This window comes from Brassica napus, chromosome C8 (assembly GCF_020379485.1).
Source record: "Brassica napus cultivar Da-Ae chromosome C8, Da-Ae, whole genome shotgun sequence".
NCBI classification, from domain to species: Eukaryota; Viridiplantae; Streptophyta; class Magnoliopsida; order Brassicales; family Brassicaceae; genus Brassica; species Brassica napus.
The window spans coordinates 47,807,669-47,863,624 of record NC_063451.1 but is presented as its reverse complement, the minus strand read 5'-3'; the positions used below and the strand labels follow the sequence as shown (position 1 = coordinate 47,863,624).

General features: G+C 36.1%; 8 protein-coding genes, 1 non-coding gene and 1 pseudogene across 11 annotated transcripts; 5 read left to right on the top strand and 5 right to left on the bottom strand.

The window, feature by feature from the left end:
- The first annotated feature begins 10,475 nt into the window (after positions 1–10,475).
- On the top strand, positions 10,476–21,816 carry LOC106416370 (calcium-transporting ATPase 3, endoplasmic reticulum-type-like). Its single transcript, XM_048765399.1, has 34 exons — positions 10,476–10,718; positions 10,893–10,943; positions 11,039–11,072; positions 11,592–11,609; positions 12,003–12,139; positions 12,541–12,615; positions 12,766–12,811; positions 13,197–13,256; positions 13,358–13,438; positions 13,678–13,763; positions 13,986–14,087; positions 14,296–14,349; positions 14,607–14,708; positions 15,224–15,282; positions 15,567–15,711; positions 16,065–16,172; positions 16,575–16,727; positions 16,954–17,058; positions 17,318–17,514; positions 17,670–17,778; positions 17,879–17,977; positions 18,058–18,203; positions 18,564–18,621; positions 18,805–18,897; positions 19,257–19,307; positions 19,509–19,640; positions 19,768–19,869; positions 20,093–20,147; positions 20,307–20,392; positions 20,572–20,720; positions 20,919–21,024; positions 21,112–21,165; positions 21,337–21,382; positions 21,489–21,816. The coding sequence occupies exons 1-34, from the start codon at positions 10,686–10,688 to the stop codon at positions 21,551–21,553; spliced, it is 2,997 nt and encodes a 998-aa protein (XP_048621356.1). The 5' UTR covers positions 10,476–10,685; the 3' UTR covers positions 21,554–21,816.
- Positions 21,817–22,703: 887 nt separating this feature from the next.
- On the bottom strand, positions 22,704–23,620 carry LOC106417812. The gene has a single exon (XM_013858555.3). It carries the CDS (start codon positions 23,514–23,516, stop codon positions 23,016–23,018), a length of 501 nt encoding a protein of 166 aa, XP_013714009.1. The 5' UTR covers positions 23,517–23,620; the 3' UTR covers positions 22,704–23,015.
- Positions 23,621–25,578: 1,958 nt separating this feature from the next.
- Positions 25,579–27,119, top strand: LOC106416355 (protein PHLOEM PROTEIN 2-LIKE A10). The gene has a single exon (XM_013857217.3). The coding sequence runs from the start codon at positions 26,095–26,097 to the stop codon at positions 26,938–26,940; it is 846 nt and encodes a 281-aa protein (XP_013712671.1). The 5' UTR covers positions 25,579–26,094; the 3' UTR covers positions 26,941–27,119.
- LOC106416353 lies at positions 27,075–30,980 on the bottom strand (annotated as a pseudogene).
- A 175-nt stretch (positions 30,981–31,155) lies between these two features.
- On the bottom strand, positions 31,156–31,237 carry TRNAS-AGA. Its single transcript has one exon. It is a non-coding gene; the product is annotated as a tRNA-Ser (tRNA).
- Positions 31,238–33,324: 2,087 nt separating this feature from the next.
- On the top strand, positions 33,325–36,081 carry BNAANNG36160D. The gene has a single exon (XM_013858241.3). It carries the CDS (start codon positions 34,979–34,981, stop codon positions 35,555–35,557), a length of 579 nt encoding a protein of 192 aa, XP_013713695.1. The 5' UTR covers positions 33,325–34,978; the 3' UTR covers positions 35,558–36,081.
- Positions 36,082–37,801: 1,720 nt separating this feature from the next.
- LOC106418201 (biotin carboxylase, chloroplastic) lies at positions 37,802–42,003 on the top strand. Its single transcript, XM_013858859.3, has 17 exons — positions 37,802–37,931; positions 38,015–38,085; positions 38,319–38,659; positions 38,738–38,879; positions 38,951–39,049; positions 39,143–39,199; positions 39,405–39,476; positions 39,565–39,654; positions 39,754–39,813; positions 40,048–40,233; positions 40,328–40,420; positions 40,493–40,574; positions 40,665–40,771; positions 40,902–40,977; positions 41,064–41,110; positions 41,203–41,265; positions 41,641–42,003. Exons 2-17 carry the CDS (start codon positions 38,038–38,040, stop codon positions 41,686–41,688), a joined length of 1,611 nt encoding a protein of 536 aa, XP_013714313.1. The 5' UTR covers positions 37,802–37,931; positions 38,015–38,037; the 3' UTR covers positions 41,689–42,003.
- Positions 42,004–42,145: 142 nt separating this feature from the next.
- Positions 42,146–44,902, top strand: LOC106418198 (pentatricopeptide repeat-containing protein At1g10270). The gene has a single exon (XM_013858856.3). The coding sequence runs from the start codon at positions 42,234–42,236 to the stop codon at positions 44,766–44,768; it is 2,535 nt and encodes an 844-aa protein (XP_013714310.1). The 5' UTR covers positions 42,146–42,233; the 3' UTR covers positions 44,769–44,902.
- A 10-nt stretch (positions 44,903–44,912) lies between these two features.
- On the bottom strand, positions 44,913–52,183 carry LOC106418199 (putative protease Do-like 14). 3 transcript variants are annotated; one of them, XR_007327295.1, is made up of 8 exons: positions 51,589–51,912; positions 51,303–51,522; positions 51,030–51,151; positions 46,633–46,844; positions 46,468–46,549; positions 46,240–46,400; positions 46,075–46,156; positions 44,913–45,880 (listed from the first exon to the last, which is right to left on the bottom strand). XR_007327295.1 is itself a non-coding variant. In XM_013858858.3 (7 exons), the coding sequence occupies exons 1-6, from the start codon at positions 51,862–51,864 to the stop codon at positions 46,248–46,250; spliced, it is 1,065 nt and encodes a 354-aa protein (XP_013714312.1). In that variant the 5' UTR covers positions 51,865–51,911; the 3' UTR covers positions 45,913–46,156; positions 46,240–46,247. The 3 variants fall into 3 exon arrangements, 2 of the variants coding, with proteins under 2 accessions (XP_013714312.1, XP_013714311.1); XM_013858858.3 differs by lacking the exon at positions 44,913–45,880 and having other exon boundaries at positions 45,913–46,156; positions 51,589–51,911; XM_013858857.3 differs by lacking the exons at positions 44,913–45,880; positions 46,075–46,156; positions 46,240–46,400; positions 46,468–46,549; positions 46,633–46,844 and adding an exon at positions 47,125–49,799 and having other exon boundaries at positions 51,589–52,183.
- Positions 52,184–53,148: 965 nt separating this feature from the next.
- LOC106418696 (pentatricopeptide repeat-containing protein At1g02370, mitochondrial) lies at positions 53,149–54,099 on the bottom strand. The gene is made up of 2 exons (XM_013859447.3): positions 53,723–54,099; positions 53,149–53,610 (listed from the first exon to the last, which is right to left on the bottom strand). The coding sequence occupies exons 1-2, from the start codon at positions 54,056–54,058 to the stop codon at positions 53,329–53,331; spliced, it is 618 nt and encodes a 205-aa protein (XP_013714901.1). The 5' UTR covers positions 54,059–54,099; the 3' UTR covers positions 53,149–53,328.
- Positions 54,100–55,956: the final 1,857 nt, after the last annotated feature.

The window sequence follows — 55,956 nt, the reverse complement described above, 5'->3', positions numbered from 1 at the left end:
GTTCTTCTCTTCATGCACAAGCTTTGCTTTCTAGCTTCTACTCCCAGACATGTGCTTTAGAATATTATAGCTTGTAAGTACACATACATGCAAATATATATTTATATGATTGTGTAAGATAATATTATTTTTACTGACAGAAATTGCCAACTGTATATTCAAACAGAAGACTCTTTGCTGTGACACACTCATATTTTTGTTCTGAGTGCCAACTAACCCCTCTTTTGGAATAATTTTACTATCAGCTTTTTCTAGCAGCCGTGTGATTGAACCACTACGTTTGGATCTCATCTCTAAGCCGTTGGATCCAAGCAACATATTTTTATTATTTTTTACTATTTTCCTTTCCAATCTTTTATTGTGTCTAGTTTATAATAAGGGTTATATTTCTTTAAAAGACTCACTTGAAAGTCTTGAATAAGGTTGTGATCACACAAGCCTTTCTTCGTCTCTCAGAATTGAACGGTAGTTTGAAGTTTTCTAAAATAAGTGGAATAATGGCACGAGGGACATAATTTGTTTTCTTCTCAAGTTGCAATAAAGGACAATTTGTAAGTAATGAATTTACAGTGCCTAAAGTTTATGAGGATCCTAAAATCTAGGTGATACTATTTGGCTGTGTTATTTTCTGAAAACAAACAAAGGTGAACTTGGCAAGACTTTAGACAATTTCTAAAAAAAATTGTTTCAGAAGTATGAACAGGTTCGATCCCACTTCTTACAAATTGTTAGTCATGTATTTGTTGGTATAAATTGATCGTTTTACATAAATTTAACTCAAAGAAATACTGATTATTAACGGAGAATTAACGATGGGGGTAGAAACAAACTAACAATCGCAACTAGTAACGGATGCTAATTGTGTTTGTAAACACACAAAAAAATAATAGTAACATTTTTCTGGTCAAAATAATCTAGACTATAAAAGTATAGTATTATATATCAATGTCATAGGAGGAAACATAACGAATAAAAGGGAATCTAATCTATAATTCATTAGAAATAAAATAAACTAAAATATAATGTGTATAAAGTTCGAGCTACAGCTGTTTATAAGACTTGGACACACTAGTGTTTAGTGCTAGTTCTTATAGGACATGGGACAACTAACCCCCAACAACCATAAACATGGTCAAACTTTAAATTATTTGGTCAAACCCACAATCATAGTTGTTAATTAGCTGTAATCATATACTATATAAGTGATATGACGTGGTTGTCCATAATATACATGCATTTTGTGCTAAACGTAAAAACTATAGAGATTTATACAGTTTTTTCGAGAAAGGGCATACATTTATACAGATTTTTTCTGCAATTAACTTGATAACTGAATAGATGATTAATTAACCGGTTTATCTACCTAGATAATTATAATTTATACAAGAAATAGTGATATCTAGGCAAATTTGTTATTAAATTTTAGTTTAAAATTTGTGATTTTTTATTTGTAGTTTTTAAACTTATCTAAGAATGTGGAGTATTACAAAAATAATATTTGTTTCCCCAACTATATTTTACAACCACAGACCAATAAATCAAATATGTGCCCTTGTTACAGGTATATGATGTATTTACAAATGTAGTTAGGTGGGGAAAATTAAATTAACTATTCAACTTGGAAATGCTTCTCATCATTACAAACAAGGTAGGAGAATTAAGATCCAACTTGTTTGGTTATATTATAACCTATAACTAGTGGTTTGCCGGCGCTACGCGCCGGATTTTTTTATAATAATTCAAATAGATAGTTTAGACATTAAAATGTATTTTAGTGAATTTATTAAATTTTATTATCATTTTAAAAACTATTTGTCAAAATTATAAAAATACTATTATTTTAGATTTAATTCCGACATCATTGATTATATGAGGTTTAGAGAAATGAAATAGTTAGTAAAATTTAAATACATGCATGAAAGTCGTATTAATCTTCACCTAAAATATTTTATAACTTTAGGTATTAGTTTTATTTGTTTTGCTAAGACTTTGTAATAACCGATCTTATGTTTTGGAAGTGGTCAATCAAAAAAAAAATATTTCCAAATCACCAATACTCTAAAATTCTGTATTATAAAATATTTTAGATTTTAAAAGGATGTATTAACCCTTTTTATTATAAAGCATCTAAAATTTTAAAATCAGTGTGAGACATGTTTAATAGATGAATTATCCTATTTTGACTACTATATAATTATATATTACAAATTTTTGACTTTAATTATATAAATATAAAAACCAAATTAATTCCATATTTGAGTATTTTTTATTTCACTAAGATAATTAATTTAAATCAATGGAAAACTTGATTACCATAAATTACATAATATTTTCTTAGCGGATGATTTCATAAACATAATTTTTAACTTAAAATATTATATTAAACTATAGAAAAAAACTAATAAACTCATGAATGAACATTAATAGTGTGTACTGGATTATTTTATGGATCCAAATATAAATATATTTGATATCCTAAGTAGAATTTGAACTTCTATTCAAAAATGTATCAGTAAAAATCTAAATATCTACAAAGAAATATATAGATACTGAAATGACCTTTTAACATATACTTTATCTTCAAAGTTTTATAAACAGGCTGAATATATAATTGGTTATTATATTAACAACTGCATCGATCTATTGAGGTAGTGGATTGTCATTATAATATTTTCATTTTTATATGACGTAGAGCTCTTGTTTATATATCTGATTTATGGTGTTTCTAGCATGCTTTATTTTTCTGGCTGAAATGGTTTATCGCATCTGTTAAAATCTTAATAACATACTATTTGATGAACCCATATACATGTCATGGTTATAAATCATTCTCAAACTCTTAACGTATCTAATACATTGATAGCTTGCTACACTATAACAAACAGTCGTATTGAAAACAAAAGAAAAAAACAAAAATATAATATGGGCTGAGATATGTTTGCATGGATTGATGTATTCTGTTTTATTATATCAGATCAAAAAAGAGTCTACACTTGCGGTAGTCAAGTATATCCCGTTTAACCATGGTTGTTCATCAAACTCTGTTTATGATTATTGTTAGGGATTAACATTTAAGTTCTGAACGCTTGTGTTGCAAGATAGCTCCACTTAGGTACCTTGTTGCGTTTTCGTGGATAGGGACGCTGTTTGATGGTTGTTCGACGGTCCTCTCGAAGCTCGAGACTTGAGTCTCTCAGACGGCCCCATCTTTGGTCCAGCAGTATGTGGGGGTTTCTTGTTAACCATTTGGTAAGGTATACATGAAAAGTCGAGAATAAAGCACTTGTGCGAATCATTCCGCTGAAAATCTGTAGCCTGCTTGAATAGTTTCTTTTGAAGTCTCTCTGCCGCATGTGTTTACCTTTTTTTTCTTTTATTATTTGAAACATCAGTTGCAATTATTAGTGGGTAGAGATATTAGGAATATTTACTTTGCATTTCGAACTGAAGATTTAGTTTTTATTTACTTGACTGGTAAAAGACCTACGAACTTGTTTTGTAATTATGAAACATTATATTAGAATGGTCGGAATAGTATAACAGAGGATTACAAAAATAAAATTTGACTGCATAGCTACTAAGTAATTGAAAGTTTGTAAAGGAGTGTTATGTGATTGTTTCTCGTAATGTGGCTCCTTCTAACTGCTCCAGCACCTGACATATCATCTCCTGATTGTAATTCCCACTCTGTCAAAGTGCATCCCTAATCAGTAATTATCATAGTGTAAGTTGTAAACAAATATGTATCAGATACGTCTTCACCTACTCAGGTTTATTCTTTGGTACGACATGTAGGCAAGACACTACACTAAGCTCCCTGAAATATTCATCAGACTCTAATAAACTTTTCTAATAGTTTAACCAGGAACAAAAAAATATTTTACTCAAACAGAGAGCATCATCTTATAAAGTTAATTTTGTCACATGTGCAACCATATCGTCACTTACAACCAAAACAGCTAAAGTAAAACAATAGCACAACATTTGATTTTTCAACAAACAACAGCAAGTTTGGATAAGGCATAAAGAGAACTTAAATATGGAGACTCCAAACATCAGAATCTAATATTGATTAAGAGAGACTGAGATTGACGTAGCAAGATATATAAAATACATGACAATAAGTCTGACATATAATACAAACCTTCGTTTGTTTGGGAGCTGGAGACGACAATGTCAATGTCTTCACCACTGTCCTAATACTTAGCTCGGAATTTTGTTCGCTGGTTGATTATCATATCCATAAACGCTCGTAAATATTTTTAATCTCATAAAAGGAAAAATAGGATTACCATCCCAGAAGATGAAATACGTCATCGTTGGTACCAAATCTATAACAATCTATTAAGATCTCAATCGCCAGTGTCAATAGGCCCAAGATCTCTCGGCCTATTATGTGACACTAACAACCTAATGTAAGAATATAATATGTTAAGTAGGCTCAAAAATAATCACCTTCAGAAGTGCAGACATGGACCGGAGCTGCCTCCTAAACTAACTCACTTGCTCATGGAGTTAAGAACCAACTTTCACTTCTTCAAAAACACGGGTTATCAATTTGGGAGTAATCAAAATCTGAAGCCGTGTCTGAAGCATAATTAAACTTATGAAAGCAATTTACCTTGGCATCAATAAGGAGCATATCGACGGCCATCAACTGACCTCCGGAGTCTGGTCTAAACGCGGGCTGGCCTTCAAGTCGGAGAAGTGAATCTGTGAATTTGACACTATTGGAAAGCTTCTGTGAGAGTTTCAGAGATTTTCGAACGGCTAAAAGTAGAGGAACAGGAGAGGACAATCTGAAGGTTCATATATACTCACTGTGAATAAAGATAGATCGTGGGGTTAGTGGGTTTTCGTCAATTAATGACATCTCCGGTGCGTTACTTGGCCGTGGAAATGGAATCAGGATCGTTAGGTTTTTGTTTTCTTAATCTCGACGGCTGAAGAAGTAAGCACACTACAACTTTATGGAAAAATAAAGAAAATACTAATGGCACGTGGGCTGACACACAAACACACAAAAGCCCATCGAAAACCCAGTTTTTAAAACTCCACGACAAGCGATTTCAGAAAGTTATGCATATAACGCCACGTGTCGCGAAATGCCCTTCTCTCCAGGGTGATGTGGAGGAAGGAGGAGAGAGGCGATGCAACTTTATTGTATAAGATTAGCATCGCATAGTATATACACAAATAAGAAAGTAAATTACAAAAACATTTAATAAGTTATTTTGTGTAGAAATTTTCAAATCTATTATAAAACCGACGAAAAAATCATAGATTATAAGCGCTAACTTTAAAACAAATGTTTCGGTTTAATAAAAATCAAACTTTGGAACTTTCTTCCAAATTAGATTTCAAGGAATATAAGTATCACTGTTATATAATAAAATACTAGATTTTGACCCGCGCTTTCAAAGCGCGGGTTTATTTTTGTTTTTTTTTTCAATTGACAAATATTTAGTAAATGTCACATTTTCATATATTTGTGTTTTATTTTATAAAAGACTTAAAAATTTTATCTTTATTTATCGTATTTCATTTTAAATGACTATTCATGTTAAAAAAATTAAACTTTATTTTTTTAATGAATTAAATTGGTATAACTCTGATAAATTAATTTTATTATGGGATTAATACCTTCACTAACAAATTATATACTTTTAATAAAGATTTATACTTTTCAATAAAAAAATCAATTATTTTTATGAATGCTTAAATTATATTAAGAAAAGAAAAAAATAATAATTAAGAATAGTTGAAAAAAAATTATTTGAACTTGGACTCAATGGTCCAAAGGAAAAAAAAAGGTGAGAATTGAATCTAATTTTTTAATAGGCCCAAATGGCCCAAGAGAGATTTGATTTGGGCTGGATCCAAAAATAATGACCCAATATAGATTTGTTATTAATATTACTTAATTGCCCTTAATGAAACATGCAATGTTAGTGAAGGAAACATGCCCCTAAGGTAATTATGACAATAGGATCCTGCTTTAATAGTATAGACTAGGATAAGATCCGCGCCTTGCGCGGGATTAATTTATTATTTTTATTATATTTTGGAGAATGAAACAATAGTTTGGCTTCATTTGGATTACGGGTGTTCAACCCGGATATCGGGTTAGTTTCGGTTCGGTTCGGTTTTTTTCGGTATTTGGTTAGTAAAATATAACTACTATTTTAAATCAATATTTACTTTGACTTTAGTCTTTCACATACTTTTGAAAGATTTCAACTGGACGACTAAATTGATCAGCCAATCTTGTTGCTTTAAATCATTAGTGTTTATATATATATTATTTAGTTTGAATATTTATTAAATAAAAATTCATATGCGTTATATTTTATGATCATTTGTAACTTATTATAACAAAAAAATAATCTATTGATCACAAAATTTTCAGAGTGGGAATATTCAAATTTCTAATAATATATAGACATTTTGAAAAATTCAAATATAACATATAAGAAAAAATATAAATGTTTTTATTATATATTTAATGTGATTTTTTAATATCTTTCAATAATATAAAATTAAAAAAAAGAACTAAGACACAAAAATGTTATCAAATATTTATTATTCATAATAATTAATTTTCATATATACGTTAATCATATTAGGTAATTTCGTAGCTTCTAATTAAGGAAAGTGCAAAAACAATTTTGGTAGATTATTTATCAATTAGATAGTTAGTTTAATAAAAAATATAATGTAAGTCAAGATGGACCAACCTATTTTTCTAAGAATAGTATATTTTATATAGTCATTTATTAAATGAGAATTTATAATCATACAGTTCTATGATCATTCATATCATTTTATAACTGAAAATTTAAATAATCGATAACAAAAATTTCAATGTGAAATCTTTAATAAGTTTATAATTTATAAATGTTTTTGAAAATTCATTGAAAGTTTTAATATTAAAATATTTATGTAATCTTATGGTATATAGTATAATCTATATATATATATATATATATATATATATAAATATATATGTTTTATTATTAAATGATATTTTTTACTCATATGGTTTTAAAATAATGTGTATCTTCTTATAATATTAAATAAAAGTTCATATTAATACAATTTTATGATCATTTGTAACTTATTATGACAAAAAAAATAATCTATTGATCACAAAATTTTCAGAGTGGGGATATTCAAATTTCTAATAATTTATAGACGTTTTGAAAAATTCATAATATAACATATAAGAAAAATTATAAATGTTTTTATTATATATTTAATGTGATTTTTAAATATATTTTAATAATATAAAATTAAAAAAGAACTAAGATACAAAAATTGTTATCAAATATTTATTATTCATTATAATTAATTTTCACATATACGTTAATCATATTAGGTAATTTCGTAGCTTTTATTTAAGGAAAGTGCAAAATATTTTTTGGTACGTTATTTATCAATTCGATAGTTAGTCTAATAAAAAGTGTAATATAAGTTAAGATGAACCAACCTATTTTTCTAGGAATAGTATATTTTGTATAGTTATTTATTAAATAAGAATTTATAATCATACAGTTCTATGATCGTTCATATCGTTTTATAACAAAATATTTAAATCATCGATAACAAAATTTTCAATCTGAAATCTTCTTGAAAATTCATTGAAAGTTTTAATATTAAAATATTTATGTAATCTTATGGTATATAGTGTTTAATATATATATATATTTATTTATTTTATTATTAAATGATATTTTTTACTCATATGGTTTTAAAATCATGTGTATCTTCTTATAATAAAAATGTTAAACCAATTGATCATTAATTTTTAACATAATAATTTTAATAGTTTTAGTCATTTATTGTGTTTTTAAAAATTCAAAATATAACATATACGAAAAAATCTAAATTTTATTTTTATAGCTAATTTGATTGTTTAATTTATTTTAATAATATAAAATTAAACAAAAAATGATGGAGGAGATATACATTGTTATCAAATCTTTATTATTAAACTCATTAATTGTCATATATATATTAGTCATTTATGGTAATTCCGTAGGTTTTATTTAAGGAAAGAAAATATCATATCATATCATTATATCATATAGTTTGACCAACTTATGTATCTAACAACATATAAAAATCAAATGTGGACCTACTTATTTTTCAATTGAATGTAATTGACTACCTAATTGAGTGCCACCTATGCATTGTGGCCTATTTTAATTAATACAAAATTGAGGTTACATTTTTTCAAATGTTCCTCAATTAATATATAAGGGATAAGTGAGACTTGCACACAACTCGTTCTACACTACTCCAATAATTATACGGGACCACTCTAGATTACTATATACATACCTATAATTTTAATATAAATTATAATATATAGAAAACAAATCAATTAGCGAATATTAGGTTTTAGACCATTTTCATTGACGATATCATATGACATACATGTATGACAATTAAAATCGAATCAGTATTCAGTAGAATCTCGAATAAAATAACTATCCTTACATCAAGTTTTATCACTAAACTTTCAAGTGACAAGCATCACATCATAGATGTGCATAGTTGTCTAATTACCAGTTAACCAATGTACGAATATAATAGTACAACCTAATCTCTGTTTCATGTGCTGTAAAAGAACAATGACATACGTAGAAAGCGAGCAAAGGAATGATTAAGAAACCTTTAATGAAGTTGGTTAAATTAAAGGTATGAGTTCCTTATCAAACTCCGTTTTAATCAGACTATGGTAAACTTTGATTAGCGTGAAGCAAATTAAAGCAAGAAGATCCTCCGATCACGCGCGAAGACTACTTATGTGGATTTTAAGTTTTTAACTAAAACTACAATGGCCCATAATAAGTGGTCCTCCAAACTCTTTATTTGCAATAATGCTCGAGATTCCTAGGATCTTTATTATGATCGCAGATCATAAACATCATGGAAACAATAGGAACGGGTAGGAAAGAAATGAGTACGAATAAAATTTTAGGAATGATGAGGAATGATGGTTCTTTATCAAAACTAATGAGGAATTGATTTGTTCTATAATTCTCTACAAATAAAGGAACGAAGAGGAATGAAAAGGAAAACATATTCCTCATGAATGGTAAAAAGTTTAAGGAATGTTAAGGAACATAGTGTTCCTCCTCGTTCCCTTGGTTGCCAGTCACACCATTCGTTTCTTAATTTAAACATAGGAATCAGCGGTTCCTAGACAGTATAAGAAATTGCATAGTCTAGAAATAAAGCCAAAAATAAGAGCGTAGACTTGTCAATGAAACACATTATGTTGGATAGAATGATATGTACTGGTAGTGGACACAACGTTCAACAAAACTAATCAGGATGTCGCATCTATGAACTGATTTGACGACCACATGCTTGTAGTAGTAATTCATATGTCCATTAAAAATCTGTGTTGTGAGCCTTTCTTGATCAACTGGACTTCCGAGAAGAACAAGTGGGTGTTTGCCTTCAGTGGCAGATCTACTTCAAGTCTTTAGGGGGGTCAGGTGACCCCATGACTTTATCTTTTGTTGTTGTTTATATTGAAACTATGTTAGGGTAAAATGAAAAATTGGTTAATTTATGTATAGTTGACTGACGCCCCTTGTTTAAATTTAAAATCTTAATTATTGCACCTCTTTTAATATTATTAGATAGCTATATTAGCATTGATCCTAGTGGAAAAAAAATTAATAGCTCTGCCATTGGTTGATTTCATTTTTTTTTTTTGGTAAAAATGATAACAAAAAACAGATTTGCAAAATTTAAACTAAACAAAAGAACCTATTGAGAAAATGAGCAAATGAAAGAACAAGAGCTATTAGGGCTTAGAACTAGACACCACCAGAGCAATGATGGACCAGAGGCAGAGGAATGAGCGAAGTGAAGAATCAGTTGCCGCGAACTACCAGAGAGAAAGACACCCTGAGAACCTTGAAACACATGAATTCATCTTGAAACCTGATAAGTTACATATTCGATTGGAACATTGCTTCAAATGTCTGATGTGTCGTCTAGCCGGTTTGTCGTGGCTAGATAAATGCTAGAGCCAATCCATGCTTCAAGTGTCGTGACTAACCTGACAATAAGAAGTTTGAGTTGCATTGTAGATGAGATTATCATGTCTCTGACTCATAAGATGAAGTTCATGTTGGATTCATTACGTTTCTTGAATCTGACTGGACAATAATAATACAACAAATGAAAACTAAAATAAACGATATTAATACTACTACCATTTTACTAAAAAGAAAAAAAATTATATTAGTTTTTTTTTTTCATATTTTTTGATAATTTTGATATCACTTACACTATGAAAATGAAAAACTAAATAATCAATATTGATATTAAGATTAGTATTGGTAGCCAAAAAAGATTAGTATTATTAATTTTAGAAAGTCGATATTAATATTTTTAGTTTCTATTTCCTTCATAATTTTTTTGGGTGATATACTAAATGGGCCTCACGTGAGAGGAAGCCTACCCGCTAATTCATGAAAAGTGTTCGTCTCTCTCTCGGCACTTGAAGAAGCACAAGGGAAGCTCTATGGAAGCAGATGACGTTACAAGTTCCCATCTTCTTCGTCTAGTCTTTTAGATTTGAGCTCACTTTCGTCGCCACGCATCGACGCTTAGGGATCTCTCTCCCCCCCCAAATCGAAATTCCCTAAGCTCTCCCAGTCATGGAAGACGCTTACGCCAGATCTGTCTCCGAGGTGCTTTTTGCATTTTCAATTCTCAATCTTTTTTTCGTTTGACTTCTACTTGTTTTCGGATTTGATTTGGTTGCAATCGCATACTGTGGCAATGAACCGGCGACGGTAGCTGTTTCACTGTGTTTGGGCGTAGGTTGATTGCTTCTGATGTGATTCTGTTTGTTTTTGGCGCAGGTTCTTGATTTCTTCGGGGTAGATCCAGCAAAGGGTCTTTCTGATTCTCAGGTATGAGTTTGTAATCGGATCGAACTTGTTACAGTCACAGTGAAGCTAACATTTAATTAACCCCTGATTTTTTTTTGAAATTTTTGTATATGTAGGTTGATCATCATTCTAGAATGTTTGGCAGGAATGGTATGTTTTTACTTTTCACTTCTCTTGCACTTCCATGTTTGGTGTTCGTTCGTATAAAGGCACTTAGATAGAGCACAGGGAGATTTACTGCAGATGGTGACGATAGGGTGTCTTGGTGTTAACTGTTCTTTGTAGTGAAGCATATTGGAATTAAAGGATGCTGTAGATTATAGTTTTGGCATGTAGTTTGAAGTTCTAGTATTGTATATGGCCTGCCAAGTACACAAACTAGTATGAAACTATAAATTTTTTTGTTACCTTTTCTTGTATAGTCCCTAGGAATTCTAATATAGATGCACATTGTGAGTCTTCTCCAGTAAAATTATGCTGCGTATGATTGTCTCAGCTCTTAAAAATTTATGAAGTTAGTGACTGCTTGAATTTGAAAGGGCATATCTTTTTTCATTTTAAGATAGCAAATAAACACACTGTTAATTTGTTTTTATCCTTTTACCTTGTTTAGTACTAATCTTCTTCTTTTAATGTTTTTTTGCATGTTTTTCTTCACATGATCTGCAGTACTGCCCGAAGAGAAAAGTAAGTTTGTCAATAACTGTCTTCCAATTTCATCCTTACTTCAGTAATTATATCTTCTTAGAGGTTCAGTGAAAAAGATTTGAGTTTTCTTTTTATTTCAAGATGACCATCATGGTTTGATAGCTCCTAGATTGTTTTAGCGCTGTGATGATTTGCCAGTTTTCACATGTTCACTCTGGCTCATTTTGTGTAAGATAGAGCTATTCTATTGCAAAGCATTTTTATATATCTTTAGCTCCTTTTGAGATTGTCATAGCTGATCGTGTTAGATTGTCTTATGGTTCTTCTTAACACAAGTACCTAGCCTATTCTGATGATGTTACCTAGGATGAGAATTTAGAACTCCCCTGACCTGTGCCAATTTTTCCTTATCTTATTCTTAATTAAATGCAGGAACTCCATTCTGGAAACTGGTTCTCAAACAGTTTGATGATTTACTTGTTAAGATATTGATCGTGGCTGCAATTGTCTCTTTCGTTTTGGCTTTGGCCAATGGAGAGACTGGCTTAACAGCATTTCTAGAACCTTTTGTAAGTGGCAACATCTTTTTTCAACGCTCACCCTGGCTTTCACAGAATGGTTGATTAGTTAACATCTCTTATTTAGTCTACTGGATTGGCTAGGGGTTCTTTGTGGTGGATTTTAACTTGAAACCTTTTTGTCATTTTCGTTCTGTGGTCTTTGTAAAAAGTAATTATTTATGTTTTTCTTTAGACTGGCTACTCTTTTGTAATGGTCTAAAAAATATCCAAAAGTAGACTTAAAGTCTTCACTGGCCGTGGTTTTTAGCATTAATAGGACTCAGTCTTGTTATACGATTCCATTTAATATAATATAAGATTACATCTTTACCAGGACTTCCATAAACTAGACTTTGTGTGTGGAGCTTTCTTTGAGTTACAATTTATTTGAATTTACTATTCAACCACAGGTAATTCTACTGATACTGGCTGCAAATGCGGCAGTGGGGGTGATTACGGAGACTAATGCTGAGAAGGCTCTTGAGGTATTTTGTGTGCTACCGCTTAACCGATGACTTATTTGCACATACAAGTCGAATGTCCTTTGAAATTAGGTTAAGCTTAAATTTTATTTTGATTGTAAGTTGTAACATTCTCTTATTTATTTCGTTTGTTCTCTCTTTGTCCTGTTGTAGGAGCTACGTGCCTACCAAGCAAATATAGCTACAGTGTTGCGAAATGGTACACAGATATATCTTGAGTAATTAGTATTACTGCGAAATTTACGCTGACTGCTTGTTCTTTCAGTTTTTCTTTTCTTAGAACAAGCTACTATGATTGAAATTGCTTACTAGACGGTCGTGTTATGCTGTTGATATATCCTCTAGAGACACTTTGTAGTTTGTGTAGCAAACTCTTCTTCTGCCAAGCCAAAAGTTTATTGTGTTATGCTCACAGTTCCCTAGGTTATCTAAAATGATAATTAATGACATTAAGATTTAGTTATTTAGAAATGTTTCTGCGCACTTCCTTTTTTGTTTTTCGCTTGGGACGTTGTTCCAGGTTTTGAATATCTGCAAGTTTTTGTCTTTGATGGTATTCCACATTAACATGTATACAATGGCAGGGTGCTTCTCTATACTACCAGCATCAGAGCTGGTGCCAGGTGACATTGTTGAAGTGACTGGTATGTGTGTTGTATCTCATGTAGATGCACTTTTTTGCAATTACTCAGAATCTCGCTAAACTCTTAAAGGCTACTTTTCTTGACGCTTGCGTGCTAAACAGTGGGCTGTAAGCTTCCAGCTGACCTTAGAGTAATTGAGATGTCGAGCAATGAGTTTCGAGTCGATCAAGCAATTCTGACTGGTATATCATCGTGTTCATAACTTCTTAATTGCGTAGTAGCAAGAACTAATTGCGTAGTAGCAAGAACTATATATGCCAGTAGGTGATTAGTACAACTTATTGTCAACCCTTTTCTCCACAATTACTGAATAAGCATTTTCTATGTGATCCTCTTTTTCCATGTAGATTATAGTCCAAGTGATCACTTACAGTGCACTATTTTCATACTCTCACTACCAAACGTTTCCCCAAAATTGCAGGTGAAAGCTGTTCTGTGGAGAAAGATGTTGAATGCACTTCAACAACAAATGCTGTCTACCAAGACAAGAAAAATATTTTATTTTCGGTAGGATTTATAACTCATACCTGCACTAGCTTCTGGCTTTTGATTTAATGATATAGAGATCTAGTGCAATTTTCTTGCGTACACCTTAACTAGCTGTAAATTCTCATTTTTCTCTACTATTAGAATTTAGGCTCTACAGCATGTTTTAGTTACCTTTTTCGTGACCTCTTTATGTCTCCTTTTTATGTTTTTTAATTTATTATAATGTATAATGATTGCCAGGGAACTGATGTGGTCGCGGGTAGGGGGAGGGCTGTTGTCATTGGAGTTGGTTCAAACACCGCGATGGGTAGCATACACGATTCGATGTTGCATACAGATGATGTAAGCTGTGAATATTTTTTATTTCTTTATGGAAATGCTTCATGTGCACTTTGATACGCTTTCTTACTGACCAGAACTCTCTTGTAAAAGAAGATTATATTTAACCTTTGATTGCTCAAAAAAAATTCCAATGAATTGTTTTCAATCTGTTTAAGTGTGTTATAACTACCAGGCTTTTCTCTCTTACTTGTAAATGCTTTTGTCACAGGAGGCAACTCCATTGAAAAAAAAGCTGGACGAGTTTGGCAGTTTTTTGGCTAAGGTGAAAACTCTTTTCCTTTTCGAAAGTTTAGATTTTTTTTACGTGTTAGAGAGGCATTTTAATTACAAGTCTGGATGGGGTTATCTTTCCCTTGGATGTCAAATTCTCTCAGTTGTCTGCGAGTGTGAATGAGTTCACACAAAAAAGAAATGATTTGTCGAATGACTGATGTGACAGAGATAGTTAGTTAATAATACTAGTAGATCTATGTTCATAAATTGACGTTCTCTGAGATGGTAGCCTTTCCGTTTGTATAGGTTATTGCGGGGATTTGTGTTCTTGTGTGGGTTGTCAATATTGGTCACTTCAGTGACCCTTCTCATGGTGGCTTTTTCAAAGGCGCAATTCACTATTTTAAGGTAAATAAATTCGTTGTTCTCTTATTACAGTTTTGAATTCTTACTACAGAGTACATGTTCTGTGTGTTCCACTTTTGCTGTGATACCAAAACATGGATGTTGCTTCTCCTTTCTTTTGCTGACATCCCTGTAGCAGACAGGTTCAAAGAAATGAGCTCATAATCGTTAACCCACTAAATAGATTTTTTAACATTTAAATAGCGAAGTTACAAGATTAAGAAGTAATCGTTTTTCAGTTAGTGGGTTTTGTTTCTTGCGTTGACAGTTCCCAAAGTGGATGTACCATTCTAGTAATCATTGTTAAATATCAAGTTAAAGGCTAAGTCAAAAATCATGATGCTTTTCGCATCTTCAAATCAGTAACATATTTATGACATACCCAAGTTCTTGTCCATGTATTTCCATCATTGTTATATAAACCCTGACGCTTGTAACCAGATTATTTTTACCAACTTAAAGTATGCTATATAATGTATATTTTGGTGACAATTGTTTCTTTGCTTTTATTTTCCCAGATTGCAGTTGCCCTTGCTGTTGCAGCTATTCCTGAAGGACTTCCTGCAGTTGTTACGACGTAAGTGTTCACTATTTTTTTTGCTAGCAAATAGAAATATTAGGAAAAAGGCTGGTAGTTGAAACTTAGATGATTTGGAACCTTAGTGATATCCTGGAGACGGGGAGTTTCCCAGAGAAGTAGGTCGCTCTTATGATCATCAAATGACAGTCTTGTTTCAAGTTTCAGGCACTTAAATGTTTGTTGAGTCCAAAATGCTTTAAAACTAGTCATTTCCCACGTTGGGAGGCTACTTTGGTCACAATATTGTGCCTTAAACTGGATTTGATGCTTTCGGTATCTAGGTGTTTAGCTCTTGGAACAAAGAAAATGGCTCGTTTGAATGCGATTGTACGGTCATTGCCATCTGTCGAGACGCTTGGTTGCACTACAGTGATTTGCAGTGACAAGACTGGAACATTGACAACCAATATGATGTCGGTGTCTAAGGTTAGCATTTTAACCTCAGTGCTCGAGCCTGTTTATTCTTATTATTGGTATCTCTGCCACTTGCAGTTTTCTATTTGAATTGTTTTTTTGGAATATCTAAAGTGGGTAAATCTTGGCAGTGTAGTTCATCTGTAAAACACACATGCCCGTATATTTCTGCGATTTTGCATGTCTTGGAAGTAGTCAAATAGAGCTTTCAGGACTAATTATAAAAAATTAACAATTTTGCTTGTACATCTTATGATTTTATCAATAACTAATTGCAACTAATTACATTCTTGCATAGAAATTTTCCCCTTGTGGTGTCTCATATAGAATATTTGAATATGCTTACTATTTTGCTTGTATGCCAGATATGTGTAGTCCAATCTGCAGACCATGGTCCTATGATAAGTGAGTTTAATGTTAGTGGAACAACTTATGCACCAGAAGGTACTGTCTTTGACAGCAACGATCAGCAGGTAATTATTACTTCACCTCTGGATTATGTAAGTAATCAACTATTTCGTGCATAATACTTGCGAGGATGACTGATAGTTGCCGTACCTACACGCTCCCAAACTAATTTCAACCTCACAAGGCTAGCTTGAACTGCAAATTCTATCTCAAGATTGATTGATAAAGTGATTTGGATACTTGAATCATGGTTTCTTCTTTTATTTTTTATACAGTTTCCTGTAATTTTTATTCCTCATTTTTCATTTGATTTTTAAAATTTCATGGGGTTTCTTTCTTTGCTTATCATCTTTAGCATTTCACTAATCTCAATAAATTTATTATTGTAAATGGCAAAAATGAAAAACTGAAGCAAGCCTTGTAACATCACACACATTTCTAAGACAAGGTGCTTTCTTCTTTTGCAGCTTGACTGCCCTGCCCAGTCACCATGCCTTCACTATTTAGCAATGTGTTCATCACTCTGCAATGACTCTGTTTTGCAATACAATCCAGATAAGGATTCTTATGAAAAAATTGGAGAGTCAACTGAAGTTGCTCTTCGAGTACTTGCAGAAAAGGTTTGTGTTTTTGGGTAAATTCTTGCTTTCGTAGTATTCATTTCCACAACAAGAATCATGGAATATAACAGACTGTTTCTCTATCCAATTTCATGTTGAATCTTAGACTTGGTCGTTGTATACATTTAATCCTGGTCATCTTACAATATACCCTGCGCAGTGGTTTAGCTTACTGAGTCTGTAATCTGAAGGGCCGTCCAACTTACTTCTGTTGTTTAATTTTCAGGTTGGCCTCCCTGGTTTTGATTCAATGCCTTCTGCTCTAAACATGTTGAGCAAGCATGAACGTGCATCATACTGCAACCATTATTGGGAAAACCAATTTAAAAAGGTGTGGCTCTAGTAAATCTAACATGTTGGCTCTTTTTTTGCGTTCATTTAACTGAGGGAAATAAGAGCCAAGAGTTGTGGACTGCGTAAATTTTTTGTCCCAGTTTTACTGACCTCCCTTCTTTTTTACACATAAAGTTCATTACTCCTGTAGTTTTACACATATAAGTTGATATTGACCTCGAAACATTATACTTCAAACAAGTCGTGGTAATTTAGTATGAGTAATTGATTGTCAACTTTTTCAAAAATCCTTGCAGGTTTATGTTTTGGAGTTTACACGTGACCGCAAAATGATGAGCGTCCTATGTAGCCATAAGCAAATGGATGTAATGTTTTCAAAGGGTGCTCCAGAAAGCATAATTGCTCGGTGTACTAAACTTCTCTGCAACAGTGATGGTTCTGTTGTTCCTCTCACTGCTGCTTCCCGTGCAGAGCTTGAGTCTAGGTTCGCCAGGTTAGGCATCAAGTTTAATGAGAATTCATTTAATTTTATTTTTACTTCATTATGGTCGTCTTTTGATGCTTGTATTGTCACTTCCAATGGTAATTTTGCTCTTAAAGATATGAAAGATGTTTGTTCCATTTTCTGACCCTGCATCTTTGCAACAGTTTTGGAGATGAAACATTGAGATGCTTAGCGTTAGCCTTCAGAACCGTGCCCCATGGTCAGCAAACTATTTCCTATGATAATGAGAACGACCTGACGTTTATTGGGTTGGTACGCCGTTCTTTCAAAATTGATGGATTCAAATGGGTTTCCTAAACATTCATCATTTTTATACTGTTGAAGTCTTGCTTATCTTGTGCTTCCTTTGAAGGTGGGAATGCTTGATCCACCAAGAAAAGAAGTGAGAGATGCTATGCTTGCGTGTATGACTGCTGGGATTCGTGTTATAGTTGTCACTGGGGATAACAAGGTACTAGAAAACTGAGCACATACATTTTGTTAATTACTATATTCTTTTGGGTGCTTATTCTGATTAGCTTGAAACTTCAGTCCACAGCAGAGTCAATATGTAAAAAAATAGGGGCATTCGACAATCTGGTCGACTTTTCTGGTCTGTCTTATACGGCTTCTGAATTTGAACGGCTTCCAGCGATGCAACAAACTACAGCATTGCAACGGATGACACTTTTTTCCAGGTATCTTAAATGATAGTGTTTTTAGGACTTAGAGCATCTCCAATGTAATACTCCATTTTTTCCTCAAAAATGGAGTAAAAATGCTCTAACCTTACTCCATTTCTCACTCCATAATGGATGAACAAACAAAAAATAGATTACTCCATTTATGGAGTAAACTCTATTATGGAGTGAGATTTGGAGTTGAGTTGGAGCAATCCTTAGTCTATTTTCACTTTTACTCCATTTTGGAGGAAAAAATGAAGTGGGGTTGGAGATGCCCTTAGGAGCTGTATGTTTAATCATCATGCGTATTTCTGTTTTTTTCTCTAAAGCTCGAGTTATAATCGATTCTGAGAAACCATAATTTTCTGCGTCTAGGGTTGAACCTTCCCACAAAAGGATGCTTGTTGAAGCCCTACAGAACCAAAATGAAGTGGTAATTCCCCTTGTTCACTAAGCTGTCATTTATCACATTTCTTCTGTTTAATCTGCGTTTGGGTTCATTCACATTTAGCATTACTGCCTTTGTTCCAATTCTTTTTTTTTTGTTAACTTTTTTACTTATTAGAGGAAACGTTATTGCGTCTAACCGTCGGACACATTAACCTTGTTCTCCTAGGTGGCAATGACTGGTGACGGCGTAAATGATGCCCCTGCATTGAAGAAAGCTGATATTGGGATTGCCATGGGTTCTGGAACAGCTGTAGCAAAGGTACAGTGTGTTTGTTTTCTATTAGCATCCTGTGTAACTCTATAATTTTTGATACTCTAAAACCTTATTCATCTTTAAATCTCAGTCATTTTGTCTTGCCCGTGTTCTTCCAGCTACGAGATCCTTATGTAGTCGTTATTTTTTTTGTATCTTTAAGTTGCAATTAAAAACGAAAAATTTAGGTGAAAAGTTTCTGGATGTGACTGCTATAGAAAATTCTTCTGAGATCACAGAATACTTGAGCTAATTATATGAAAGTCGTCATTCCTCAAAAAACTGGCTTGCCAAGGATACTTATCTCTATGCTCTTCTGTGTTTAACGTATTTTTCCCTCTGTTTTTTTTTTTTTTGCATTGCAGAGCGCTTCAGATATGGTTTTGGCTGATGATAATTTTGCTTCAATAGTCGCGGTATGTTTGTTTTCTTGCACTTTTGATAAAGTTATTTTTTTGTGGTTGATTCTGACGCACACTTCACACAGTAGTTTAGCGTGGTTTACAATTTTATTTGGGCCCATATATAATATTTGTCAATTTCTTTAAAATTAGAAACAAGGGTACAAATCACACTGCAATATCTTCATTAATGTAACTCATTTCTTTTCTTGACAGGCTGTTGCGGAAGGAAGGGCTATATATAATAACACTAAGCAATTCATTAGATACATGATCTCTTCAAATATTGGGGAAGTGGTCTGTATATTTGTAGCAGCTGTATTGGGAATCCCTGATACCCTGGCACCTGTAAGTAGCTTTGTCCTCTCAATGGAGTTTCTAGTCCAATCACACCAATATTATGACAGTCTTATCTGCAAAGTTTACTATTACAAAGCTTTTCTAAATCTATGAGTGTTATGGTAAAACATTGCAGGTTCAACTTTTGTGGGTCAATTTGGTAACGGATGGTTTGCCTGCCACTGCCATTGGCTTCAACAAACAAGATTCCGATGTTATGAAGGCAAAACCCCGAAAGGTAGGAGCTGTAACTTTACAGTAACACCTTGTGGAGTACTTTGCAAATACTTGCTGTCGCATGATTTATGGTCCCTTCCAAACTTTATAGGTTTCAGTGATGACATTTAAATAAAGAGGGGACTTAGAACTTGTAAATTAACTATTTCCTGTACTCTGCAAGTTTCTCTTCAAACTACTCAGACCTTTATCTTCGTTTTTGTTTTGATTGTTGTTGATTCCAGGTTGGTGAAGCAGTGGTCACTGGGTGGTTATTCTTCCGCTACTTGGTTATCGGAGGTATAGTAAAAATGATGGTTCTGTAATTTATTTTAAACATCTATGCAACACTAAGAGCTTGAAATCTTCTTGGCCAAGTAGTGAAAGGTCACTGCCTTCAAGCATCTATCCATCAAAAGGATTATCTCCTTGACGAGTTTATCGTTTTGTTTTTTGCAGTTTATGTCGGCCTGGCAACTGTTGCTGGCTTTATATGGTGGTTTATTTACTCTGATGGTGGTCCTAAACTTACGTACAGTGAACTGGTTAGATTCTATCTCCAGCTGCATCTTATAGATTATTTCGTTACTGAATCTGATATAGTTTGTTTATTTTTCACCATTCATTTGTGTAACCTTGTCATAGGATTCACATACAATCAATCTTATTACAGATGGAATCTTTTTTCATTATATTAATCTGAGATGAAAATTTCTCATTTCAGATGAACTTTGAAACGTGCGCACTTAGAGAGACAAGTTATCCCTGCAGCATATTTGAGGATCGACATCCATCAACCGTAGCTATGACAGTACTCGTTGTAGTAGAGATGTTTAATGCTCTAAATAACCTCAGCGAAAATCAATCCCTTCTGTAAGTATACCTTTCTTTCTTTTCTTGTTGACAGCTTATTTGAGTGTACTGTATTAGGGGGTCTATAGCGACTTCAAATAAATAATGCTATTTTATAGACTATACATGGATCAACAGACACTAGATTGTGCAACCTGACTAGTCTGCTACGTTATCATTTATATATTAGCTTTTATTAAAGAAGGTATGTGATTGCAGGGTTATAACCCCAAGGAGTAATTTATGGCTCGTTGGTTCAATTATCCTGACGATGGTTCTGCACATGCTAATATTATATGTTCATCCATTAGCAGTCTTGTTTTCTGTAAGTTTCCTTTCTTCCCTAAACCTTGAACAAAAACTGGTCTACCTGTTTTCGTCTTTTCATTCTCTCATGTTCCTTGCTTTATAGGTCACGCCATTGTCCTGGGGCGAATGGACCGCTGTTCTGTATCTTTCGTTTCCAGTAAGTATTCTCACTTTTGAGCTTCTTCTTGTCATAGACCATTTTAGTTTAACATATGGATGCAAATTCGTCAAGGAATAGCATGACAGTAGACTGATCATTCAGATATAAGATGAGATTTTTGAGAGAAGTGATTCCTTGAACGATAATTTTTTTCTGTGAAAACTGCAGGTTATCATCATTGATGAGGTTCTGAAGTTCCTCTCAAGAAACACCGGTAATGTTTCAGCTGTTTATAAGACCATATATGATATCAACTGCGACGCAGATGTTTCTGATATTAGTCATGAATCTGATGTGTTATTCCCTGTTGTTAAATGTAGGCTTGAGGTTCAGGTTCAGATTAAGAAAGATGGATTTACTCCCCAAGGACCGGCGTGACAGGTAGAATAAGAAAACAAGGCATGGCTTCTTCTTCTGTCATACAAGAGTTTTGGCATTATAGATACACCAACACAAAGAGAAAGGAGTGCAATCCATAAAGCTCCAACACCATAAAACTCTTTGGCTTTGATTGTCTTTTTTAATATATTTTATTTTGTTGTAACAAACTTCACTGTATTCTTACATCAGATCAATGTCTGTTACTTCTTTTTGTGTCATGCTATGTTTCGAGTATTTCGGATTTTCAAACATTTACTACTTGAAGTCTTTTGGTATTTATCGGCCGATGCATAATCCTTGGAAGATTCTACCTATACGTTATAGTGTTTAGTGTATCAGCAACTTACATTGACTGTAGTTCTCGACCTAGCAGCAACTTACATTGACTGAGTTTAAAATACCGCGATCATGTCACGACAAAATGCAAAACGGTCTCTATATTTTGATCAGGTACTCAGTATCTGTTGTTCGGACATAAACGTTATTTTAATTTTAATCTATAATTTTGTAACAGTGCGCAGCCCTCTATATATGAATATGATATTTGATTAGGTAAAGCAGATTATGATGGCAGTGGGACAAAACACAATAATATATTAATCCAAAACACGAATGAAAATTTATAACAGAATTCGATGATTCATACATACGCTTTTCCGTGATTTAGTGGTAAGCAGTAAGCACAAAGCTTTCCATGCTGTAATAATCAGCATACATAACACAACAAAAACACTATTAATCACATGATTAATTGAGTTACGTATAAACAAACTAGTTTGTCAAATATTGGAAGTTTGTATATTCACGAAGTTAGCTGAATTTAGGGCACGAGAACTGTATATTTCCAGTTGAAAGTTTCCACACGTTCCGAAATTTGAATGTGTGAACCATTAATAACAATGGTCAGAAAATTAGTAAAACTAACACCCCTGTCGAACTAGTGCACATTATTTTATTTTTAAAAAATTATTGTCTTCACGTGTAATCAATGACATAATGCATGCTACTTCTTCCTTTTTTTCTCCCAAACAATACGCGAAACACATTTTAAACTTCAAAACTTAACATGAAAATGCAAAATCATTGAAAACAAAAGTCGTATTTACGTTAAGCTTCTAACATCTACCAAACTTGGATTTGAAGAGAGAGAGTAGTTTATCGACTTATATCATTTCTTGTTGCACAACATCGAGCTAAAAAAAGTAGTATCAATCCACAAAATACTAAAAATCAAAAAATTAAATATTCCGTCCGTTTCATAAAGATAGAATTTTTAATATTTTCATACATATTAATAAAACACATTAAATTACCATAATAAATAATAAATATATCGTTTTCTATCATTTTTAATTTTCAATAACTTTCAAAGTCAACTAATTTTTTGAAGTTTACAATTTTTTCATATTGTGAAACAAATTTTTTTCTAAAAATTCTTATCTTCAGGAAACAGAGGGAATATAAAACTAAAATTTAGGGCTACCAGTAACAGCATATGATTTGCTACGAGGATACTTGAGATCAGAAACTTTCTTTGCCATCTTGGGATTCACAGATCCTTCCTCTGCTTCATCCTCTTCCTCTATCTTCGCCATCCCCACGCTCGAGCTCTTCGGCAAGCCTCTTTGCCTCAGCTTCTCTTGTTGCAACTTCTCGTGTAAAAACATGTCGATCTCATTCTTGTGCCCTAAGCTCCTAACCGAAGCAGCTCTCACTAGCTCGCTATAATCATCGTCAATCCCAAAATCAGTTGTTCTCCGGGTAGATGCGGAGGAGGAGAAGGCGGCGGAGGATGAGCTCCGGCTTCTTGGAAAAGGAGTGGAGACGGAGGCTGCGGATGAATAGTGAGTCCGAGCTGAGCAACCGGTGATGCTTCTCACGTAGAAATCACGAGCCTTGCCTAAAGCTCTTAAAGGTGCTGAGATTATTCTCAAGAACTTGTTCTGTTTTTGTCCTTTGTTTCTCATGCTCTCTTTTTTTTTTTGGGAAATGGTTTTGTTTTCTTTGTATTTGATGTGGTTTTAAGGGTCTTGAATGTTAAATGTTGAATGTCAAAAGTAATTAATTAAAAAGAGCGTTAAAGAAGAAATAATTGAGAGAATCAAACGTCGCTTTAAGGACTTTTTAAATTTGTGTTTTAAAAGTTGGTTAAGAAAATAATTGTGGAAAAAGTGTTGAAGTACGTAACTGTATATTAGAGTTTTCATTTTTCACTAATATTATTACAATTCAAGTAGAAGTACGTAACTGTAGTAATATAGATTATATAGATAAATGAACTATCTACTAAATACTAACGTGGATACATTTTTAAATGATAAAAAAATAAAATTTTATGGATTAAGAAGTGCATTGAATAAGTCGTAAGCTAATGAAGTGATAAAGCCGCCTTCAATTTTCTTCATTTTTCGCGTTTGTTTTTCTTTGTTACAAGTTTTAAAATGTTAAAAACGATGGTCAAAGCCTGAATGTACGTACGGCTAAGTCAAAGATTGTGGAAAATATAATAGTTTATCCAGCCCTATTTTGTTTATTTTTCTCTCTTCTATTTTTTATTCAAAGTTAGAAGATATGATAATATATTAATATTACTAAAGACTAAATGGTTGATTTTTCTTTTGTTTGAAATTTTCTGAAACATAAAATTTACCAAAATTCTGATTTTATAATTTGATTCGGAGTCAATGAATTTTTCTTTCTGTTTTTGTAGTTTCCTAACCTTACTTACTGAGTTACACTTGCTAATATTCTTTTACTTAATAAGATGGCTAAAACATTTCACCACTGACAATTTATCATCCAACTTTAAACCCTTCTGATTTCCACTACTACATAAGTTGTACCCGACCAGTAAATTAATATTTTTTTATTAATATCTAAAATTTATTTAATATAATATTTACTAGTGGGAAAATTATTTTTAATCGTAAACGTGGTGCAGTACACAAATATATGGGAAGCATGGGTTTGGACTTTTTCTACATGTATGGGGGCACTCCTTGATAGAAAAATGCTCTCTTATGAAAATTAGATAAGAACAAGCATGTGGAGCCATGTCGGACGTCAAAACTATCAAATGCTTCTAGAACACAAGTGATACATAGTTTAAACATATCCTTTTTGGTTGATCAGGATATAATTTAACAAAATTAATTTCAACTAACACATATAATATTGCCATATCGACTTGAACGGCAGTATAATTTGAAGTATTTTGTGGTAGGTGATTTATGTTAAAACCTTAGGCTTTCCTGGTCTTGATTTTTCTTATATTTATGATGTCATAGAGATGGATCCGTATGGTTTGCTTGCTGTATACGTTAAATTAACTAAATATGTTACATATTTTATTAAGGAAAATGGTATATGATTCATCACCATCCTTAAAATATTTGTTAAACTGAAACTTAACTTATGCTTCAAAGATATTTTTACTATTTTACGCGACTTTCATTTTCATTAAGAACATTCACTAAACATTTCATGTTATCTTATGCTATATGCCACTAACTAGTAGAAGATCGATGTAAGACTTATCAAACACCTCTAATTCATCTCATCATTATATGTTGTTTGTAAAGCTAATACTAATAATCCCGCCTTCCGTTTTGTAATATAATTGCTTATGCTATTTAATTAATTCCATGTAATTTCATCATACTATTAGAGGAAAACTAAAACTTCTTTCTCTTTTGGTTTTCTCCCGGCGAAGCCAACAGTCTATTGCCATTAACGGAAAATCGTCTGATGCCACACCTCCTCCACATGTCCACATGACAATCTCACCATGTAAATTTATTGTTTGTAGAAAATCAATCATTAGATTGTTTGACACCTTTTTGTTATATATCAATAAATAAACAGTTAATTTCATGTATAAAACTATTTTAATTTTTTTTTCTCTAAAACATAAAAAATTATAAAATATAGAAACACATATTCCCAGTGTATTTATATACAAAATATAAACGCTTTTTTCTTACTGTAACTATACACGAATGATATTTTTGCTTTAAATATAGATTTTTCTCTTTCATAGTCAAAAACTAAAATATAGAAACAAATATTTCCAGTGTACTGTTATATAAAGCAGAAATGATTTTTTTTTTTTTTTGTAACTTAACGGAAATGATATTTCGTTCTGTGAATATAGATGAGTGATATATCTTGCTTTAAATATAGAAGAAAATAGTTTAAAGAAAAGTATATTACAAAGAAATGTTGTCTACAATAGCTTTGATGAAACTGAAATATATTTAATTTTTTTTTTCATAAGAAGAGGAATCATTATGACTGTACATGATTCATTACCGAACCGAAATAACAGGTTTCTACTTTTAGTAAGAGATCCAACTTGTCATCATCCTCCATTTTCTCTCTCTCTGTCTGTCTCTTCCAGCTTCTCAAAGTTGCTCCATTTGTTGATTCTCTCATCTTCTTCTTCTTTTATCTGCTGATCCTAAGCTTATCTGTCTCCTCTATTCTCATCGTTGAGAGTCAATAACATAACCTGAGTTATATCATCTGTTTTGGGATCAGAACTGAATGGACCTTCTTCGATTAGGAGATCAAGGTCTCTCTTCACCTCATAAAAGAAGAAAGTGGCTGATCTTAATGGCGGTTTCCTGCGTCTCCGGTTATGGAGTCTACAAGGTTTATCATTCACTATCTGTCACCACCAAGAGGAAACGTCTTATAAAGATCCTCGGAGCTTTCCTCTCTGTAGCGGAGTTAATCTCTGACTCAGCCGAGACCATGACCACCGTGTCTCAAGACGTGAAGAGATTCCTCAACTCTGATTCCGACAATATCCCAAACAGCTTGAAACAGATCTCTAAGATCGCCACGTCAGATGAGTTCACGAGCTCTCTCTCTACGGTTTCTCAGGCTGTAACTGTTGGTGTCTCTCGTGGTAGGTCCAGCTTTGAGTCTACAGGGACTGGTCCGGAGCCAAGTCTTGTTGATAGAGTGGTTGATAAGGCTTTCTCAGAGGAAGGAGGTAGGTTTCTTTCCGCTGTAGTTGGTAGCTTTGCTAAGAATCTTGTTCTGGGTTTTCACTCTAAGGATGTCAAGAATGATTCTGAGGAGATGACTCCTCAATGGGTGAGATTGCTTGGTGATGACAAGTGTAGAGAGCTTTTATCTGACTGCATTGAGAGATTCACCAGCACTGCAGTGTCTGTGTACCTCGACAAGACGATGGACATCAACACTTATGATCAGATCTTTGAGGGCTTGACGAACCCGAAACACCAGGACAGGGTTAAAGACCTTCTTGTTACAGTCTCTAGTGGTGCTCTCCAAACTATCGTCAGGAGCTCTCACGATGTCTTTACATCTTCTTCTTCTTCTTCAAGATCTAATATAGAAGAGATGAAGACAAGGTGTTAGGAACTCTCTTAATCACTTTTAGTCCTTTGTTAGGTACACAAAGATTCATCAGCTTCCTTCTTGTTATATTAGTCATAGCTTGGAGCTGAAAAAACAATTTACATAATTTTGTCTTTGTAATGTGCACATACTGATGATTCAATAACAAAAAAAAAAAGACATGCCGTTTCACAATTAAATAGTTTTATAACTTATAACCAACCTAATGTTCTATAATCTAGGCTTTGAGATGGGGGTATAGACCTCTAAGCTTAATCACAGCAGTTGTAAACGCATGCAGTCTAAATCATATACGTCTGAACAACCTGCCGTTTTCTATACGTAGCAAAGAAACAGAAGGATCAGAGTCACGGTGACTTTATAATCTCACATACCTTCTTCTCCCAATCATCCACCACTTTCTTCGCTGGAGCTTTCCACTGGTTGTTTACTGGCAGATTTTGAACTACTGCTCCCTTCTGTCTTAACCAATGGCTTCTCTGGCTCCAGTACACTCCAACGGTTAACTGAGGTAAGAGTTGGAGTGTTGCTCGTTACTGATCTCCACGTGGAGGCTTGGATATCAGCTTCCCAGGTGTCATCATCACTCTCCTGAATCACTGCTTTCTTCCATGGATTTCCTTTCTGAGCATCCGAGGATGAGCTCCCCATTGCATTACCTAGTGATGGAGATTGTGAGCCGTTCTGGACAACCACGGCTCCATGGTATACAGAACCGTAGTCAAGCCTCCTCATGGCAGTGGTGGCTCGAGCATGGTCGTGGAACACTACCAAAGCGTTCTTGTCATTCAGCCAAACAAGCACACATTCACCCCCAAATCTCAGTACCAAAGCGTTGATATTCGCCTCCCTCGGGAGATCCAGTAGAGAAACCACAAGCCTAGGATCTATATCCACCAGCGGGTCAAAACACGGCGGGTGGGGCCCGCCTAGTGACACAGTACCACCACCTCTAGCTCCAATGATCCGTGTTGGTGGCTTTGACTTTTGTGTCACGTGAACCACTGTAAACCGTTTTGGCTCCCACCCTGGTTCTTAACCGCGAGTTTCCACCTCTCAGCTAGAAGACGAACCGTGTCTCGTTTATCCTTTGGCATAGGGCAGAAGACATGGGCCTTGAGGACACTTGAAGCGCTTCCTCTGGCTTTCCCAAGTACCAGGAGCTTGAACCGCTCTTCAACGGCTAGCACCCACTTCGGATCACGCCTATAGATGTCTGAAATAATCTCTGTCATTGCAGAGTTCTCGCTGAAATGTACATAGTCTAGATTAAGGGGAGTGATATCAACCCGCTTACGCTCCAGCTTAGCACACTCGTCATCACACAAAAGCTTTCTCTGACCGAGAGGGATTCGGTTACCACTCGACTCAACAGGCTGTAGCGTCGTTGGAAGCTTCTGCAAAACCGAGGCTTCATAGAGAGACTCAACACGAAGATTGCTGCCAGCATCACAAGGGACTGTAGCGGTTATGCGACCACATGAACATGTGATTGTGACTGGAAACTCACATCTTGAGTCAGGGCAAGACTGAGAAGGATGGCAGAGTGCTGCGCAAGCGTGCCTGCAATCTCTTCTAGGAGCACCACAAGTCTGTCCACATGTAACAACACGCAGACCCGCTTCAGATTCGTTGTAAGCGTCACAAGGCTCCTGGTGACAAGTTCTAGCACAAGCATGCGTACCACAACGCCTCGTCTTCCCACAAGTCTTGTTACATCTAATGTCTCTCAACCCACAAGGTATGTTCCTCAGAACCACATGACCACCAACACATTTCTTCTCCACCGGGGCGGAACAAGGAGGGCAATCTCCGAAATGGCATCCATGAGTAGCGCAGTGGCCACACGGCTGAGGCTGAGGAATCGAGCACGGAAGATGGCAGGTAGGGACAGGCGTCCCGCACGGTAGCGGTGGAGGGATCGAAGCTTTTCCACAAGCACATGTGAGATCAGTGAATATCACCTCGAAGCAAGGAGGGCAATGACCACTGTGACATAACGATTCACAAGAATGCTGCAAGCACCTTAGGTTCTTCCCACAAGGTAACTGGCATAAGTGTGTGTCTAAGTCGCCGGAGAGATGGCAACGCTCGCTACATCTATGCCTCCCACAGTTCTTCTTACGCCCACATGGCTTAATGCACACAAAATCTGAAGATGTTATGTAGCATTCCACGGTCCTGGATGTTGACTCACACCGGCATTTCTGGGTGACTTGGACAAAACAAGGAGGGCAATCACCTCCGTGGCACGCCTCGGTGCAAGTATGCAAACCACAAGGAAGAAGCTTAAGGCATATGTTTGAACAAGAAGGAACTGGCTCCAAGCAACTCTCCCTGATCTCCTCTTCTAACCGTTTCTTCCCACAATAACAAGTCTTCACTCTACTCGGTAGTAAGTCACAGTCCCCACAAGGTCCAGCGTGGCAAACCTCGGAGCATAAATGATTCCCACATCCAAGCCCCTTCCCGCAGTTAAGATTACACGAATACACACCGTCTTCTGCTTTCAACTCTCCCTTCACATTCATATCTCCGCAAACGACAGTCTCCACGTTCTTCTTGCAGAAACACGTGGCGTTTACCAGTACCTGACAAGGATCACAATTGCCAACGTGGCATGACCTTTCACATCGGTGCCGCCCACAGTTAAGAAGCTTCTCGCAACGCTGACCACAGACAAGAACCGATCTCCTTTCAGAGCATCTAGTATGGATCATCTTTTTACCGCACGGACAGCTACGAGGTGGAGCAAACGCCTTACAAGGAGGACACGGACCAGGATGACACTGCAAGACACATACATGAGGACAAAGATCCTCTTTAGCCGTCTCAGCAGTAAACTCTTTCTCCAGCGGCTTCCCACATGGCTCCCCGCATGAGTGTGGAGTCAGATACGGATCGGACGGCGGATCTTTCCTCTTTCCACAAAAGCAACGATAGCTTATCTCTCTCGATGACGTCAACTGTACAGATTGGCAACCTGGACATCTCCAGTTATCGCCTTGGTTTTTCTCAGCCAACAAATCAATGGAAGTTGGAGCTCGAGCCCATCTCTTGATACAATGAATATGGAAGATTGAGTAACAGCTGGAGCAAGACCATATATTCGCAGACCGAATAACCTTGTCGTAACAAATCATACACTCAATAGAACTCTTCACCAGCTTCTCTTGTATCTCTTGAACGAGCTGAGGCAAGTTCGGGTCTGTCACCACAATCTTCTCCTCCTTAACTACCCTTTTCCACTCGTTCACAGGCCGAGTATTAGATGCAACTCTTTGGCGATTATCAGGCCGAGTTCCTGGAGCATTATTAGGTGGAGGTGGAGCAGTGACATTACTCCTTTGGTGCTGGTTATAGGGAGAGTGACCAGAACTGTTATGTTGCCTTTGCAGATAAGCAGGACGTGAAGGAGTAGAACCAGCGTGAAGGCTTTCAGAACTTCTCTCTGTAGGCTCATTTACAACTGCTATGGAGGTAGATGAACCTCTAGGAACCCATGTTTGCTGAGGATTGAAGCGTGACCTATCTCTCCTAACTTGAGAGCTCATCTTCTTCTCTGACTCAACAAATACAGAACCAGATCATGTACAGTTGGAGCAATGGGTGTACAAAGTAATCAGAAAGTGTTCCTAAACACAGAGAGAAGGCAGTGATATAAATAAATATTCAGATAGTAGAAATTGGTAATCTTTCAGACATGTAATGGTCTACAACTAAATGTATTTGCATTAACAACCAGATAAATTCAACAAACCACAAAATACAAACCAAACCAATCTATGTCACAATTAAACCTTTTCACATTTACAAGCCATTTGAAATTAATTAGGTCGAAAATACATGAATAATCCCTACACTATCCGGCTACAAGATTCAGAGCTTAGAACACAAATGAATAAAGGAAACAAAAAAAAAGTTACCTGACAAAAAGAAATACGCAAAGGGGAGAAGCAAAGAACAATCTCCGGAATCAATTACACGTGGTTAGTCCGAGACAGAGAGAGCTGTCGGAGAAAAATGGAAAGAGCGACGAGGAGGAAGACCGAAGATATTTATAGAGAGAGACCCACCCGTATGACTTTTTTTATCTTCTCTTTCATGGGCCATAATGGGCTTATACTGAACATTAACCGGAGTATAATGTTACTCAAGTTCGATGGGCCAGCCAATGGTACGGTTCATAAACAGTCCGAAAAAGAAAAATAAAAACGTGAACGGCAGGATTCGAACCTGCGCGGGCAAAGCCCACATGATTTCTAGTCATGCCCGATAACCACTCCGGCACGTCCACTTTTTGCTTTTAGAGAGTGAATCATCATTTATATTGTCCATTTTTTTTTTTTTTTTTTTTTTTTTTTTTTTTTTTTTTGAATAAATGTTAAATTGTATTCATCCAAAAAACCTTTTTACATGAGATGCATCAAAAGGCTAAAAGGCAAATAATCAACAACTATTGCTTAAACTTGTTATCTTGTACCAAACCACATTCGCATCCCTTTCTCCATCTTTTGATCTCCTTGGCGCCGAATTGTGGACAGTCTGTTCCTCACATTTTTATCAATGATTTTAGCCAGCAAAATATGAGGCAGCTGCTTCCCTCCATGCCGTCTGCAGTTCCTCTCTCTCCATATCGAATGAGCTGCTGCTTGAAATGTATACCTTATCAAGAAGAGCCTCACCCGATCCTGACCTTGTGCAAGCATAAGCTCAACAATATCATCCCATCTCTCAGTATATCCCGAACGAAGCAAACCTCGCATGAGCATTCTCCATATTTGGCTCGAGTAAGTACAAGAAAAGAATAGATGATTTCTTGTCTCCACTTCCTGTTTGCACAATACACAAGTTGGATCTATAGCAAGGTTCCATCTCAACATCCTATCACATGTCGACAATCTGTCCAGTGTCGCAATCCACATATGAAAAGAGTATTTCGGCGTGGCATGCTTGAACCATATATATTTACTCCATCTTTGCAAAGCGTATTCTTTGCGGATCAACAGCCAAGTATGTTTGGAGGAGAACATAGTTTTATAGATCTCTGCTTTACTTTTCCAGACCGCAATGTCCTTTGCACCATTATTTGCAGATTTTATCTTTTCTATCTCTTCCTCAACTCTATTCAGAATCACTACACGATGTCTTCTTCTTCTGTGTTTCTGTATAGCTTCAGCCACTGTTGAATTTTCAGGAATGCCCAAATCCATAAACCCTCTTGCTCCCAGCAGATCCTTCAGACGCCCCATATTGCACCAATGATCATACCAGAAAGAAGTAGCCTCACCATTTTTTACTTCCATTCGATGAAACCTTCTGGCAGAATCTCTAGTCTTAAGGATTTTCTTCCACATCCAAGAAATATTGTCCATTTCTTACGAGATCCTGGCAGAAATATTGCAACGCTTTTGTTGCATCAGGACAATACCAATTCTCTATATCCCCTATATATTATTTGAGAAGCATTACAACTTCTTTTTGTAGTTACATGTCATCACTAGAATGATTCTTAGAATCATTAGAGAAATATGTTGGTCCATCTAATTATATAATAAACTTTTTATTAAACTAACAATAAATTCATCATTAATGTACTTTATTATTTCCTTAAATAAAATTTACGGAATTGCCTAATGTGGCTAAAGTATATATGACAATTAATGATTTTGAATAATAAAGATTTGATAAAAAAATAGTGTATCTTCTATCATATTTGTTTAATTTTAAACTATTAAATAAATTAAACAACCACAATAACCATATAATAAAAATTTAGATTTTTATGTATATGTTATATTTTGATTTTTTACAAACGGCTATAAATTACTAAAACTGTTAAAAGTCTCACATTCAAATTTTATGATCCATGGTTTAAAATTTTTGTTATGACAAAATACAAATGATTACAAAAATTATATAAGTAAAAAGTCTAATTTAATTAATTAATAAGATTAATATATATATCGCTTTAAATTAAACTATAAACCATATAAAATACAATATTTTAGTTTCAAAATTTACTTTGAACAATTTTTTTGATAAAAGTTTTGAACGATCATTGACAACTTATTTTTTTTAAATTATAAATTACTAAAACTATTAATCTCACAATGAAAATTTTGTTATCAGTAATTTAAATTTTTTTCTATAAAAGATACAAATGATCAAAAAACTATATGAGTAGAAATTATCATTTAATAGACATTAATATTAAAAATATACTAAAATATATTATCTATGTTAGTATCATTTAAATTTAATAACATATCCTATCAAATAAAAAAAAAATCGGATTAATACAATTGATTTATTTGTTCGCACCAATTTAATTATATTTTTAATAGTTATTGACTTTTAATTATTTAATATATATTTATTATTTTATAATATGTAAAAATATTTAATACATAAAATAATTTATATATATAATGTTGATTCCGCGCAAGGCGCGGGTCTTAACCTAGTATGATAATGATAGCTTATGTGAAAGGAACGTATGGAACGTCACTGCATCATACCAAAGAGAGTAGATTACTTTGCTGAAGAATATGATCCAAGAAAATTAAATCATGTATCAACTGTTATTTGAACTTATTACATTATCCCATAAGCAAGCAAGAATACATTGTTTTTTCTCTGTTTTGTGCTTCATCTAAAAAAAACATAACAAAGAGTGAATATTATTATATATCACCCTGGGAGATAACAAGGTAAACAACAAAAAGAATACAAACTTTAGAAGAAACAAAACCAAATACATATGTTATGGATCGAGAAGTAGTGCACTATTGGTTCTCCAAAGAGACAATGTTTCTTTTAAGCAACAATGACTTTGTCCTTAGCGGCATTATCACCTCCTTCGAGCTGGCGTGTGGCTTATATGATTCCCTTTCTCTGTTATCAGCTGAATACGATGATGCTTGCAATAAAAAGCTTCCCCTCGTGAGCTATGTCATTTTCGAAGGACTTACCGTGAAGCCTCTATGTGTACACTTGAAACAGCTCTTGTGGTACAATGTCCCATTCATCGACACCTTCACAAAGTCCACATAACAAACGTTCAAAAGATATATTGAACAACGTTTCAATATCAAAACTGTTATGGAAACAACCTCTGGTGAAGTGTAAGGCTATCCTGCAGTGACTAAATGCTTTTAAATGAAAATAGATGTTCTGCGTATTACACAAGTTTTCATCTTCTTCAACCTTGCTCAAAGATTCAAAAGCCCTAAAAATTAATTTAGGTGCCCTTTTTAAAAGATCTTTTCGACAAAAACGCTCAACTAGTTTAATCTAACGCGTGATTATTATGAGACTAAAGACTATTGATATATACAAATATTTTATGAACGCGCTATGATCTCCTTTCACAATCATATATATGATCAAATAAGATTAAGCCTTCTTTGCACCAAACCTAATTTACCAAATCGAAACCAAACATAAGTTTTTTTAAAAGATACGGATGTCTATGTTATCTTTAAAGCCCTAGCTAAGAGAACTATAATTGCATGCCTTTTTTAGAAGAGCTAATTGCATTGTTACCGTCCCATAATCACATGATTTGCTCTCTTCTTTTTGTCAACACGTGATTTGTTGCTTTTTGTTTTGATGATATTTTTTTGTTTATTGATCCACTTTTATCTAAATAGTGTATTTCAATCTATCTTTTCTAAACATTTCCCATGTTTGAATAAAAGTAGGGCCATCATGGAAAAAAAGTCTTTGCTTCTCCTGCAAGAAAGTCAACCACTAAGGTCAGCCAGAATACATCTGAGATGACGTCTTTTATTAAGGTGGAAAGTATTCTATTCGTGCCCAGGACAAAAAAGAAAGTGCCTAAAGTACGTGATCCGAACAATCTTATAACATTTAATGAGATCTGGTCAAATCACCAAACTATTTGTTTATACGAGAGAATCACATCGAGTTTTAAAGACAAGTCTCATCATCATTACAAGAAAGCCATCTCTCTTGTCCCAATACTAAACCCTAACAACAACATCACAGTTAGAAAAACTTCAATCTCTCAGAAATGGTGAGTTTATTTTCTTCAATGAAGAGATCGAGGAAAGAAAGTAAGAACCCTTATTCAGATCTCGGACTTGAAAAGTTCTCAGCACTTCTCTCCGAGCTTGATGAGAAGAGACAGAGCATTTACGCAACGAGGGTTGACTCAGATGGGCCGCCACTTGTTCGGTTTGTGTTCAAAAGCTCGGGAGAGTGCGTCCCTATCATGATCAAGACAAAGAAGGTAACCAAGAAGAAGGATTCTCAAGATGATTTCAAGATCAATACCCAAACAAAAGTAGAGGAATGGAAAGAAAGAAAGAAGACCGAGTTGGTGACAGAGCAGAAACAGAGCTGTGTATTGAATGAGAATATGAAGAAGATTTCTAGACCGAAGCATTTCTTACCCGTAACAACGATCTTGGTTTTGATCTTCTTGGTGTTCTTTGGACGAACCGTGTCGACCATGTGCACTTGTATTGTTTGGTACTTGGTTCCATTGATCAAGGAACATTGCAAAAGGAGAGGATCATTACCACGTAATACAGGAAATAAAAACAAGAAGAAGTTTCCGCTTGTGGCTGCTCCTGGTATAACCCGGTGACCAAAACTTATTTTTTAACTTTTTTTTGTTGTGAATATTTTTCCATAGTTTATTTTCTTAAAATGTTAATAGTTTTGTTCATAATTGTTCATAATTTTTTTTTTGTGAATCTTTTGTTCATAGTTGATTTTGTTTAAATGCTAATTGTTGTTAATAGTTTTGAAATAACAAAAATCTGTAAATTATGATTTTCATCATTTTTTTCTAGTGTTAATAATATGTAATTATTCAAAGTTGCAAACGGAACATGGTCCGTCATTCCTTAAATTCAATTCTACAAAGTTTGTTGAATTTTTTAATCTGGTTGAATCTTAGCGCTTGTGGAGGTTTGGTTGCTTGTATTTATGGACAACATGTATTATTTCACTTGTTTATTATAGGGAAATTTACTGGACAATGCATGAAATCTCTTATATATTAAAAGAGGAGCATTGCAATTAATGTGTTCACACCAATATTGACACGTGTCGTTTAGAGAGACACTCTCACATATTTATTTCCTTATTTTTCCATCTTTTGGAGCATCTTGGTATTTTTTTTTTGTGTGATCTTCTTAACGAGCTTTTGATTATAAACTAGCCTGAAGATTGAAACACTTTCTAAACAGTTTGTAATCTTCTTCACACCTTCGAGGTTTCAACATATCTCATCAGACATCAGGTGATGACAATTTTTATAGACAAAAAAGATTATAAATTGCAAACTGAGATGAAAAGAACTGTGTTTTAAGACAAAATAGAGAAATCCAATACATCTGTTAGTCTAATGAACATAGAAGTCTCCTCTTCCTTCTTCGCATAGCCTACACGACGATCCATCTAGGTTATTCTCGGCAAGGTTCTTCAGATGGGGACTTTAGTCGTGGACAAACGTCACACAAACTAAGATGAAAAGAACTGTGTCTCTCGACCGAACCTGTGAGAAATCCAACGCATCCGTTAGTGCATTGTTGAAGTCTTGAAGAGGAGAAGAGAACCTATAAGTTTCGGTTCATTAGATCGGCTTTGTGAGGCGACTTCTTTTGCATTTTGTGTGTAGCTGTTGATTATTACTGTCAAAAAGAGAACTCTTCTCCCATTGTTTCGTCAAGCTTAGAATTATCGTTATTATAAACTACTGCAGCTCACGAACTCTTCTCCCCTTTCTTTTGTCAAGCTCACGAACACAAATGATAACATTTTTACATTGCCAATGATAATAATTTTACGTTTGCATGGCTGGCCAGCACACTCTTACCTACCATACGTTCTTTTAAGCATACTGTTTATTCTTTATTATCACGTACAAATTAATGGAGGCGGTGCATGCGAAGGCAAAAAGGGTCGAAGTCTTATGAGATCATGGAGATTCTGCAACAGAGTTGATAATCGGTACAAAATCTATAGGATAAACACACAGCTTTTAAGCTAAACTAGAAGATTCTCCTTTTTTTTTCTTCACTTGTGCAGTTTGTTGTAGATGAATGGCTAAGAGAGCCACGTACAAACCAAAAAAAAGATATATTCATACGCGACTGTTATTAGTTCCAAGTTGGAACTTCTGATTGTGGGTTTACCGAATCGAACCGGTCGGTTCCGAAGTGGAACGTCTATTGAAATCAACGAAGATAAACCACGCTTCAGTTCGGTTATTTCAAGTTTACTATACGACGGTTGCCTATTTTGCTAATATGCGTGATTGAGTTAATTATGAATAGGTGATTTGCATATATTTCAAAAACTTAGTTTATGGCAATAGATTTAAATCGTACTATCAGTTTTATCTCTATGTGTCTTAATAAAATTGAGCTTTTTATTTATAAGACTTCTTCTACAATATTTTTCATCGTTAACCTCCAGCACTTTTGTGAATTCTCCAAACCAAAATAAATAAGACTTTCGAATGGTTCTTATATTTCAATAGAGTAAAATACAACAAAATCCAACATACAATCAAACCGATGTCCACATAACAGACTTTATGTCTTTTTATCTTATAAATACCAAAAATAATAATCTCATTCCGCGCTTTGCGCGGGTTATCACCTAGTGTTCTTTAATTGCAATTTGAAACATCGAGTTTGGTACTACTAGTGTGGCGAGAGTGTAGACCAGTTTGAGAGAAACTTACCGAAGTTAGACCGGTATAAATTGGTTTGGTTTTGGTTCAATTAGAAACAAAGGTTCTAAAAACCCAGCCCAGAGGATAGGACATAACATTAACGGTCCAGCCCAAATGTAACATGATTTTCTTACCAAAGCGTCTGGTGTTGTTGTAAGAAAAGTAAAATAAATTTGACTTTCTGAGTTGTCAAATTAGATTCAGTTCAGTCTCTCACTCAATCTCCCCTAGTTTACATCGAAACACTTGTCCTGGGAGAGAAAAACAAAGAAAGGTATGAAGCTTTCTCCGTGTCTTTCTTCTTCTTCTTCGTCTTGCACTGTTGATGAGATTCTGCTTCCTCTGTAATTCAATCAGGATCTGCTTCCTCTTATCCGGCAATGGACGCTTCAATGATTACTAATCCTAAATCCATTGTCTCCCTTCCCGTAAGTACACAAAACTCCCAATCTCCATTCGATTCTGCTCATCCATTAGTTTTGAATCGATACACTGTTTAGTTTGCTGATTTTGAAACTTCAAAATTCGAACTTAATACTTCCCATTTGATTATCTCCTGAAAAAAATATTTATAATTGATTGGTAACTGTAACACTGCATACTTGTTTGTTATTCTTATGGAATCATTATTCATAACATTATCCTTATGTATATATACTAGTCTTTGTTCATGGGGAGGTCGGGAGGTAGCATTAGAAGTTCCCAATGTAATGTCACGATGGGACAAGCGGTTAGCTTCCCGAGCCAAAAAACCAAAACTTTGAAAGTTAGCCGGAACGTGAAGAGAAGGAGTGGTGGTGGTGGTGCGTTTGCTGCTACTTGCAGCAGTGGGGATAAGATTCTTGTGGCTAACAGAGGTGAAATCGCTGTCCGTGTTATCCGAACTGCTCACGAAATGGGGATCCCTTGTGTTGCTGTTTACTCCACTATAGACAAAGATGCACTCCATGTGAAGTTGGCTGATGAAGCTGTTTGTATTGGTGAAGCTCCAAGCAACCAGTCGTAAGTTTGTTCCCTTCTTCATATGCTTGATGATTAGGAAGAAGAAATTTAGCCTTTTTAACTCTGAATTGTGTGCAGGTATTTGTTGATACCGAATGTTCTGTCAGCTGCGATTAGCAGAGGATGTACGATGCTCCATCCTGGATATGGATTCCTTGCGGAGAACGCTCTTTTTGTAGAGATGTGTAGAGAACACAGGATCAACTTCATTGGACCAAATGTAAGTTTTGTTTTTAATTGCAGAATATAGGAAAAGAAAATGCTCTCTAATGGGATTATCTGCATTTGCAGCCTGATAGTATCCGTGTCATGGGTGACAAATCAACTGCCAGGGAGACAATGAAAAATGCAGGTGTTCCTACTGTACCAGGGAGTGATGGATTATTGCAGGTAATTATAGAATATTCAGTTATGCATTTCAAGTTGAGTAGTACTAAAGGGTCTCTTGGAACTTTAATGCATTGAAATTTATTATTTTTACAGAGCACAGAAGAAGGAGTCAGGCTTGCCAATGAGATTGGATACCCTGTAATGATCAAGGTAAACTATTTATTTTCTGTGGTACCTAAGGAGCAGTTCAGTTTTTTTTTTTTTCATGTTACGTATTACATTGATTCTCACTTAGGATTTGCTTAAATAGGCGTCAGCTGAAGCTTTTGTCTTTCTTTTAGAAAACTACCTCTGTAATTTTTATAATGTTTCACTGAGTAGTGAATCTCACAAATGGTCTCTTTGTGGTTTCTAGGCAACAGCAGGTGGTGGTGGACGTGGAATGCGTCTTGCTAATGAACCTTCAGAGTTTGTGAAACTGTTGCAGGTTTGAAAATCAAGGCAAACTATACCATAAAAGATCTGTAAGATTTTTTTAACAACCTTTAATTTTGACTTAATTTGTTGTTCTGCAGCAAGCAAAGAGTGAGGCCGCTGCTGCTTTTGGAAATGATGGAGTTTATCTGGAGAAGTACGTTCAAAATCCCCGTCATATTGAGTTCCAGGTATACATCTGTCTTTTTCTAGACTTCCACTAAGCAAAAATATTTTTAAATCTTTAGTGTGCTATCAACTGTTCTCATCTAACTGCTGTTGGTTTTTAGATTCTTGCAGATAAATTTGGTAATGTTGTTCACTTTGGCGAGCGTGACTGCAGCATCCAGGTATCATTTCCAGTATCAACTTTTGTTGCTTTGTCATCTTCAGAACAAAAGAAAAACTGATCACTTAGTATATATACAGCTTCTTACTACTGATCTTTCCAAATATAGCGCACATAATGTTCTCTTTAGTAGTTGATAAGACGCAAATGCAAAAAAATAATTGAACTTGTGTTACAGTCTTACAGACCTATGAGTGTTGCTTTCTCGTCCAACTAAATCTTCTCTTGACCACAGAGACGTAACCAAAAGTTGCTGGAAGAAGCACCTTCTCCCGCACTGACCCCTGAGCTGCGTAAAGCCATGGGTGATGCAGCAGTGGCAGCAGCAGCGTCCATTGGTTACATTGGTGTTGGTACCGTGGAGTTTCTTTTGGATGAGAGAGGTTCCTTCTATTTCATGGAAATGAACACTAGAATCCAGGTTTGTTAAGTTATCATAAATCTTTCTTCTAATCTTGGAAGTATTTGAAGCTTAATGAGTGGCTGGCTACCCTTTTTGGGGGTTTGATATATAGGTGGAGCACCCTGTGACGGAGATGATTTACTCCGTTGATTTGATTGAAGAACAGATTCGTGTTGCAATGGGAGAGAAACTGCGTTATACACAGGTATGACTGGTGTCCAGCATTATGATCTTTGATAGAAAAAACTCTTCAATCTGGAATAATTTTCTTTAACAGGATGAGATTGTGCTTAGGGGACATTCTATTGAATGTCGTATCAATGCAGAAGACCCATTTAAAGGATTCAGACCTGGACCTGGTATGTTATTACACCGCTTATATGCTACAATTTACCAACTGTTAGCTAATGACTTTTTGATTAAAAAATGTATTTCTGTGACAATAACAGGAAGGATAACATCGTATCTGCCATCTGGAGGTCCTTTTGTTAGGATGGATAGCCATGTATATCCAGACTATGTCGTTCCTCCAAGCTATGATTCTCTTCTTGGAAAGGTATATTTCACTCTGCCTTTTTTCTTTCTTTCTAGATTGGTTGTTTAAGGACATCACAGTAGACTAGCATCATATATCACTTTGCACTGGTTTCTTTTGACATTTATGGTGTATCTTTTATTCGTTTTAGCTTATTGTATGGGCTCCAACGAGGGAAAGGGCGATCGAGCGGATGAAGCGTGCACTTAATGACACTATTATTACAGGTATTCCGTGGATTGTCTGATTCTCTACTTTTTCTTTTGTTGCACTTGTGATGAAATGTTGTCAAATTTTTTTGTTCTTTCGTCAGGGGTTCCCACCACCATTGAGTACCACAAGCTTATCCTTGAAGTTGAGGTGCGTGAAAGAACTAGTTAGCTGTACTCTTTGGAAGATCTTTAATTATGAAAGTATTGGATTTTTTATGTTATTTACACACTTGTTAACAGGATTTCAAAAACGGAAAAGTTGATACAGCTTTCATCCCCAAGCATGAAGAGGAATTAGCAGAGGTACATTCAGTTTATCTCTGATCTGAACCAAATCTATGTCTTATAGTTTTCATATGGTGCGCTTCGGAATGTTTAAGCTTGACAGGAAAATCTTCAAATCATGATGTGAACTTATAGCGCTTTTCGTTCGATTTTGTAAAGTATTGTAGTGTGATATCTGGTTACTGAACATGTGAATATGATGAGTGATTATTCCATAGAATTGATAGTCTAAGCCTCCAAGGTAATATAGACGTTCTTACTGAGATTTCTATGAGCTTGCACATGAGAGATCCAGTGTCTGTTTTAATCTCTTAGTTTTTTTCCAGTTATGTTGCCTTACTCTGAATTGTGGGATCTATTCTAAAACTTGTGGTAAATGCTATATGTGTGCAGCCTCATGAAATTGTACCAGTGAAAGATTTGACAAATGTAGCTGCTTAGAGTTCATCAGTTCTTACATGAAAAACACATGGGGAATCAATTATGGCAATGCCCGCAAAGTCCTCTTACCTGGGTGTCTTCCTCGTCTTGTGATGTTATGCAACAGAGCTTCACATGGTTTCGGCTATAGTTGTGTTTTTTTTCGTTGATGGTATTTACAGTACTTCATTCCAGAACTACAAGACCATTTCAAGTATTTTCTAAGTTCTTTTTGTTATTAGTTTAAATGAACCAAACTCCAAACATGAAATCATTATGAACACAATGTCCTTCTTTTGGTATTATGCAATACAGAGTCATCTGGCAAGTTTAGTATGATGTTGATAGCTAAACATAAATATAATTTGCTTATCAACATCAGATTAGCGTCTTTCTACTCCTCTCTCGAATACTAGTACACGTGTAACCAAACACCCATTCAGTAAAACGGTGCCGTTTATGATGGATTATCCGCGTTCATTTCAGCTCAAAAGGGTTTAAGCCACATCACTATCTTGTTTCGGCTTCGTCTCACTCTTAGAACCCTAACTTTTTTCCCCTCAGCCATGTCTCTCCGTCACCTCCTTCGCCGTTCCTCCCTTTCGCAATGTCTCTGTTCCAGCCGATTCCTTATTCCGATCTCACACATCCAGCAACGCCTCTTCACCATCTCAATCTCCCCAGCTAATGAAGATCCGGCGACGACCAATCAAGATTCCCCTCCGATCACCTACCCACAGTTCCCTCTCCGAACCGCATCCTTCTCATCAGCCGAAGAAGCCGCCGCCGAGCGCCGCCGCCGCAAACGCCGCCTCCGAATCGAGCCCCCACTCCACGCCCTCCGCCGCGACCCCTCATCCCCTCCCCCGAGACGCGACCCCAACGCCCCCCGCCTCCCCGACTCAACCTCCTCCCTCGTCGGCGCGCGTCTCAACCTCCACAACAGAGTCCAATCCCTGATCCGAGCCTCCGACCTCGACGCCGCCTCGAAACTCGCGCGCCAGTCCGTCTACTCCAGCACCCGCCCCACCGTCTTCACCTGCAACGCCATCGTCGCCGCCATGTACAGATCCAAGCGCTACGCCGATTCGATCTCCCTCTTCGAGTACTTCTTCAAGCAGTCCAACATCGTCCCCAACGTCGTCTCCTACAACCAGATCATCAACGCTCACTGCGACGAAGGACACGTGGAAGAGGCTCTCGAGGTGTACCGTTACATACTGGCGAACGCTCCTTTCGCTCCTTCGTCGGTTACGTATAGGCATTTGACGAAAGGGTTGGTTCAAGCTGGGAGGATCGGGGAGGCTGTTAGTTTGGTGAGGGAGATGTTGAGCAAAGGCCAAGCTGCTGATTCCGTTGTGTATAGTAATGTTATAAGAGGTTACTTGGATCTTGGGGATTTAGATAAGGCTAATGAGTTTTTCGATGAGTTGAAGAGTAAGTGTACTGTTTACGATGGGATTGTTCATGGTACCTTTATGGAGTATTGGTTTGAGAAAGGGAATGATAAGGAGGGTATGGAGTCTTACCGGTCTTTGTTGGATAAGAAGTTTAGAATGCATCCGCATACTGGGAATGTACTTCTTGAAGTTTTTCTCAAGTATGGTAAAAAGAGTGAGGCTTGGGGTTTGTTTAACGAGATGTTGGATAATCACACTCCTCCTAATATTCTGTCTGTGAACTCTGAGACGATTAGTATAATGGTGAATGAGTGTTTCAAGATGGGGGAGTTTGGTGAAGCTATTGAGACGTTTAAGAAAGTTGGAAGGAATCCGACTTCGAGGCCGTTTGTGATGGATTATTTGGGTTACAGTAACATAGTGACGAGGTTCTGTGAGCACGGGATGTTACCGGAGGCTGAAAGGTTCTTTGCGGAGAGTGTGAGTAAGTCTTTGCCTCCTGATGCTCCGAGTCACAGAGCGATGATTGATGCTTATCTCAAGGCGGAGAGGGTTGAGGATGCTGTCAAGATGTTGAACAGGATGGTGGATGTGAATCTTAGGGTGGTTGCTGAGTTTGGTACGAGGGTGTTTGGTGAGCTGATTAGGAATGGGAAGGTTACGGAATGTGCAGAGGTTTTGACTAAGATGGGAGAGAGGGAACCGAAACCAGATCCTTCGGTTTACGATGTGGTGGTTAGAGGTCTTTGTGAGGGTGATGCACTTGACCAAGCCAAGGATATAGTTAGTCAGATGGTTGGATATGGTGTTGGGGTTGCTCCTGTACTGAGGGAGTTAATCATAGAGACTTTTGAGAAAGCAGGACGTCGTGAGGAGATTGAGAAAACCTTGAACACGGTTAGCCGTCCTGTTAGAAACTCTAGCCAATCTGGTTACACTGCACCTAGGGTACCTGCAGTGTTGGGAGTCACACCTGCAGCTCCTCAGCAACCTAGAGACAGGGTCCCATGGACGAGCCATGGCGCAAGCATTCCAAATTCAGGTGGGGCCAGTGGAACTGTAGGTCAAACAGCAGGAGGAACTTACAAGGCTAATAATGGCCAGAATCCTTCATGGTCCAATACTTCTGTTAACCAGCAGCAAAAATCATGGTCTAATCAGACGGCAGTGCAACAGCCACCATCATGGTCGAGTCAAGCACCAGGATATCAACAGCAGCAATCTTGGTCTCAGCAACCGGCATGGTCAAGTCCTTCAGGCCAGCAACAATCATGGTCTAACCAGACGCCTGGTCAGCAGCAACAGTGGGCTAATCAGTACACTGGTCATCAGCAATCATGGTCTAACCAGACAACTGGCCAGCAGAAACCGTGGACTAATCAAAACACCGGTCATCAGCAATATCAGAACACTGGCCATCATCAGCAACCGTGGGGTAATCAGACGCCTGGACAGCAGCAACAGTGGACTAATCAGACAGCTGGCCAGCATTCAGCGTGGACAGGACAGCAGCAACAATGGTCTAATCAGACAGCTAGCCCTCAGCAGTCTCAGTGGTCAAATCCCTCGTCAGGACAGGTGGCTAATCAAGCACAGTGGTCAAACTCTGGGAATAGTCATCTTCCTCAACGACAGGAGACAGAGTCCTCCCACGGGTGGCAAGATGGAGAAGACAAAAAGGTAGTTGAATCGAGCAACTAGTTCGACAGCTATTACTTCTGCTCATCTTCCTTGTGACTTTATAGTAATTTTCCTTTTGCTTTGTGGCTCTCAATTTTTGCAAACTCTGGTATTTATTAAAGATCAAAAAAATAATCTAATACGTTTTCCTGATAGTTTGACCTTGATCAAACTTGTATAATTTTATTTTTCCAAAAAGCACAGATGTTCATAATCTATAACTGTAGATTAAGCTCTGCAGGAGCAAAACTCTTCTTACATACAAAAGGCTCGACGACCTTTACATTTTATTTCTAGAAACAAAGAAAGCTACTAAAGAAGTCCTATGTATACATCTTGTAGAAGAATCTCATCTAATCAACTGTTTTATCAAAACCCCATGACTGTAGAGCTCACATTCATGAGAGGAGCAAGCTTCCTAGCAAAAAGAAAGCATAAAGAAGTTTGTTCTCCATTGTAAACACAATCCGTCTCGTTTTTCCTTATCGACTGTAAAAGCCTTTCTGTGATATTATCTGCAGCATACGTAGCTGGATGCGGACCGCCAATGGACCAATCAACCCACGTCACACTTCTGTTGGCGTTCACTGAACCGTGAAACATGTTCAAGAAGTAATGCTCGTCAGGGTTTTCTATGTTCATCTTTGTGTGGAGATCCAAAGCCAAGGCAGTGTTCCTCGACTTACAGATTATGTTCAAAATCGGACCATAAAGTAACTCCATCAGGTTGGCAACCATGTTCCACCATTCGATCTGTTCAATCCACTGATTCAGACACTTTACCCTCGAGACAAATTTCATTGACAAGAGTGGTGTTGAGGGTGATGAGATCTGGAACATGTTCACTTTGGACCATACAACCAACTAACTCCACAGCTTCAGAGACTCTGCCCTCGAGACGTAATCCATTGAGGAGCGTGTTAAATGTGACCCAAAGTGACCAAGTTTCAACACCTTTCCAAAAACAGCAAAAGCAGAAGAGATTTTTGCAGAGAGCTAACATGAGATGATGATAGGACGGGATCATGGATTGGAAGAGATCAACAGCATCATCCTTTTTGATATTGACGACCCCACTTCTCTACCATCACCGGGAACAGAGAAATAGTGCGATACTTGGAGTAAAAGCTTCTCTGTGATTTGGAGAAGACAACAGAAAACCCGGTTCGATAATCATATATATAACCCGGTTCAAACTTTTTTTTGTTTTTTTAAGTACAATACGTATTCTAGATTTGTTCTTTCCTACTTCAATAGAAAACCGGGTTCAATAATCATATATGTAAATCCAGTTAGGTAATCATTTATCAAAACCTCGGTACACTACCAGTATTTCAATAGATCGCCACAAAAGAACAGTCTATACGTTCTGCAACATCAAGCCCCCATCCTATTACTTTGCAAGAAACCTGAAAAAAATCAGCAGATAAAAGTTTATTCAGCGCATATTTGTTCCTAACGTTACAAGTAAAACCTAAAAAGCAAAACACACCTTTCATTTCAATCCTCACACAACCACCTTCTTTCCTTCATCACTTTCAAAACAGTACCAATCGGGATTGCAAACCCAACACCAACTTCTGCTTCCCCATGCCCGCAGTTCAAGCCGATAACTTCACCCTCAAGGTTTACAAGGGCACCTCCAGAGCTCCCCTACAAATAGTAAAACGTCATCAAAATTAATACAAGTATAAACACAAACAGAAGTTACAAAAGCTACCTCATGCAACCAACAATCTGTTTGTAGATACACTTTGCATTTCCCTTCTAGACGTAAAACATGTTGTGAGCGTTTAAGGCAACTTGAAAAAAAAGACACAAAACGAAATTTATCAGATACATCAAAGAAAAAAAAAACAGCAAAATATTGAAACACAAAACTCACCTGATTATTCCCATTGAAAATGTGTTGGCATATCCTAAAGGGTTGCCAACCGACAAGACAAAGTCTCCAACAGCAAGAAGACTCGAACTGCCAAACTTGGCAGGAGAGAGCGACACTGGCGACTCGATCTTGACTAGTGCAAGATCGTAGTCCAGGTCATAGTCAGCAACTGCTCCTACGAACGTCTGACCAAGGCTCGTGGTTATCATAACCTATCATTTTAACCAACAGCAACTTTACCAAACAAATCCATACATAAATCCACAGAGCTGTGTTTTAAAAGGCGATCTCCTTTTGCGCCAAGGCGCAAGGCGCACCGGGGCGATGGCCCTAACGCCTCAGTCCTCTAAGGCGAGCCCTAGTTCCTCAAGGCGCTCGCCATGGTGCGCCATTGGCTTAAATATAAGCGCCTTTGAACCTCTTAAGGCGCGCCTTGTAGTCAGAGCCGGTCCTAACTTTTTGGTGGCTAGAAGCGAGTAAAAAAAAAAAGACTGGTTCAAAAAAAAAATTTCAACTGATTGTTTTTAAACAACTAAATAAAAAGTGTTAAACAAAAACATTTAAAAACATGAAAACCAATACATTACTGCTGAAATATGATTCTTCTTGCATTTCTTCCTGTAAACTCATTCATCAAGTTTGTTTAATCAAGCTTTTCAGCCATATCCCTTTCAATTGATAACATTGACAATCCATTAAGCCTCTCTTGTGACATACTCGACCGTAGATACGATTTTATGAGTTTCAGCTTTGAAAAACTTCTCTCTGCTGAGGCAACGGAAACAGGAATTGTCATCATTATACGATATGCTGTCCATGTGTTTGGATAACAACTTTCCCTCCTTTTCAAAAACTCCAATATTCCAGCAGCCTTCGTAATACCTTCAGGCAAACCCCCTCTCAAAAGCTTCAGCTCCAAAAACAAATCATCACCATCAATATCAGAACAATTACCATGCTTCAGAAAAACTTCAAGGTTAGCACAAGAAACCATCAGCTTGTCATCTTCAGCTAGCTTCAGTTTTTTGAAGTCGAATAAGAATCCAAAAGTCTTTTCATAACCTTGAAGTTGATCAAACCTTGTCTCCAGAGAAACCAAACCTTGATCCACAATTTTGATGAAGTAGTTGATCCTAAAATCTTCTTCAGGTGTTAGCACCACAACTTCTCCAACTTTATCTGGCTCTTCCCCATAAAACTGTTTTCTTTTAGTAGGACGTTTTGCTTTTTTAGAGAACATAGGATCAATTTCCATTTCAGTAGCAATCCTTTCAGCTTCTCTCTTGGCTTTTTGAAAGCCTGTTTCTCTATAATCCTTAAAAAAAGAAACAAGTCCTTTCACTTGAGCAATAGCAATATCAATATCCATATCTTCTGACTGCAGGATCTTGCTTACTTTGTTAACAACAAACAAAAGCTCATACCAAATAATCATTCCAAACACAAACTCAAAGTTTCCAATTCTGTGGGTATCACTCATGGCAAGAGACTCAGCCTCACTTCTTGTTTTCGGATTGTCACTATTATCTGCCAAGTAAAACAGTGCTTCTCGTATCTTAGGAGCTTGAAACCGTATTGCTTTGATACTGTTGATGCGACTCTCCCAACGAGTTTGTGAAAATGGCTTAACTGTAATACCATTCACAATCTCCTTAAAAATATCACAATTATTTGTTGAAGAGGAAAACAAACAGTAGATGCGTTGAACAACACCAAAAAATAATACTGCTATGTCTGACGAGCAAGCAATATCTGAAAGCGCAAGATTCAAACTATGGCAACCACACGGTGTGTAAACTGCTCGTGGATTAATTTCCAGCAATCTCTTTTGTACTCCTTTATGTTTACCTTTCATGTTTGACCCATTATCATAGCCTTGCCCTCTAATGTCATCAATACTCAATCCCAAATCAGCCAATACATCCTGAAGGGTGCCAAAAAGACCTTCACCAGTTTTGTCTTTAGTTACCAAAAATGTCAAAAAGAACTCTTCGATCTTTGGTGAGGTCTCAGAAATATCTACACATCGGATGACCAGGGACATCTGTTCTGTGTTGCTGATATCAGGAGTACAATCAAGAATAACTGAATAGTATTTTGCACAACGGATCTTCTTTAAGATCATTTTTTTGATCTCACTCCCAAGCATCTCTATCAACTCATTCTGAATTTTGTAACTCAGATAATGATAACGAGTTTCATGTGTTTCAATTCGTCTAATGTGCTCTTTCATCACTTCATCAAAATCTGCAAATACTTCAATCATACCCAAGAAATTTCCATTGCCAGCAACACGAATCTTATCACTCCTTCCACGAAATGCCATATTCTGTTTAGCAAGGCCTTTCACCAGTGCAACTATCCTCAACAATACATCTCTCCAGTATTGTTTCTCTTTGTTAACCTCTTCTTGAATATGTTTGTCAATGGTCTGATTCGTCTTTAGTCTCACTTCTAGCTCTATCCATTGAGTCATGCATATGATATGCTTATGACTTTTTTCATGCTCCTTTAGCATTTTTGAAAGATTTCTCCAATCATTGTATCCACTGGTTGCAATCTGACTAGCATTTCTGTCTTGGGTGAACAGTTTACAACAGAAACAAAAGAACTTATCTTTTACTTTGGAGTAAACTAACCATTGTCTATCTTGCTTCTCTCCATTTCTTATTTCTCTTGTATAAGAAGAATGAGAAAAACATCTACCAACATGATCTCTTGGAAAATGATAATCAATTGGTAGCCGCATTGTTGGACCTTTCTCAACAAGAAAATCTCTCATTCTGTTATCAACTTTTTTCCAGTTTCCAGGATCATCGACATCTCCACTTATCTGATATTCTTTAACACCATCCATTTTCTCTTCTTCGTCCTTATTCCCAGTCTCTCTTTTGCTTTCACTACCACCACCACCATCACTCTTATTATTATTCATGTTCTGAGTCATATCCAAATTCTCTTCGTCCTCATCAGTGTGTATAATATCATCCTCCACATCTTCTATAGTCTCATCTTCTAAAACCTCATCAAGTTTAGGAGTTTCAGTTATTGTAACGTACCTTAACATTGAATTGGCTTGAGATTTTATTAATGCTTCTTGTCTTTTCTTTAATCTTTCTTTTTCAGCACCTCCCATCTCTCTTCTAATTCTTTTAGGACCCATCTTTCTGCAAAGATTAAAAAATCAATGGCTATGCTATAAATAAACACATATATATAATCATGAGTAGAGATATATACATATATATATATACACGCAGATAGAAAATATGAAACCAAAAGAATTATATTACTATATAATTGACTACTTTTCCACAGAACGTCAACTCTAATATATGTATTTAACTCTACAACACCAAAAGAAGTTGACAAGTTTTAAAAGTAACAAACAAAATTGTATTACATAAGTATGAAATAGTGAATTTACCACGTTGGATCAAGAAGAAGAGGACTAGAGGAGATGACAATTCAGTTTACAATTGCAGAAGAAAATAAGCAACGATTCAAGTAATAGGATTATAGGAATTAGGAAGATGATATCAATTAAGGATATGTTCAGACTTTAGAGCTTTACGGCAGCAGTAACTAAAAAAAAGTGATTAATTTTAGGTTTAATGAGAATTTCCTTTTCGTTTACTTAATTTAACTTTATGTAAAGTAAAAAAAAAATTTATTGTGGCTTCAGCGGATCGAACCCGAGACCAGCCACATTTAAATGTTAACACTAAGCCACCATACCACAAAGACACTTACGAAAATGTGGCCGAAATATTTTTATAAATTTGTCGGCCGGAAGCCAGTGCTTGATGGGCTTGGCCCAAGGGCCGGCTCTGCTTGTAGTTTCCGTTAAACACTACTTTGGCGGAACCCTTAAAACATCTTGGAACTCTATCACTACTTTTTCGACCATTTAAATATCCTTAAAACATAATGCTTAGATGTTCAGAGTTATAGGTTTTGTTGGATTTGAGCAATTGAATTTAGTATTTTAGTTTCAAGTTCTTTGTTTTGGTGTTTTGGGGTTTATATATGTGTACATAGCTGACTATATTAGTGTGCATGACTAACTCGTTGCTGACTATATTAGTGTGCATAAATAAGACAGTTTTGTATAGGTGACTGTACTAGTGTTATATATACTATCTTCTGTACGTAACCATAGAAATAGTTACACGTCTGTAGCTAACACGTACACTTCTAACCTAAGAACATCTATCAATGCATATCTAAGTTCCTCTAAAGCTGTATATAACTAAACCACGTTTGAATACATCCTAACCATAAGGCGAGCGCCTTGGAGCGCCATGGCGCATGGCTCCAACCTCCTCGCCTTAGAGCGCCATGCGCCATTTAAAACACAGCCACAGAGTTAACTGAACTTGTAGAGAAGATCTTACCTCCTTTATCTGCGCATGATACACACGACTGACTTGTAACTTTTCCACATCAACAACAGTATGAGCAGTTGTAATGATCAAGCCTTGTTCGCTAAACACAACTCCACTCCCAAACAAACCTCCTGACAAAAATTTAGTATGTAAAGAGAAACAGAGACTGGTCAATTTTCTGATGTGTTCAATTTTCTGTAAATGAGCAGTGGTAATGATCATATCTACTCTCTTACAACAAGAGAACAATAAGCTTAACGACAAGCTAATACTAAACCGTACCTTTGTATGTAGTGAGATTCACAGAGGAAGGAGCGATGATGGCCCCTGCGTTTTTCAGAGAGTCTTTGCCAAAGAAATTGGCATCGGTGGAACTGCTCGTGGAGGAGTTAGATGAGGCGAGACTCGAAGTTGGAAGAGGATCTCCAACGTTGGTTCTTCCAAAGCAAGGTTTGTAGGTTTTCATCAAACCAATGTACTTCCACTCCTTGAAGGAGTCGATCTACAAGGAAAAATAAATTAAATAATTTCAAATATAAACTTAAAATAGGAAAGACAAGAGACAAACCTCTATAGATTTCTGGATCTGACCTCGTTTTTCAAATAGAGCAATCCAGCGATTAAGATCAGGTCTAGATATCTGAAACCCTCCCTCCTTCTCTATCTTTCTCAGAACATCATCACATGAATCAGTTGTTGACTTAAGATTGGCTAGAATGGTTCGTTTCTGAGGAGGAGTGGGAGTGGGAGCGGAGGAGATAGAGGACGCTAGACTCGAATTTGGAAGAGTATTGTTCATGGAAATGCTCCTCCAGGAGGAGAAGGTTCTGAGTAAACGCAGCATCACCGAAACCCTAATTCTATCTCTCTCCGGCGATGGAAGAGTATTGTTTATATTATGGGCTAACTTTCTATTGGGCCTTTTAAAATGATCAAGCCCATAAGACAATATGGTTTTGCCTTTTCTTTTGAGAATTACATCTTGTGTCAGTCACAAAAAATATGTAGGGATGTAATATTATTTTACTGATATTATGTGGTTTATGTATAAACATACCAGTTCTGCGGGTGCAACTAGTCCCAGCACTGTCTTACGGATTTCTCCGAGAGCATCTTGGTCTCCCTCATCAAGATTTTTCTTCAATACTTTGGAATTTCTCGCTCACCGCCTGCCACATCCAGAGGGAGTGGGAAGTGAGTTTGGGTGAAGGTAATCATGAAAAAAGCAAAGTCTCAAGATATATTGGTTTAGACAGCGACAACTCCTTGATAGTGTCATTAGTCATGCACACTAAGACACACATGGTTATAAATCCTTAGTAGCAATGGAACTATCTCTACTTTAAATATCTCCCAGATGAAGTAAACCAACAGTAAAGAACAGCTAAATGGCCAAAAAATCAGCTAGTTGTCTTCATATTTTGTTAAACACGAATTAGTTAAGAGAGTACAAGCTATGGTACCTGAGATAGCCTTCTCAAAAAACACCAAATGGCAGCGCAACTGAAGTTGGGATACCAACCCAAGGAGGAACTTTCCCTTTCAGATATCCTTTATTTATTTCACCTCCACTTTTGGACCTTAGAATCTATGGTATGATTCGAAACAGTTGGAAACATGTATTTCATTTCATGTTTACTAGTCTTAATACCTTAGCGTCCGTGGATTATGTACTAAACGTATTGTGGGAGAAGATTGGCATGATCACTATTCTAAAACGTTATCAGACAATGTCAAGTTGTAGTTTAGTTGGTTTTAAAATGTGAGGTGTTTGTAAGATCACCCGCATTGAGTGTTTAGGGGGGAGGGAGTTCACACGGAAATCAAGAAAAAAATAATAAAATAATTCAATCCTATGAACCCTTCTCTCCTAAAGCTTTTTGGGATGAACCCTTCTCTCCTAAAGTTCATCATTGTAGCGCGGGTCCTACGTGTCGTGGCAGCCCGCGATTGGTCTAATTTTTTTTTTTTCAAAAAGAAAAAAAAAAAAAATTATGAACCCAAGAGGGGTTCATTGATGTGGGTGCTCTAAGTTGATAGGCATAGATGAAACGAAGCTTATAAACATTACGAGGCAACATTTGCATCATCAGAATATAAAAAAGGATGCAAATTTGTTGTGATATTGTAACATGAAAATTTAATATTTATAAGGACTAAACAGAAGAGATACAATTAACTTAAAGAGTTAGTTTTCCAGAGCAAAAGATTATTACATAGATGAGTGACTACAAGAAGGCATGTGAGAGTCGTGCTTCATTCATTAAAAGTTTTAAAACACACACCAAACAGCTTGAAAGAACTAAATTCACTTGAGAACATTCCAATTATCATCACACTTAGGGAACTTGAGAACATGTGTTCTTGCCCCCGAAGTCTGACTCTCTTCTTTAACCCGGAACCAATACAAGAGCTTCAAGTAAGCAGGGCGGTTTTTGGCTTCAGCGTCCATCTCATCGAAATTTGGCTCTACTTTGTCAAAGTAGGCTAAAGCCGCTTCTGCTCCTTTAAGCTCGCCCAGAAGATCCACAAAAAGCTCAAGTTGGGAGGGAGAAAACACCATCTTCTTTTTATCCATCCACCTAAAGATCTACACACAACACAAATAAAAAAAAAAATTGATTTAAAACAGAAGAACCAGACTTTGTTTCTCTAATTTAATATTCCATCAGACATACATACATACATACATACATACATACCTCAAGGGAGTTTTCAGGCTTGTGGTTCTTGAGAAGTTTGGCCCACCTGAAAAGATCCTCCTGATCTACAAAAACGCCCTTATTCTCTTCTTCCCTTATGATGAGATCTATGGTCTCAACCCTAAGAGACTTCAGCTTCTGAAACACCTTCCTCTTCTCCACTTTCACTTTCTCTGGCTTTTTCGGACCAGAGCTCTCCTTCTCAACCTTGATCGGACCAGAGCTCTCAGCGCCAGATGAAAACGGCGCAGCCACCGTTGTGCAAGCCATCTTCCACTTACGACCGTTCGAAGTTAGCGGGGCAGCGATTTTCTTCCAGAGCTGAAGAGAAGCCATGCGGCAGATATTATTTCTTCTTGTTGCAAACCCTAAACCCTATTTTATTTTTCGTATATATCATCTCACCTCTCATTCTGGGCCTTTCACAACTCTCGCTATTGCTCGGCCCGTTTGTCAAAAGAATAGTTCAAACACTGCATATGTCACCTTTTCTTTTTTTTTTTTTCTGGAATAAACTTCGACAGTCAAAGCATTGAAACATGGATTATTTTTTGGATTCACGGATAAACTGTTTTGCACTTGCTAATTTTTTTTATACATGATAAAACACACGCAAGTGACAATTCTATTAAGAGTGATACATGTCTCTAGCACTATTTCTGTTTTCTAATCTTTTTACACATGATAAACACATATGTCAATGACACTTACATAAGCGGCACATGTCTCCACCATCATTTCTGTTCTTTTTTGTTTTGTTTATCAATCCATATCCTTCGTTTTATCGTCGAGCGCAGCTCTTGTGCCAACAAGCTTGAAATAGTCCAAACCAACGTTGCTCGTGTACCAAACGACCAAGTTTGGAAGGCGGCATAATCGCCCATTAAGCAGCTGGATGTGGCTAAACAGCCATTAGACCAGAGATATCAGTTTTAAAACCGACAAAACTTACCGATGATCTCAAATATATCAGAAAACATGATGTTGGTCAGTAAAACTTGGACAACTCCATAATCGTAACAAGAGTCACTAACCTGCCTGAATTTGAAAATATTATTCTCGTAAGCTCATTTGACCCTAAAGTTAGGACTATAGCTAAAATTATGGGCCAAGCTAAAACTCATGACTGACACAAGAGTCACTAATTTGAGTAACAAGACTGGAATATGCGTGGATATATCCGAAGATGGACCAGCCATACTAGTTTAATCTATAAAAACCAATAACTCAACCCATCCAAACAAAAGCCTACAGACCAATAACTCAACGCATCTTTGTCAACACATTCAATTCAGCTACACGTTTATAGGAGTACAAATACTTATAAAATTACGAACAGAAAAATATAAATACACTATTTACATAAATATATATATATATATATATATATATATATATATACACACACACTAAAGATGAAGAATTGATCAGCCATTTTCATATACTATACGCTGATGTAGTAGGTAGTGATGGAGCTAGAAATATTTCTGAATAGGGCCATAATATATAACTTTAATAGTTAGATTAGACTACAAATTTTGTTTCTCCACATGTTTCCCTCTGCCTCCGCCACAGCATCACTTTCCAAAGAAAGTCATGGCTTTTCTGATTGCGTTAGGGAGCTTACAGACTACTTAATAATGTGCTTGTTTTTAGTAAATTTTATGCTTACTTTAATTTTTATTCTAGAGTTTGAGATAAATATATTTTAGTAACATATGGAATCAAATAAATTCTATAAATTTTATACATATATTACCATAATCACAAACTGGAATGCTTTAAAATTATGGATGGAAAACATTGAATTTTTAGATATAACATACACTACAAAACATGTTGGCGCAAAGAAACTTCTCTTTTTTTTTTGGCTAAGAAAATTGAGAGTTTACTACAATGTAGCTTTTCTATACAAAAACAATCCCTGGCAAAAAAAGATTAAAAACAGGTTATGAATAAACCGAAGTCAAAGGGAAACATGATTCCACAGTGACAAGCATACGAAGGACCTATGACTTATTGACTTCAAATAAGCCAAAAGGACATGAGGGAGTTAAATTTCTTGCGCTTCCTCAGCACGAAGATGGTGTTGATCACTTGCCTATTGATGTCCTTGAAGGTAGTCAAAGACGGGATCAATGTTTGGTTGTGAAAGTTGTTGTTCCTCTGTCTCCAAATAGAGTGGAACAGAGCTTGAGAGACTATTGATTTTAGCACCACCGGAGATGAAGTTA

Bases quoted from the DNA above. Each gene is read 5' to 3' on its own strand.
- LOC106416370 (XM_048765399.1), top strand. From the start codon at position 10,686: ATGGAAGACGCTTACGCCAGATCTGTCTCCGAG. The intron at 10,944-11,038 runs GTATGAGTTTGT...TTGTATATGTAG, and splicing joins AGGGTCTTTCTGATTCTCAG to GTTGATCATCATTCTAGAAT. The intron at 18,898-19,256 runs GTACAGTGTGTT...TTTGCATTGCAG, and splicing joins CTGGAACAGCTGTAGCAAAG to AGCGCTTCAGATATGGTTTT.
- LOC106417812 (XM_013858555.3), bottom strand. From the start codon at position 23,516: ATGAGAAACAAAGGACAAAAACAGAACAAGTTCTTGAGAATAATCTCA.
- LOC106416355 (XM_013857217.3), top strand. From the start codon at position 26,095: ATGGACCTTCTTCGATTAGGAGATCAAGGTCTCTCTTCACCTCATAAA.
- BNAANNG36160D (XM_013858241.3), top strand. From the start codon at position 34,979: ATGGTGAGTTTATTTTCTTCAATGAAGAGATCGAGGAAAGAAAGTAAG.
- LOC106418201 (XM_013858859.3), top strand. From the start codon at position 38,038: ATGGACGCTTCAATGATTACTAATCCTAAATCCATTGTCTCCCTTCCC. The intron at 40,234-40,327 runs GTTTGTTAAGTT...TTTGATATATAG, and splicing joins AAATGAACACTAGAATCCAG to GTGGAGCACCCTGTGACGGA. The intron at 41,266-41,640 runs GTACATTCAGTT...ATATGTGTGCAG, and splicing joins ATGAAGAGGAATTAGCAGAG to CCTCATGAAATTGTACCAGT.
- LOC106418198 (XM_013858856.3), top strand. From the start codon at position 42,234: ATGTCTCTCCGTCACCTCCTTCGCCGTTCCTCCCTTTCGCAATGTCTC.
- LOC106418199 (XM_013858857.3), bottom strand. From the start codon at position 49,795: ATGGGTCCTAAAAGAATTAGAAGAGAGATGGGAGGTGCTGAAAAAGAA.
- LOC106418696 (XM_013859447.3), bottom strand. From the start codon at position 54,058: ATGGCTTCTCTTCAGCTCTGGAAGAAAATCGCTGCCCCGCTAACTTCG. The intron at 53,611-53,722 runs GTATGTATGTAT...TGTTGTGTGTAG, and splicing joins AGCCTGAAAACTCCCTTGAG to ATCTTTAGGTGGATGGATAA.